Source organism: Lytechinus pictus, chromosome 7, assembly GCF_037042905.1.
Source record: "Lytechinus pictus isolate F3 Inbred chromosome 7, Lp3.0, whole genome shotgun sequence".
NCBI classification, from domain to species: domain Eukaryota; kingdom Metazoa; phylum Echinodermata; class Echinoidea; order Temnopleuroida; family Toxopneustidae; genus Lytechinus; species Lytechinus pictus.
The window spans coordinates 9,478,925-9,551,013 of NC_087251.1; the positions used below are offsets into that span (position 1 = coordinate 9,478,925).

General features: G+C 35.8%; 1 protein-coding gene across 1 annotated transcript; it reads left to right on the forward strand.

Annotated features, from left to right (window-relative positions):
• The first annotated feature begins 10,627 nt into the window (after nt 1–10,627).
• Nucleotides 10,628–34,469, forward strand: LOC129265544 (uncharacterized). The gene is made up of 9 exons (XM_064101874.1): nt 10,628–10,672; nt 11,330–11,406; nt 11,844–11,952; nt 12,268–12,392; nt 13,037–13,198; nt 14,634–14,690; nt 16,670–16,726; nt 20,824–22,688; nt 31,691–34,469. Exons 1-9 carry the CDS (start codon nt 10,648–10,650, stop codon nt 31,860–31,862), a joined length of 2,649 nt encoding a protein of 882 aa, XP_063957944.1. The 5' UTR covers nt 10,628–10,647; the 3' UTR covers nt 31,863–34,469.
• Nucleotides 34,470–72,089: the final 37,620 nt, after the last annotated feature.

A 72,089-nucleotide genomic window follows, 5' to 3' on the forward strand; every position in this document is an offset into this window, starting at 1 on the left:
CAGTCATATGCACGCGACACACACGACAAGTCAAAAAGATAGTGGGCTTTTGCCCACATAAAATATCACCAATAATCTGGTATTTCACATTCTGCTATGACACTTACCGAATCATTTAGATCATTCCGTGACTTCTCCTTGAAGTTTCTTTTTAAAAATATGTATATTTTCTTGATCTTTAGTGAAGATTTCACGGAGATAAAATTTGGTCAGAGTAGATATCAATTTTCGCCTAAAGAGGGCGCGCGATTTATATTCATATCAAAGACATGACAAGGGAAAGATTAGGAACCTACAATATTTTACACGCAAATCGATGCAAGGCATTACGCGAAGTCCGTGAAGTGTCCAATCTTTTCATTGTATAGACTTTGGTATGCCGTGACGTTCGTTAATACTGCTTGTACTGCTGGTTTCGTTCCAGGCATGTGTATTTAAAAAATATATATATACAACGTTCTCGCTTCCACGCATCACGGTTGGCGGGCGCCGACAACCCTGAAAATTTTCAGGGCAAATCCGCCAACCGTGAACTTCCCCGACAACCGTGGCCGACAACTGTAAAACAGGCCTAGATCCACACAAAAAAACTGAATAATATATTTAAAATAAAAACAATCTGCTTTTCAGATCCTAAAATAAACTTGTCGATTATTTCTTCCACGATTTCTTCCCGGGATTTCTTTGCTTCGCTACTATGCTGTATACGATACGACCTCGACTCGAGGCCCAATTTAACTCTCTCTCTCTTATGTGGGAAGTGCGAAGATGTTTACCTCGCATTTATTTGCTTATCGCATTGCTCTCATTATTTACGTCTTTAAAATGGTAGTAAAATACGCTCAAAAATAAAGTGAGAAGAGAGGGGTACCGTGGGTTACTGGGTTGGGCAATGTAATTTAGATGTTACGAATTTCAGTTGATATTGTCATTTATTTTTGTCAAAAGTAAAGTGTGTCAAAAAATAATATAAAAATTCGATCAAAATTTAGTTTCATCTCGTCCCAGGCCCCAGCCTTATTATAGCTACATCTACATGAATTCATTGAATGCATTTCTGATGACACTGCCGTAGAACGAATTGAGAAAATTATTAAAAGATCACGTTAATAATGACAAAGCCACAGGAATGGATTGATATAATGTCCAACTCATTTACTTACAGCAAAATGATTATTCACATTTATATTCCAATTTTACTCCATAATTTCCAAAGTCTTGATCTCTACATCGATCTTTTGAAAGTGTTGATTAATTTCGCGACGGTGTGTCTACCAAGTTCTGTGTCACTGCACTAGCGCTCGCCATGGCCACATACATAATACAAATCGCACATGGCATCAAAATCTATCCGAGTCTTCCAAAATTAGATGGGATCCAAAACCGATTTGAATGTTTTTTTTTTCTTCAGATATTCATTGAATCTGTTATAATTTTCATAAGTAATAATCTTTATTAATTTTATTCACGCTTTTTATCATATTACGACTCTTTTTTTAATGTGAGTTATACGTACAGTGTATTTTCATTTGTTTTGTTCTTTATTACTCTTTGCCTGCCAATTAAATAATGAACGCACCTGTCACCGTCCTGAGAAATGTTTTTAGTCATTACAGTGAATGCTTCATGAATTTGTTGTACAATTGCTTAACAACTCCCGGTAACAACTACGATTTAAAATAAAATATTATTTGAAATTAATTTGTGTAAAGGAGAAAGAGAATAATGGGAGGTGGTCGTGGGCAATGTAAATGAAAATGATGAGATGTTTGTGACTTTGTGGGGGAGGGGATTGGCGAAAAGAAGTCAATGTTCGGAGCGAATTAAATTAATATTCTTTTATGGATGTGTCTACTGTGATTGTGGCTGCATAATCTTTATGGCGAGTGGAAAATCAACCCTTGGACTTGGTCGGGAGGGGTACGTGATTCAATAGATTTCAATAAAAGTACACATTCAACAAAGTGGAATTGACAATTCATTCACAGATATTTATTTCAGGGCCGCGGAAACAGGGGGGGGGGGGGCTGGGTGGGCTTCAGCTCCCCCACTTTTTTTTCCAATACCGTGTACAAAAACAGGACCACCTGATTGCGTTTTTTGCATGATGGTCAGCCCCCCCCCCCCCCACTTTCAAGACCTTTCCGCGGCCCCTGCATTTCAAGTACGAATTATTGAAGTTGATATGTGTGAACGTTTTAGAGGATATGTATTTCGTTTGCCCACGCCCACATGAGTCGCTAGTATAATTTGAATATCGCTGGATGAATTTTTCAATTTCACTTATGTCGTTATATATGTTTTATATCGGAATTGTGTTTTATATATAGAGTTATCTTTACAACGTCGTTAGCCTAATTACTGCGAGTGGATTATATTTATGAAATGAGTTGGAATGTGAACGAGACGCCCCAAAGCCGATGGCACGTGATCTAATTAGTATTCACTTTCTGGGTTGAGCCAATCATTGTGCTTGAAAACGGGTTTCCCCGAATTCCCGCCCTTGGAATGACTGTGTACCATGTGCGTGACCTGTTAACCTGTTGTATGAATGCGAATCAGCTGGTTTCGTGACCTCAAATATTCTTCATGTTGTTTACGCTGGATGGGGGCTATAAAAAGATCTTTCTGACTCTTTTTTTTTTCAATTTTAATAATCTGTTCGTGAATTTCTGTAACTTGAAAACTGATGCAATTTATTGAATCACGTACCTCGATCTTCCCACTCATGGTGCAAGAAAATATTTTTAAAATTTAAAATCGCCAAAATATACATGTAAAGAAAGATTATGCAGTCGTCATCATCAGTAGTAGTATAGACATGTCTATAAATATGCATTCGCTTCGAATATTGACTTCTTCACCAATCCCACACACACGTACGATCTCAACATCCCCTTGTCATTGTCCACGCCACGACCCCTCCCCTTTCGCGCTCCCCCTTCGACCATCCTAGCTACAACCCCCCCCCCTCTTCCTCTCTTTCACACACGCTGTATTTGTAGGCCTACATAGTGCATTATTTAAAAATACAAATCTGCTTTCCTGTCAATTAAGCTTTACTTTCAAAACATTTTAAATCGCAATTAATTATAATAAGAACAAAATCGTAATATTAAAGTATGATGAATGACAAAAAATATTTCTCCCGCTCGTGATGGACACATTCATTATTTTATAGGCGAGTATAGAACAATACAAATGAACATAGCAATAATTGACAGTGATAAACGAATCTTGATTGGATATTATTAGTATAAACATCATCAGCAGAAGTCTTAATTATGAGAGTTATAGTTTCAGTGAGTATCTGAAAACAAAACAAACATGCAAATTATATCGTCTCATGAATACCGATGCCCATTATTTGGAAGCCTCGGAAGTTTTCTCCCGAGGCTTCCAAACAAAGTCGGAACAATCTTTGGATTGAGTAAGGGCGTGGCGCGGCGCGCATGCGGTCCGTAGATGTAGGGTCATTGACACGCATTCACAAAATGAATCGCACTTTCTAAGGACGTAGCGATCTAGACATTGGAAAGTATGGAGTACGTTATCGATGTCATTGATGTGAATAAATCTATAAACTGTAAGTATAAAATGAGATTGAATTTAAATCTTTTCTTTTGACCTTTTTCATCAGTACTTGCCTTTCTGCTTCAATCGATCGCAAATCGCGCAACCGTTACGGCTGTGTGGCCGGAGAAGCATTAAATAGACATAAAATGTGGTGCATTTAGCAGCAATCTAAGCTCGTCGATATTGATATTTTCGATAGCTACCGCGCTCCGCGAGGGAGGGGGGACACCCCCCTCCCGCAACCCTCCCCCCGTGCGTGCTTCGCACGCACCAAGGCCGCTGCGCGGCTTGCGTATCATCGCTTCGCGCCGCCAGGCCAAGCGTCAGAATGAACCTGGCGAGAACGTTGTATATATATATTAGTCATCGTTTTAAATTGATTGCAACAAAAGTGTTATCATCGCAAATAGTAATCTTGAATTATGTTTTTGAAGGTATTTTATTTATTGGTGCCCATAATTAGTAAATTAATCATAAGAATTTGGTCAGAGTAGATATCAATTTTCGCCTAAAGAGGGCGCGCGATTTATATTCATATCAAAGACAAGACAAGGGAAAGATTAGGAACCTACACTATTTTACACGCAAATCGACGCAAGGCATTACGCGAAGTCCGTGAAGTGTCCAATCTTTTCATTGTATAGACTTTGGTATGCCGTGACGTTCGTTAATACTGCTTGTACTGCTGGTTTCGTTCCAGGCATGTGTATTTTAAAAAAATATATATATATTAGTCATCGTTTTAAATTGATTGCAACAAAAGTGTTATCATCGCAAATAGTAATCTTGAATTATGTTTTTGAAGGTATTTTATTTATTGGTGCCCATAATTAGTAAATTAATCATAATAATTGCGCATTCAAAGAATTTAGACACAGTTATAAAATTACCGAGGAGCTGAATCAAGGTTGTGAAATTTATTAGCGCCACCAACGGGCTTCTTTGTATTTCCGTAGAAGAGACAAATGAAGTCACTTGCTAGGCCGAGGTAAGCGAAATTTGCTCTTTTTAAATGAAATAAGTATAATATCATATGTATAATTTTGTTATGTATTGCTACTTACCGGAAAGAGCCCTGGGGGCCGTTTCATAAAGCTGTTAGTAAGTTAAGAGCGACTTTAAGAACGACTGGTGAACCCTTCTCACGCGCTTAACCATCACCAATTCAATATACCATTTACCACAAGAAAGGATCACCAGTCGTTCTTAAAGTCGTTCTTAACTTACGAACAGCTTTATGAAACACCCACCCGGTGCGTAGCGAGAAGGAGTTTCGGCAAATATTACTTCAGCAATGAAGCAATGTTTGCCGACTACTTCGAAATCTACGGTCAAACACGGTCCGGTGTACGAGGTTCGTATATATATATATACGAACCTCGTATTAGTGTGAGTGGGCACAGACGGGAACCTCAAAAAACAAAAAGTTCTCTCCTTCTACCTAGCCAGGCGGCTTCTAGAGAGTAAAAATCATTTACTAACGTAAGGTTACTCTCATACGAAGCCAGGCCTTCTATCTCATAGACCCACACAAAGGAAGCCAAAACCTGAAACTTTCACCCCGAGCTTTCTACTTTCCTTCTAAAAGATCTAGCTCTAAATCATGTACATGGGATAAAACTTCATTTCCGACATTTCTACGCTCTTGTGTTATTTTTAAAACAAGAATTCATCAAAAAAATGAAAAAATATTGTGAAAAGACGGAAGAGACTTGCCCGATGTTTACGCCGCCATCTTGTTTCTTATTGTACTTCCCCAACGTTACACGATGCTCGCGTCTCTTCCGTCTTTTCACAATATTTTTTCGTTTTTTTGATGAATTCTTGTTTTAAAAATAATAACAAGAGCGTAGAAATGTCGGAAATGAAGTTTTATCCCATGTATATGATTTAGAGCTAGATCTTTTAGAAGGAAAGTAGAAATCTCGGGGTGAAAGTTTCAGGTTTTGGCTTCCTTTGTGTGGGTCTATGAGATAGAAGGCCTGGCTTCGTATGAGAGTAACCTTACGTTAGTAAATGATTTTTACTCTCTAGAAGCCGCCTGGCTACTTCTACCCCCATCTCGATCGGCCATTTTTGTTATGAATTTTAACAAAATGGCCGATCGAGACTGGGGTAGAAGGAGAGAACTTTTCGTTTTTTTTGAGGTTCCAGTTTGTGCCCAGATGTCAGGAAACTGCCACTCGTTAGACCTTCATCCATATAATCGTGGTAAGTGCATAATTTCTGTTTTCACAATTCATTTGGAGAAATATTTAGACCATAAATCACCCTAGTCCCGTGAGTATGGTAAAATACACGGTAAGCCCCTGGGCTCCCGCCCGCTGCGCGGGCGGGAGCTCCCTGGGTTAGCGCCCAGGAGCTCACCGTGTATTTACCCATACTCACGGGACAAGGGTAGATTATGGTCCAAATATCTAGCAAGATAAATTGTGAAAACATTGCGCATTAAAATGATTGTGCAGTACAAATTATACACGCGGGAGAGTAGGCGCAGTGTCCACAGGAACGGTAATAATCGATTTTACGAGAGAAAAAGAAGGATAAATAGGTAAAAATTAATTAGAATTTATCAAAAGTTAAAACGGCCTAGAACAAATAATAATATCCGTCGTCAATCGTTGAATCATGTGCCAGAGCTCGGTAGAAGTAGTGAGACGATCATTTAGCATGTTGACATCATAGAACTGATTTGGAACAGTAAAAATATTCCGCCACCACGATCGCGATGAGAATTGGCCGTAAACTCACCCGATGTGTTTAGGGCCCTGCATCGTATACATCCAGGTCCAGAACTCAGTGAATCACGGGTGGTCGGTTTCAAAAGGAGGGTGCAAATGTAGGTAGGACAAAAAAAAGCGAAAAAGCAATTCTAGTAAAAAGCATTACCTTAATAATATATTCTTTATTAGCATTATTATCAGATCGGTGATTTATAGATGGCAAATATAGCGATCTTCAACGCTTATATATAAGCGTCAAAATTTGTAGCCATCCCCTTGTAGTAGTCTATATTATACGACGTGTCAAACTGTAGTAAACCAGTTCGCTATTTTTCGGATCTCTATATATACACGAGGGGGAATTGTAGCAAACTAGTTCGCTATTTTTCGGATCTCCTCTATATATACACGAGGGGAAATTGTAGCAAACTAGTTCGCTATTTTTCGGATCTTCTCTATATATATACACGACGGGAAATTGTGGCGAACTAGTTCGCAATTTCTCATCTCCTCTCTATATATTATAGAGCGTGTCAAATTGTAGCGAACTAGTTCGCAATTTTTCTGATCTCCTCTACATGTACAAGGGGGAATTGTTACCAACTAGTTTGCTATTTAGGGGGGGGAGGGGAAAGAGAAAAAGAAGGGAGAGGAGGGGAAAGAGGAAAAAGAGGAAAGGAAAAGAAGAGAGTACTGGGGAAGAAGAAGAAAAGGGAAGGAGGAGGAAAGAGGAGAGGGGAAGAGGAATAGAGGATGGAGGAGGAGAAAGAGGAAAAGAAGAGAGAGGAGGGAAGAAGGAAGAGGAAAAGAAGAGGAAGTAGGGGAGGGGAAAGAGGTAAAGTAGGGAGAGGAGGGGGAAAGACCCGGGGAAAGAAAAAGAGAGGAAACGGGTGGGGATCGTGGAGGAAATGAAGGGGGAGGACCGGGAAAAACGTAAGAGGAAAGAGGGGAGGGGAGGGGAAAGAAGGAAGAGGACTCCTAAGTTTTCCCCATAATATTATTACTACAAGCAGGCCCTTGAGCAATATTACCTTTAAGCTTGTTTAATTAATCAACTATACAAACATTGCTCCAAGTATGTGAAAGGTGAATTATATTTTATTTTTAAGCAATTAAATTTAAAACTATAGTTGAAATAAATTGACACTAAACAGGCCAGACCTTTTGACTCACATCACAGCCGGGTCGGGGGGGGGGGGGGGATTTCGGCTAAGGGTCGACCAAAAACACTGAAATTGTGTACGTACTTGAATTAGTCAATACTAAAGTGCTGAAAAAAATGCAATGCTGAAAATGAAAGCGTTCATGTAAATTATGCATATTTATGTGAATTATATGCATATTTTATTTGTCATTATAAAGTAAGTTAAGACTATTTTTCTTTTCCTCTTTTCCCAGGTCTTTCCCCCTCGATCTCTCCCTACTTTACCTCTTTCCCCTCCCCTCCTTCCTCTTCTTTTCCTCTTCCTTCTTCCCTCCTCTCTCTTCTTTTCCTCTTTCTCCTCCCCTGTCCTCTTTTCCTCTTCCCCTCTCCTCTTTCCTCCTCCTTCCCCTTTCCTCTTCTTCCCCAGTACTCTCTTCTTTTCCTTTCCTCCTTTTCCTCTTTCCCCTCCTCTCCCTTCTTTTTCTCTTTCCCCTCCGTAAATAGCGAACTAGTTCGCTACAATGCCCCGTCGTATATATGTAGAGGAGATCAGAAAAATTGCGAACTAATTCGCTACAATTTGACACGCTCTATAATATAGAGAGGAGATGAGAAATTGCAAACTAGTTTGCCACAATTTCCCGTCGTGTATATATAAAGGAGATCCGAAAAATAGCAAACTAGTTCGCTACTTTATTCCCCCTCGTGTGTATATAGATTAGAGGAGATCCGAAAAATAGCGAACTAGTTCGCTTCAATTCCCCTTGCCTCGTGTATATAGAGGAGATCCGAAAAATAGCGAACTAGTTCGCTATGTAAAATTCCCCCTCGTGTATGTAAAGAAGAGATCCGAAAAATACCCGGGGGGGGGGGCCACTTACATTGACGAGTGGATATCATGCGCGACCAAAAAAACACGTAAAAAAGATGTCTTTTTCAAGATAGGGCACGTAACGTGATAAGGGTGTCAAAAACACAAAAAATAATGAAAAAAGGGTATCTATTTTGCTAGGAAAGCTACGTGTTTAGGGTCAAATTTGCGGGGATGATAAAACAAAATTAAAATGTTTTATAAAGGATGTCCTTTTTGCCCCAACACTACGTGTTTAGAGTCAGATTTGCGCGAGGTGTGGAAGCTGGGGCCATACTAAACCCCATGGTGTGTAAACTGTAAAGGTAAAACCGACGACCCGTGACATAACAGTAAAATATCGCTGTACTTGTTTAGGGGTACATTTTAAGGGAATACTTGCCAAGAGTATCGTTTTGTTTCCCATACTTGTTAAGGGTAGGGTTTCAGACGCCAATACTTGTTAAGGGGTGCATTTTCAGAATATGGAAAATATGTGTTTAGGGTGCTTTTCGAGACCCCATGGTCGCGCATGGTATCCACTCGTCAATGGAGGTGGCCCCCCCGGGGAAAAATAGCGAACTAGTTCGCTACAATTTGACACGCTCTATAATGTATAGAGAGGAGATGAGAAATTGTGAACTAGTTCGCTAGTTTGACACGTTGTATATTATAATATATAGAGAGGAGATGAGAAATTGCGAACTAGTTCGCCACAATTTCCCCTCGTGTATATATAGAGGAGATCCGAAAAATAGCGAACTAGTTCGCTACAGTTTGACACGTCGTATAATATAGACTAATACAAGGAGATCGCTACAAATTTTGACGCTTATATATAAGCGTTGAAGATCGCTATATTTGCCATCTTATTATTTCCCTTATCAGATACATTGCTCAAAACTTACCTCAAAATTTCCGTAATAGTGAAAAATAAGGCTACTCCATAAAATGTGCCTGGAAATGCATGTAGCATATTGGTCCATTCCTATAGGCTATACTGTGGGCTAGTGGCTATCGCGGCAATCGCGACGAGAATTGGCCGTAAAGTCACCCGATGTGTTTAGGGCCCTGCATCGTATACATCCAGCTCCAGATCTCAGTGAATCACCGGTGGTCAGTTTCAAAAGAAGGGTGCAAATGTAGGTAGGACAACAACAAAAACGAAAAAGCAATTCTACTAAAAAGCATTACCTTAATATATTCTTTATTAGCATTATTATCAGAGACATTGCTCAAAACTTACCTCAAAATTTACCTCAAAATTTCCTTAATAGTGAAAAATAAGACTACTCCATAAAATGTGCCTGGAAATAAAGGTAGCATTTTGGCCCATCCCCATAGGCTATACTGTGTGGGCTAGTGGCTAAAAATAGGCGTTTTAAAGCCCTAATGCTGACCTAGACTGTTTGAGCCTCTCTGAGAAGCAGTGGAAACGTCACAGTGATAGATAATCAACTTGGCTGCCAGAAAATGTGAAGATGTCGCTTCATTTAACTACATTGCGCACTCAAAATATAAAAAGAAAATTTGAAGCCAACTCACCTATTGACTTTTTGGACACATGTCTATAGCACAAATTGCCTACCCTAGCAAATGAGCAAATGTACAGGCTTGGTCCCACTGCACTTACGGATGCAGAGAGGATGTAAACGGAAAAGAATCTTGCCATCCGTTGGAAAACGTTATGTATCCGCTGTGTACTCTTTGCATACGTGTAATCTTTCGTATTTCATACGCTCTCTCCACCGAGCATGTGTCCACTGTGATTTCGTATTAACTCTGCCCGACACAGACAGAATCACTTCTTTGCCGCATTTATTTCAAGGTGCATCCTTAAGAGGGGTTTTTCATTGACTATGCTAATCTAGCTCACAATAGTTTTTAATTTGGTTTATTGTAAAGAAAATCTTTGTGTGTACCCAGTGCAGTACAGTTCAATGTGAAGCATCACTACTGTGTATGTGTGTATTGTGAATAGAAAGTGACTTGAGTCGAACTTGGCAGTCTGCTGTATGTGACTCAAGTCAAACAAAGTGGCAAACAGTTGACTCAAATGAGCTCCACCGCTAAGAAGCCCAGCACATATCACACCACCAGACAGTTAAATGTACCTGAAAACCCCCTTAAAAAAAATGAAAATGGAAAGTATACACACACCTCTATTCTATGGATATTTCTTTTCCCGGTTCCTACCATCAGATCCTAATTCAAAGAGCTTTACCCTGAAAAAAAATATATATATACCAGAAAATTGTTCTTGCCCTACACTCAAAATACACTGCAAATTGAATAATTTCTTTTCAATTTATGTTCTTTTTATCTTGTAGGTGTCCACAGGGTACTTGCTTACAATGGAAGGAAGTTCCTTCCCTCAAGGTAATTGTTGTGTGAGTCTATAATAAAAAGGGGAAGTAATTTTTATGATGGAAATCTTACCCCAAAGATTTATAAAGAAGAGATCAACTTTTATATTTCCATTCTAATATAAGTTGCAGTTGTATTTTATTGAGTATATTAATAAAAATGATAGCTGGATAGGGTTTTGCCAGAGGCTGTAAAGTGCAACTATTATTGCCCTGGCTTTAGCGCTAGCTGCTGCTTTATCAGCAGTGTTTAGTGCACTCAAGGATTTAACCCTTTCACCTTAGCTGGGATAAGTGCACCAGGATAATACTTGAAATAGCTGAAACAAAAATTGATAACTATATACCGTGTTTTATTCAGATTTTTAGTCATTTGGATTATTCTTTGCTATTTTTACACTATTTTCAACTTAAACTATACAGTACAAGAATTGAGACAACTGTAATAAAAATATTATCTGTAAAAAAAAACCAGGATTAATATTGTCTTAAATAGTGGCTTAAAATATCTTTCTTTAGATATCATTTGTCAATTTTCAATGAACAAAAGGAGCTTTTAGAATTCTTAATTTGTTGAGTTATATAAGTCAATACAGTAGCTTAGAATGATAAAACAGATATCTTTGCTTGGATCAGATTGTATGTTGTTATTTTTTTTTCTTTGATACAGAGATACCAAGGTATGGCTTCTATCTATCTCATCTCCTGGAAGAGTATAAAGAAAATCAAAAGAATCTGGAAGTACAGGTCAGAAAACTTAAAACTTGAAAATTAATATTATGTTAACATGCTAGTATGATACTTAGAAAAGTGCCTCAGGTCGATTAGAAAGAGTTCCCCCATCAAGAAATCACTCGCAGGTCAGACACAGATACATCTACATTACCTTTCTTAGAAGGCACACACTTGTACAATAATGTCCCCTTCCCTCAGATTATTATGCAGTGGTTTGAACATTTGATATGTATTGTATATGATTTATATTGTCATTGTGTTCTCTCTGAATCTTTTCAGTGCTAATGTCGAATGATATCTATCTTTTTTTCCACTTTTATGTATGCTGCATAATAGGTTCACAATTCATGAAAAATTGTTTCCAGCTTGAATTTGTTCATTTTGAATAAAAATGTAATGTTAAAAGTAGATATTTTTATCAAAGTACTACCTATTATTTTATTTTTCAGTTGAAGAATCTGAGTACACAATGTCGAGAGAAAGATGAAGATTTGAAGAATGTGAAGGATAAGCTTGCAGGTCACATCCGCTTCAACACACTACTCCAGTCAGAGAAAGGTACCCATTTAATTGAGTCAATTGCATTTTATTTGGATGTAAAGACAGTAATAATCTTACATGTTTCAAATATGTAATATCTCTAATTGTCTCATATGAATTTGTGACTAAGATAACTGTGAGATTGCATAAAAATAGGACTACTGAAGTCACAAAACAAATAAAATCTTTTTTGTATGCAACAAATGTTTATATGCTCCCCCTGCTATTCCATTTATTTTAATTCAATGAACAATGTGAATGTAAATGTGAAAGTTAATATATAAAGAATGTAAGAGAGCCTACTATTGTTATTTAATGTTCTTACTTGTACAGTGTGTTTGGAAGAGACTGTAGAGCAGCTGAGAGAGGAAGTTAAGTCATGTGATCACCTACTTCAGTCATGTGACTCTGTACTGAGGGAGAAAGATAGAGAGATCCGAGAGCTGCTTGTGGCAAAGGTATCTACCACTCGCTATTCACACTCCATTTTATAATAAAAGGGAACACATAACTAAGAAGAAATTTATTGAACCAAAAATGGAATGGAAATATTAAGTTGGTATTACTAATAGGCCTGAATCAAACTGAATGGTTTACTGGTGTAATTTCCTGTAGACCAGTGGAAATAAAGTGAAATAAAGACATTTTCAGTGTCAGATACTTTGACAATTAATGAGTTTAAGAACTTAATTTCGTAAAAGTATCATATCGACCATGTGGGACTATGGTAATAAAGGCATCCTTGTAGGACTTTATTAACCTGTGACTTTACAATATTGTTGCATTTGCAATGGCATATATTTACAATTACTAGTATTACGATTCCAGCAGAGGAATTATGAGCTTCAACCAACAATGAATATGCCCGTGCCTTTACACATACTGTAATGCAACAATATCTTAACACTACAGGCCAATAAATTCAGAGAAGAGTATTGAGAAATCCTGCTCAGAAGTCTTGTATCCATAGTTCTACTTGGTTTCCAGATTTGGTGTTTAATATTGTGAAAGATTTAATTTGATAAGGGAATTTCGTTCAGTTATTTAAACCATAAGTGAATCACCTCCAGATTCATCTTTTTCTTGATGTGTATGATTGCAGTACGATTTAGAACGTCGTGTTGCTGAGTATGAGTTCAAAGAGAAGGAGCTTCAAGGAATGGTTTCGGGTTTTCAGGACGACATCGGAGACTTGGCTTCAGAGAGGAAGAAACTTCGCAAATGTGTAAAGAAAGCCAGGAGATTTCAATCCCCAAGTCAACAGGTATGGTTGTGAACCTCTGTCACTGTATACAAATGATGCATGGGTTAGAGTGGGTCAGTAGGAACTGTGTGCACAAGGTAACTTTGGCATGGTTTAGACCATAATGCCAAAGTTACCGCGTGCACACAGTTCCACTGACCCACGAATGAAACCCATGCATCATCTGTTTTATAGAATGGAAAAAATTTATTGAATAAACCACAAAAATTAATGATTTACCGGATGCATAATAATTTCATGCGTCCGGTAAATTCAATTTACCGGACGCATGAAAATATTTACTGGACGCATGATTTTTTTACCGGACGCATGATTTTTTTTACCGGACGCATGATTTCTTTACCGGATGCATGAAAATTCCAAAATGTAATGCAGACCCTTTGATAACCCTGGACTGTCTGGACAACATAAATATGTATGCCTAACTTGATAATATGTTGGCACAAAGGCATTATTATACCCAAAATGCCAGATACAGCTTTGCATTGACTAGATCTATGAGGCAGCCTCAGACCTCCAATAGCTGTGTGTGTATGCCCGGGCCGCGCCGGGGGCCAGTGCCTAGGGCTGCCTGGGCCTGCAGTGGAGATTTGGCTGTGCAAAGCCAGCCCAGGGCAGTAGATCTATAAACGTTAGATCGTATGTCTGGACTTCTCAACTAATGAGTATGCAGGCAGTTTTAATCCCTATGACAATTACGGTACCGTATTTGTACTTAAAAGATCATTTTGCATCCTCTATTTGATTCATTCTGCCTTGATCGAAAATTCAAAATTTTGACGTAAACAAGCGTAACAGTACATGCGCGATGACATCACAATGACCTTTTCGGACGATAGCTTGTTTACAGTGGATATCGTTTTGAATATCGGGATATCGTTCATGCAGCCCAGTAAAAATTCTTGCATAGCTCTCAACCAATCAGATTGCAGGGATTTTCTCATCCATTCTATAATATTTCTTATAACCTTGACTGAATTTGTGCAACTGATCTCCATCCAGCAAATTCAATTACCAATCGTTCATTGTGCTTTGGGGAAAACCCCTTTTTTGGGTTGGGACAAGCTGTTATTTAATTTTGCACAGTCTACTGCTGGTGCAGTAGTTTTACTAAAATGATATGTTTTCAGAATAATTGAGACTGACAAATGAATCTAGTTGTTCCTTATGGGCAATAGTGAAATTAGGAGGCTAAATACGCCAGCAAGAGCACAAATTAGTTCTATAGAAGTTCAAATCTATGTTCATAGCCCTATTTTTTCTATAAACTATATTCTATCATTCATACAAACTTATTTCTACAATGTTTGTTAATGAGAAGCACCATGCAATTGTGTCTATATAGTGTGCTGAAAGATTATTTACTTTGCCATGTTAATTTGATATCATTTTACCACCTATTTGCATTTTCTTATCTTTGAATATAATTTTTCAGGTCAAGGTTCCTGAACAAATAAATGAAGTAAATGAAGAGAGAGAAGTAGAGCTTGAGGTGAGTTCTATTACATTGGTAGTGATTGAAATTGAAACGGTTTATTAAGAAAACTTCATCACAGCAAAAGGCTGAATTGCAAAATTCTGTACAAGGTAAAATACAAAATATATACAATATCAATGACCATAACTAAATGACATGTAAAAGTAATAAAATAAATCTTATGTTGAAATTTAAAAAAAGGAGTAGAGTAGAATAATTGTAATCTTGGATAATTGTAACCACAGTATGATTCTATGGGGATAAAGTCAGTAATTCTATCATGTGCTTGCATTAATAAAATAAGAAACAGAAATTATGAACAAATGGTATTTCTTTAAAGAATTGAAGATGAAATATAACTGTGCCGGAATAAGGGGGAAATGAAAAGGATGTTGATAAGGTTGGTAAAACTGATTTTGCTGATGAGATAAGTGTATTTCACCTGGCTTACACGGAAATAAGAGACATAAATCTAATTATTGATTGAATATTTTCTGGCTGTACATGTATAAACATGGAATTAGCATATAAAACAATTATACTAAGATGGGATAAGACAACTATTCCCATTGAAAACAAGCAATGCTACAAAGAGTCGTAAACAGAATTTAAAGTAAACAAAAACATCATAATATTAGACAATAGCATATTAATTTTGTTTTGCATAATATTGATTATACATAATTTGGATATTGTTAACACATTGATTGCATGTTGAGAAGTCGTATCATGTATTAATTAAATTAAATAGGCATGTGTTAATTAATCATAGATTTGGAAATGAATTACATATTAGATTGATTGTTGAGTAGTCGGACCATGTATGGGACAGCGCTTTTACGATGGCGTTCTGTTCTACAGCGTACTTCAGTGTACATATTGCTGTAACGTAGTAAACGTTTGTGGACCGCCTCACGAGTTGGAGGTAGCCAGTCATGAAAGGGGGAGGAATGAAGACTCACGCCCTTTGCTAGTCTCATACATAGTCCTTCTCTCCGCTTGTCAAGAGTAGATAGGTTGAGCACTTCTAGTGCATGGTCATAATCTTGGTAAGCAGGCCCAAGCATGAGGCGGAATGTGCGTTTTTGTATCCCCTCAATTTGTTTTCTTTGTGATGCATCAAGTCCAGAGTGCCAAACTGGTGCACAGTACTCTAATGCTGGACGAACATAGGAGGAATGAATTACCTTCAAATCTCAAGGGGTAGTTTAAATTCCTTGAGGATGCAGAACATATGAAGCCTCATGCTTGCGTGCTTGGTGATCTCATTGACATGATAATGTTTATTTCAAATCATTCTGAATGCAAACTCAAGTAGTTTCATGAACTGGACTTCAGATTGTGACATAACCTATGATACAAGTTTAGGCATGGGATTACTGGGTTATTTAAGGTGAAAGTTCACCCCGAAATCAAGTTAGTCCTAATCAAAGGGCTCTTAAAGATATAGGAAAATATCAACAAAGGTTTGGAGAAAAACCATCAAACAATAATTTTATTTCAGTTTTTAATTATTTAATGACAAATGCAAGCATGTCATTCTTTCCCTGCATATTGGAAAATATTCAAATTCGATATATCTTTATCACATTACATCACACATATCAATGACAAATACTTTTTGAGTCATCATGATTATTTAAAAGGGGAATTTATGGAATTTTATTACATTACATATTGGCCAGGTGCTTCAATTTGACACCAAAAATCAAACTTTAAAAATTCATAACTCTTTTGTGATGTATCTCATCAGATCATTATATTTTGCTTTTAATGAAAACTATCCTTATGTCATGGTGGACTTGCCCATTGATTTATAGTGTTGAACATTTTTGTCCAGTGGATAAGTCTCCTGGCAGGAATCAATTCCTTGAAATGCTTATTTGCTGTAAATGGCTGGCCAGACCAAGCCAGGGTAATAATATCCAAGTACTCATAAATCATTTTACCATGTACTTATAAATAATTTCTTGTCTTTGAATATCATTTTTCAGGTCAAGGTTCCTGAGCCTATAAAGAAAGTAAATGAAGAGAGAGAAATTGAGCTCCAGGTGAGTTCTATTACATTGGTGATATTTCGTGACCTGGATTCACAAAAGAATTTTATCCAATGGGATTACAGGAGTATTTATCAGTACATACACAAGAGAATCAGGGTCTCATCAATAAATACCAATTAAATTCCATGATTTCAGTAACTTTAAACCATAGCTTGAAACTTGTCATTGTCATAACACGTTTTTTGAAACATGACCATACCCAGTATGTTTTTAAGCACATATATGTGTGTGATATGGCTTTGTCTGAATGTCTTTCTGGAGGCTGAAGCCTAACCAATAGTTCACTGGCGTAAATCCAAGCACTGAACCTATTGTCCAGGGGGGGGGGGGGGACTATGATTTCACACCCCCCTTAAAAAAAAAAAACTTGAATAATATGACATCATGGATTTACGCCCATGCAATAGTTTGACCTCATATTTGGATTTGTATTAGTCTGTACCTTTCCAATGTTTATGAAATACACTCGACATGTATGTGTATGTACACAGTTTCCTTTATAACTGCACACATACTTTGACCCTCTTTTTAAACTTGATCTGATCACAATGGATGAGATGGTATATGACATTATTTCACAACAGACCAAAGGGGGGGGCAAATTTGTCCGCCAAAAAATTTGACAAGCAAAAAAAAAAAAAAAAAAAGGTCTTCAACCGCAAGTAAAGGACAATTTGCACCAGAAAAAAAATTGACAAGCAAAAAAAAAAAAAAAGAAAGTTCAAAGCAGGGGGTCGTCAGGGATCAGTTTTGACTCGTCAGGGGGGGCAGGGATACGTCCTTTGCATGAGTTGTGACTCATCAGGGGGGCAGTCTGCCCCCCCTTAAGGCCTCTGCATACCTTACGACTGTTCGTGATCCGATTTTGTAACAAATCGCATTTTGCTCATTTTTTGAAAATGTGAATGGAACATTTCATTTTATTTGAGGTTAAAATTAATTGAAAGAATACTAATATAACAATTTTGAAAGGTTGCAAGCCTTTATTTTGGAGTAAAGGCCAAATCAGTTTCAAATCGTAGCTAATCGTACGACTGCTATGACGTCATTACGACTAGATATTAAATTTGTTTTTATTCTAAGAAGGATGATAGCATAGTCACAGATTTGAAAATAGGTACATTTGTACGATGATTTCGAACATCACAGTAAGATATTCCAAGTCTCAATATTAGCATCAAATTCTACTACGTTTTATTCCAAAATTGAGTCGCAGACCAATCGTAAGGTGTGCGGTCGCCTTTAGGTCCGCTAGTGGTGTTGGTGTTTCAATTACATTTCTGTTGTATAGAAATTGAACATTTCTGTTGTATAGCTTGTATGCAATAAGGGAAAGAGATACTACAAGTATAAGTTTTAACTAGTTTGGGATGTTTTTTTTTTAAAGACAGGAATGCTGTTTTTTTTTTCAATGAATAAATTCTTGTTGAGACATTGCAAAGCTCAGCAAGAATTTATCCCCACTGTTTTTTTTAAAAGCTCTCTTTTATGGGACGTTTCTATGCTTACCTCAATATTATTTCATCAAGAAGAACATGTAGAAGTTCCATGTGATATTCAAGTTTATTGATAGTTTTGTAATAGCAGTGTCTATTTCATTAGCTTGTTTTTTAGCTCAACCGGCCCGAAGGGCAAGATGAGCTTATAAAATGCTGTGGTGTGGCGTCTGTCGTCCATCCACAATTTCAAAATGCTTCTACTTCGCCATTTCAAGTCCGATTTCAATTCTGTTTGCTTTATATGATAGCACTAGGTGGGGGATTCAAAACTTGTACACAGAATTTTGAAACTCATTAAATATGCTAATTTATGCGCATTTTTCAAAATTAACAAAAATGCTTCTTCTTCATTTATTGACCGATTTTGAATTTTTTGCTTCCATCTGGTAGAGCTTTATGAGGTTCGCCAAACTTCTACATAGAATTTAGAAATTTTGACTAGAACAATTTTTATGCTAATTTATGCGAATTTAATTTATGCATATTTTTAAAAATTCGCATAAAATGCTTCTTCTTCTGAATTTGTTGACGGATTTTGATTTTTTTTCTTCCATCTGGTAGAGCTTCATGAGGCTCACCAAAATTCTCCACAGAATTTTTTGAAATTTTGAGTAGAAAATTATTTATGCTAATTTATGCAAAATTCATAAATCACAGAAAATGCCTCTTTATTTGTTGACTGAATTTCAAAATGCTTCTTTGTCATTTCAAGTCTGATTTCAATTCTGTTTGCTTTTTATGATAGCATTAGGTGGGGGATTCAAAACTTCTACACAGAATTTTGAAACTCATGTAATATGCTAATTTATGTGCATTTTTCAAAATTCACAAAAATACTTTATTTGTTGACCGATTTTGAATTTTTTGCTTCCATCTGGTAGAGCTTCATTAGGTTCACCAAAATTGTACACAGAATTTCAAAATTTTGAGAACAATTTCTATGCTAATTTATGCATATTTTTAAAAATTCACATAAAATGCTTCTTCTTCTGAATTTGTTGACCGATTTTGATTTTTTTTCTTCCATCTGGTAGAGCGTCATGAGGTTCACCAAACTTCTACACAGAATTTTGAAACTCATTAAATATGCTAATTTATGCGCATTTTTCAAAATTCACAAAAAATGCTTCTTTATTTGTTGACCGATTTTGAAATTTTTGCTTCCATCTGGTAGAGCTTCTTCATTAGGTTCACCGAAATTCTACACAGAATTTTGAAATTTTGAGTAGAACAATTTCTATGCTAATTTATGCGAATTTAATTTATGCATATTTTTAAAAATTCACATAAAATGCTTCTTCTGAATTTGTTGACCGATTTTGATTTTTTTTCTTCCATCTGGTAGAGCGTCATGAGGTTACCAAACTTCTACACAGAATTTTGAAACTCATTAAATTTGCTAATTTATGCATATTTTTAAAAATTCACATAAAATGCTTCTTCTGAATTTGTTGACTGATTTTGATTTTTTTTCTTCCATCTGGTAGAGCTTCTTCATTAGGTTCACCGAAATTCTACACAGAATTTTGAAATTTTGAGTAGAACAATTTCTATGCTAATTTATGCGTATTTTAAAAATTCATATAAAATGCTTCTTCTTTATTTGTTTACCAATTTAGATTTAGTTTTTCTTCCATCTGGTAGAGCTGCATGGGGAACACCAAACTTGTACACAAAATTTTGAAATTTAGTCTAGAAAATTATTAATGCTAATTTATGCAAAATTTATTCATAAATCACAAAAAATGATATTTCTCCTTCATCTGTTGATCAGTTTCAATTTTGTTTGCTTTATATGATAGCTCTAGGTGGTGATACAAAATTTCAACACAGAATTTTGAAACTCATTAATATGCTAATTTATTCATATATTTTCAAAACTCACAAAAAATGCTTATCTATTTGTTGATTGATTTTGATTATTTTTGTTCCATCTGAGAGCTACATGAGGTTCATCAAGGTTCTACACAAGAGTTAAGAAATTTCGACTAGAAAATTGTTAATGCTGATTTATATAAAATTTATTCATAGATCACAAAGAATGCTTCTATGTCATTTCTTCATCAATTTTAATTCTATATCCTCAATTTATGTCACCAATATCATTCACTACAGTGTCAACTGGGCTGAAATTAAAATTGTGTTAAATTTCGTTGCGAGATGCCGGATGAGCTCCACATCATTGATGTGCTAGTTTACTACCAGAATCGGGGTGCCTTTTTCAGATAAAGTTAGAAATTTATACTTTTCCGCACATTTTTCATCTTCAATGGATACAAAAGGGTCCATTGTAGGTTATTTCCCATTTTTAAAAAATCATTTCTTAACGGTATCCCATAGTAAAATGTTTTATCATAATATATAGGCCTACTTTTTCTTTAGATTTGGCATTGATTTATAACATATATGGTAGACTATATGACACAGTAGCATGACAATTTTTTTTTCATTGCATTGAACCTTTAGAGGGGGAATGAAGTGTTTACTTCCAAATCATGAACATAGATTTATCCAAATTTCAAGATGAGAGGGAAAAATCACATTGAAAGCAGCCAGCTTATGTTATGTTCTTTTTCTACTCTTGTATAGGCAAAAGCTGAACTTCTCAATGCCATCAGAGAGATAGCTTTCAAGATATCAAAAAGCCCTCAGAAAACCATCAATCCCGGGCTTAAAGTAGACCAGGCTGATGAAGGAGCATCTGTTGAGGGTCAACAGAAACAATCTACTGGAGATGATGCCAAAGAGGGCTATAAAGCCTTTTTTGTGAGGGAGTCTGATCTTTTTACCATGGATAATTCGCTGATCGAGAAGAAGACCAGTGAGTGCAGTCTCAACTATGACTCCTTTTTTAATTACAGTTATGATGTTTGTGGCTCAGGATTGGAGGATGAGAGGCAGCTGTCTGCCAGGAAAGATAGAGGTGAAGATCAAAGACTTGAAGGGATCTCTTTCCCTTCACAAAGGCTGATAATAGAAGCTAGAGATATAGGAAGGAAGAGACTGAAAAATACATGGCATCTTACAAGAGAGAAACCCAAGATCAATAATACAGAGGTGAGATTCATGAAGGATTCAGATGGCCAAGAAATGAAGGTTTCAGGTGTTTTGTGTAGATCCAGTCATCATGGTGATCTTCCTTCCTTGGACAAGTCTGATGATAAGGGGGAGGAGGTGGAAGATGAGGTTACCTTATCTTGTCACAATCTCTACAGTGATGTCATGAATGAACTCGGCTGTAAGAATGCTGCTGCTGCGATGCCAATTGTCACTGCAACAACCGCCACTGAGGATGCTCCAGAAGCACCCTCTAGCGGAACCTATGACAGGGACTGCGTCAGCTTGGAGGATATCTCTTCAGGTTACAGTGATGACCTACTGAAATCAGAGGAGTGGAGGGCATCTGGTGATTCACTTCCTAGTTCAGGGGGAAGTAGTTGCGTAGACTTTCTAGATGATGATGCTAATATTAATATGCAGCATGTAGCCAACAAGACCACTGCATCAAGAAAAATAGTGAACCCTGTGGAGGGAGAGGAGGACTCTGAAGACATTTCAGATAATGAGGATTATGACTCCAAGTTTTTTAAAATGCAAAAGCATTTATCTTCCAACAACTCAAATGAATCTGAATATGGGAAAGGAAATAATGCACAAACTGTAGAATCTCATAGGTTTCCAGACAGCTTTTCCATAGCCAAAGGAACCAAACCTAATCAGGTAGATGAAAGCACTGATCCCAAACATGTTGGTGAGAGTTCAGATGACCTCCTCTCATGGGAATCACCACAGCGATTAGGGGAGATGAAGAATGATGACATGAGCTCATCTCATAGGATTATTCCTCTCTCCGGAGATGAGTTACAAGAGGATGATCTTGATTTTTGTGTCGCAGATGAGGATTATGATACCAAGGATCGTGATAAAGAAATCAGTGATGCATCACTTGATTACAATGAAGACCCTACAGTTCCTTGGGATGAAAGAGTTCGTGTTAACCAAGACACTGGACGCTCACCCATCACAAACAGAATCTTCCAAGGTGAACAACAATTTGAAATATCCTCAGGACAAAGGAAGTCTCCCAATCCTACTAAGATCAAGAAGGATGTTACTAACAGGTACATGAAAGGCAGCGGCCTGGATCCAGAAGTCGCTGAGAGGAAAATACCTCAACGCATCACCTTTGGAAGGAAAGACATGGAGAGAAGAGTTGCTAATTATCAAGAAAAGACCCTTGAAGATCCCTTTTCCATCCGTCATTCCAAGCATGCCAGGTACAGGACTCCAGAGAACCGTGATGATCTCCATCTTGAAGGCATCCATGATGTGAATGGGACTAATAGTGATGGGTCTGTAGGTTCTTGTGATAGTTACGGAGAGGCATCACCGGCCGAAGGTCTCATACTACGCAAACAAGTCATGGAGCACTACGCCACCAGGGCTAATGACAGGTATGTAGAGATCTCTGTATGATTTCTGTAATTAAATTTGCTTCAATCCAAGATTTAATGTAAGATATATATTCACAATGTAGTCCTTGCAGCCTTTAAAACATGTAGCTTTACTAGAAGTACTGTCTTGGTTGAAATGAATTTATGGAAAGAGGAGGAGTTATTTTGTTTTATTTGGAGATAAACTTTATAGGCACTGTTCTCACTACCATCCTAAAACTAGTTTACTGGAAACTAGTTTAACGCGTAATGAGAACGTTCGAAGTGTTCTTGGAAGCGATCTTCCAAACTGGTTCAGAAAACCATCTCGCGATGTTAAAAAATTGCTTTGACTCGTTAAACTGGTTTAGCATAAGTGAAGACACAACTGTTATTTGGGAAGTGATTTTTGCACATTTCGAGTGCGCTACTCCACACACTGTATGTGGAATGCCTAAGCTGCGGTTTCAAATTTCACGCAAAACATGTCACCCCCCTGAGAGTGTTCCAATAGCAACAAGACCACTTTCCACTTTCGGGTGATCAAATGGGAATGCTAGCAAAGCAATCTTCCAAATTGGTTTCCTGAACCGATTTCCAGTAAACTAGTTTTAGAAAGTATAATGGGAATGGTGTTATTCATGAGCTTCTCTGGATGCCAGTACAATGCAGAGTGCAGTATCAGATCCTACTGCTCTCCAGAGCTTGGCCAAGAGCTGTGCAACTTGTCTAATCTGTGTACGCCAGCTCCGGCCAGAACTTCGTTCTGCTGGACTCATTCTTCAAGTGCCCATTATCCTTCTGAAAACATACAGGAATAGAGTTTTTTCATCAGTTGCTCCTCGTCTTTGGAAGACCCTACCTATCCAACTTCGTAGCTGTAACAACATTGAGACCTTCAAGTCTGTACTAAAGACCTATCTTTTCCAGCAACTGTGTGAATAATATGTGGCATTTAGGGGAGCAGGCACCTTCGAATGTTTTTTTACAGAGAAATGGTGCGGTGCCTTATAAATGCTGACATATTCTATCATGAATATTTGATAGTTCTAAAAACGTTTAATTTATAAAACTCTTCAGATAGAAGAAAGAGTTAATCCTGATTAGATAATTGTTTTATTGTCATTATCTGAAAGTTACACAATGTTAAACTGTGGAAGCCATTCTTAGATACTTGTACCATTTTAGTATCTGTATTGAAAATTGAAATCAATTTCAAGGTATAAGTTGATATGTGGGAAGCATATAAGTCATTGTTGCATCTGGGCTCCATTATATAAATGTTACCATTATGGTAACTTTGCCATCCAATGGGAACTTGCATGGAATCCTTGATTTTGATTGGCTGTTGGGCCATGTTACCATAGTAGTTACCATTGGATGGCAAACTTACTATAATGGTAACTTTTCTGCAACGGGGCCCTATGGTAAATATTGAAGAGTGAATTGTATTTAAAATTTGTGTCGTAAAATCATTCATACCTTTTGGAGCTCCTTTTAGAGCGGACTGATACGCTTGTTCTTCATATTGAAGTGATTTGTTAACTGTGAAAAGAAAAATGAGCTGCAAGAATGTACAGTGACATTAAAAAACATGTTAATATACAGTTTAAAGATGGAGCAATGTACATTTACATAAAAATGTCATCAGTTGAATGGAATATGTTTGTTTCATGATTACATGTGCTTCAACGTTTTTTAGACAAGAGGCCTACTTTTTCCTCGTGGATCGATTACTGATTCCTAGATAGCAGGCGATGTTACTTAAGGTGAATCCAAAGAAGAATATACAGTAGAACTAGAAGAGAGATCCTAGTTTCTAAATTAGGTTTGTAATCAATTCAAAAGAGAAAGATTCATGAACACTATTGAGTACACTTTTTATTGACCCATCTTACTCGGGATTAATGCAAAGCAGTAACTTCATTGCAAGAAAGCAAAGGAACTTGAAAAAGTTGATCATTTTTTTTACAATTGATTACAGTTTCAATGTTTCATATTTTTCCATTTAACTTTTATGGTTTCATGTTTGTCATTATTTTTTTCTTTTTTGAGGGGGGTGGATATCACTCAAGTAATGCTATTTTCCTTTCCCAATGGACAAAAAGAGGGAACTTTTTCAAAATGGATATCCACTATGTATAATTTGTTGGCCCATGATCCAGTCATGCCTGCATTCACCTATCCAAGGCTCAGTGACCTTTAGAAATGATATCATGTATAAATAAAAAAGTTATCCATTTATGTTTTTGTGTTGCCCTTTTCATTAAGAAAAAAACCTCTACTCCCAAAAAATTGAACTTATATAGGCTCCCCCCCCCCCCCCATTTGGACGTATTGAAGGCACATCTGGTCATTATCTTTCATGAATCATGATGATAATTGAAAAGACACATGATATTTTAAAATGTTAGGAATTTCTTTTTAGAATGACATGAAAAACATGGTTCTTTATTCGCTGGACATGAAAGGTCAGGGGAAATAAATACCTTTTTGATACTTACATTTGGTAATTCTTGTTTCATTCATTATTATTGAATTTGGTGTCTTACATCGAAAAGGCATCATGGTTTGGTGCAAATAACAAACTAAAAAATAACATTTTCCTGTTTTGCTTTAGTAAGAATTGGGCAGGAACTTGTGTAGATCAAATTACTACCGCATTTAATTTAGTATTCCTATATCTCTCATGACGAGTTATTTTAGCCTGTAATAAGTTATGTTCAGGGATATTGTAGGTAGAAAAAGGGAAAACCCCAGATGTTTCATGAAGCAGTTGCCATGACAATATTATAAAATAGAAAGCAGGCAGGTCAAAAGCTTAATTGGGTATGTATGGTGCAGCAACGCCCAAGACAATAGGATAATATTCAGTCCTTGAAAACACATATAGTCGCTAACTCTTTATACATGTGGAAAGGTCAAGTTTTTTATTGAAAGCAAAAAAAAAAAAACATCTATTTCTTCCAAAGAAATTAATTTGATATCTTGGGGAACGCTATGCCATAATTTTGGTGTCACTTTCTCAAAAGTTTTATCACCAAATCTCTTATTTAACAGGTTTTTGAGAATTGATTCTTTGATTGTATACAAATATTTTGGCTGGGCTGATATTTCTTAATGAGATATAAAGCAGGGCGCTTCCATAAATATACTTTTAGAGTAAAATAAAAGGGGAGTTTAAAAAGGGTAAAAACAGTCAAATGAATAAAACTTTATCTTAGAGGATGTGAGGCAATATGGAATAATTGGCCATATCATATGCCTTAATTCATGAAGGTTTAAAAGCCTGGTGCACACCATGCGATTTATTGCGATCCAAATTTTAAAGGAATTGCAATAACATTTGATATGAACATTCCAACCAATGAAATCTTCGCAAACAGAATTGTGATAGGACTACTGATATCAAAATTCAGTCAAGTTCGAGCCTCCCTGTAGGAATTAAAAGCAAAATCAATTCCAAATTGTAATGACGTCATCATCGCCTGCAACTTGAGCTGATTTGAACTTTACTCCGAACACAGTGCTTGCCAAAGCAAATTTATGATTTTATAATTCCTAACATTATGCAGAACTTCTAATTAAAAAAATCCTTCTTGGAAATGTAACATTCAATGCAAAATATGATTTGTTAAAAAGATTGTGTCGCATCGGATGGCATATTGTGCGCTGGGCTTAACTCATGGGCTAAATTTGATACCTTGGTGTTTAATTAGTAAAGTGGGTAAGTTTGCCCATAGCTTACATAATTTTATTTGATATCAAATGATGCATTAAACTACATGCTCTGACATTTCAAAATCACATTTTAAAATCCTGGGGCCGTATTCTGAACATTGTCTTTTCTCCATATTTTATCTTTTCTCAGAGATATGGCAAAATCGGTATTCTGGTGGATGTCATAACTTTTGTCACAAAAATTGTCATAAATTTCGTCTCTTCTCTTTACCGCGCACCAAAAATACGCGGCTTTAAATGCGCGTAATCCTTTTATACAAGCAAAAGATATGACAAAAGTTATGACAGGGGGGTAGCAGTCATAAATTTTGTCATATCTTTTAGTACCAAATATCCCGATACCCTGCCGACTGAATGTCAAGCATATAATTATATTATTTAGATTAGATTGTGGTATTAGTTTCACTCATCATCCATGACAATTTTCAAAATTATTTTTTCATGCTACAATTAGTTAGGCCCTACATATTAATTCCTCCTTTTTATCTCTGTTTTCCTTCTTTGTCTACTTCTCCTCTAAAATCCTTCACAGCTCCCTGTATCTCTTTGTAATTAAGCGCATCAATATTCGCGTGGTTGCGCGATGCCAACAACTGTATTTGGGTTGGGGATATGCCCTACCTGTCACAGGGCCTTCCTATTGGCTAGAAGGGCTCCCACTGGGAACTAGCGATGATTTTGATTGGTTTGCTTCCGAAAAGAAGGGCGGGAACTTTGAGAGATATGACAGGGAAAAGACAATGTTCAGAATACCGATTTGTGACAATCATAGCGGTGTCACATCTCGGAGAGAAATGACAAAATTTATGACAGAATACCACCCCTGGGTTATTTTACCCACTTTCATGAATCACAAATTTTAACACCTAGGGCTTAGATTTAGACAAGGATGATGCAATTTAAAGTTAATTCTGAAGTTAAGGGTAAAAGATTGCAGTTGCAGCAAACAATTATTTCATGAGAAAGTCTTTAAAATCAAGGTCAATTGTCACCCCATTATCATAGATTGAGATCTGGTACATTAAACCTAAACTTATCTTTCTGAAATCATGAAATCTTAACTAAAAACTGACATTTTGATGGAATTCCATTTTTATTTTGCTCATTTCTAAGTAATTACACATTTTCTTGTATTTCAAATTTGGCACATATTTTTTTTATTCATACATATACAAACACTTTGATGGCAGTTTCATTGCATTCTGTTCGAACTCATTTTGAGATCGCTACCACAACTGGCATTTCTCTTTAATCCATCTTTGTAAGTTTTGGCTTTAGTGTCTACCACTATGATGATGTAACTACAGAGAGCTCTGCAAAATTAGTAGATTTTTTATCCTTTTTAGTAGGATTTTAAAGGGGAAAGTGACACTAAATAGGATTCTTCCCCTAGAAATAGGATCTATGAAACTTGAAAGAATGAAGATTTTTGGTATATTTTTCAAAACTTTAAAGAATTTTTTAGGCTTGACATGTAAAGAATAGGATGTTTTCACAATTGAGGTTGGCTCGTCACCAAGGCAGAACTTTTGGGCAGCCCACGTACATAGTACACACAAAGTCAATGACCTTGGCATCATGATGAGAGCAATCGATCTCTTAACTTTGCCCATTTTTGTTATACAGTGCGTATAAAAAAAGTTTACGCAAAGCTTAGAAAAAGTCCTGTAAAATTATACATTTGTAATATCCTGAAGATTTTTCCATATTTCAACATTGGTACAGATCCGTTTAAGCAAATGACGATATACATGTAACTGTCGAAAAATATTTCCGCTTGAGTGAGCACCACTTACTTTTGAAAAGTTAGTGAAAAATGATTTGTGCAGAACTTTAAAATAGTTATGCGAATAAAAGTAGACCTTAATCATAAAGAACACGTGGAATTTAGCTAGTAAAATTGATTTGGAGATATCTTTTTAAATTTGTTTCCTTTCCCAAAACACTTCAAAGAGTGCATTGTGCCCCACCCCCACTCCCCCACACACCGAGGCCATTGTGACGATATTTGCTCTAATTTGAGCTGTGATTACATGAAATGGCTTAGGTTTGATTTTCATTTTGTTAATCATTGTCAAGCTTGGGAAAAGTGTGGAGAAATAAGTATCAAATGAAATATGAAATGTAAACCCACTTTAAATGATAAAAACTTAGTGAAAAATGCTGGAGATGTCTGATATAAACTTTTGTTCAGATTCAGTTATGTCCTCAGATCCAGCTGGCACAAAAAAGGTAAAGGTTGTGCTTACTAAGTGTTGAAATTTCAATTTGGGTGGCAAAATTGTTACAATATGCTTGAATGTATCCGTTTTATTTCAATTGACTAAAAGTGCAAGGGAAATGTATGAGAAATGTTTCGCAGGGTAAGTTTGATTTCACCCTTTCCCCTTGACACGTCGTGAAAACAAGCATTTCTGCGCAAACAGATTTCTGCGAGCTTTACAAAAATGGACAGTGCTCACTCAAGTGCAACATTCTGTCAAAACTTTTACTTTCATTCGATAGATGAGACCCAAACCCAAGATTATATGTGAAAAAATTACCCACATGTTGTATATTTTTTAATTTCCAGGGCTTTTTCAAAGTGTAAACTTTTTTTTATACGCACTGTAGATGCGCATACATTAAATGCATAACTGTTCTCCAGCAAAGGAACCACTTCCCCAGTTTATTACCATTGCTTCAGTTTTTATGACATTTCTTGGTTGTAGAAAACTTACGATTGCTGAACTGTGCCTTTAATTAAATCTTCCATTAAATCCTTGATTTCATTGGCATTGTTGCCATGGTATTTAGAAATGATGGCAAGATAACCAATATGGTAAATTTTGTTCAATTGAGTCCCATGCCTAAAATTTCAATAGAGAATGCATGCATTGAGAAATTGATATTCTGACTATTAGTACGGTATAATTGAACACTTTTAGCAAACAATTGCAAACATATAAGGATTCTTCATCTACAGGGTGAAATTATACAATTAGAATTATTTTGTGCCAATGAATTACTTAACAGAAATCAGTATGAAGCAAAAAGAGAGGGCGAAAAAGAAATAATATGAATTAAAATCCTCTGTCAGTCACTTTTCAAAATCCAATATTTTTCCCGGACCATGATATAGCAATCAAATTTATTACATAAATGCTGGGCTTCTCCATGCAGAGAAAGATATGTTGCCCCAGGACCTCTACAATAACTTCCTTGATCTGGTTGACATTTCTTGAACAAAGACCTTGCCATCAAAGACTATTAAATTTCATCTGCTTGTGTTTTGTTTTGTTTTTCTGAAGCAGTAAGATTTGTTTTAAATCTGGTTCATCTCTACTTTGGATACTTACACATATCTTGAAGAATATTCAGATTTTTGTCATTCTTACACATAATTTTTTTTTATCAATTTCCATATCCTTATTGTTTCCTCAAATGTGATTTTGTTTCTATGCATCCTCCATTAAAATACCATTGAAGAAGCTGAGATCCTGATGATTTCCTTGAAAATCTATTACACGAATGTAATTCCATATGACCAGTACCTTCCTCAGTTGTGACCTCATACTTGTAAAAAAGTTCACATCAAGTTCAGATATCACCTATTAGCATTGGTGACAACCTTGTGGTTAGTTTATGAGGACTTTTGACACACTTGATTTGGATGTGACTTGGTGATATATGAGGATTCTTGTATGAGTAAACTTCCCTTGTTCTTGAACCTGTGATTATCCTTGTGGTTTTCCTATTCTAGATTCTTTATACATAAGGTGGTTTTAGACCGCCTTGAAGTTCGTCAATTCCAGGTATTTTCTGATCTGGAAATTTACCCGATCAGAAAATACCAGGTAATATTGGCAATGTGAAAGTAAATTACGCGTAACATCCCCGAAAGAAAATACACACTAAATAGTAGGTACTTGGCAAAATTACGAGAACTTTCGCGGGAATTTTTCCAAGGTCGCAGGTATTTTGGCAATGTGAAAGCAATTTACAGGAACCTTTAGCCCAGCGTGTAGTTGGGCGCGGGCGCCGTGGGTGGCTGCTGAGTTAGTGGTTTTGAATCTCGCGCCTTGCCTGCTTATCAGACCATACTGCGCATGCTCTTAACTTCAGGAATTTATCCCGAAGGGTATGTTTCGGGGCGGTGTGAATGCAGGAATAATTAAAGGGTATTTTTTAGCCTAAAAAAGTTCTCGTAATTTAACGGGGATTCTTATGATCGAGGCGGTTTGAAACCACCTATACCAAAGATTTATCAATTGAATATGAAAGTATTCCCAAGTGTTTCATCAGTTTCTATATAGCTTCCAATTAGTTTAACTTCCTGTACTTTGGAGTGGTTTATCTGAAATTCTTGGTTGTTTCAGAGACAAACAACTGAGAGACTAATCAAAAGTAATCCAATATTGTAACCACATTGTTGAAGAACAGGATTTCAAAACCAAAGTTTCTGATTTACATGACAAATGTGGCACATTAGTGAACATCTTTTTATCAAGTTTCAGCTACTGATTCATTGCCAAGTTCTTTTGAGGATATGAAAGTTTAGCAAATTTTGTTCAAGTTTTATGTTCATCACTCATGACTATAATTTGGTTTAAAGCAAAAAGATCTTCGTTTTAAATGCTGCAGTCTCAAATCGATGGAAAAAAATCATGAGAAAACATTGATTGAATTACTCCATACTATGACAACTATCAGTACATGTTTGTTCAGGTAGGGGCATTCTCAGGATAAGTTGACAAGGGGAAAGATGACCTTAAAGTGACATTATTTTACTCTCAATTGAATAACAATTATAATATTTGAATTACATGACCCAGCCAGACCTCAGGTTTTTATCCTTTTCTTTCTACTTTCTTTGTTTCCCTTCATATCATTTTTCCCCTCGTTTCTTTTTTTTTTCTTCTTCAAGTTTACATTATCAAAGTCGAAGTAGTACAATGTATTTCTTTTAAAGCTTTTTGTTGGTTTTTGTCTTAATAGAAGTTAAAATTGAGTTTGATGATGTGAAATTAGTAGATAACATTATCACCTATGTACACATTTATGTGTGAAATTGAAAATGAAACTGTTCCTGTTAATGATATTATTTCAAAAGAGAATATTTATGTGTTTGCCATTAGGACTAACAATAATTTGAAATGATGTATGAAAACATCTGTATGAAGACAAACCTATAATCATTAAAAAACTAAAATCTAGCACATTTCTTTGAAATGGTCTCAAACAATTAATTTGAATTTATTTGTGATCTAATATAATCATTATTTTTCTGTATCTCCAATTAGAGCATGGCATTACGTGTACATGAAGCAAGAAGGTTCAAGATTGATGTTCTACAAGGATAGAATGGGAAGGGACTTAGATGCCCATATTGAAGAACCTCTAGTACTAAGCAATGCTATCATATCAGTGGCTAAGGATTACTCCAGGAGGAAGCATGTCTTCAGAGTCCAGTAAGTAGCGTTCTTTTTAACTTTTTAGACCATGTTCTCTTCTACGACCTTAACTAGTTCAGTGAAAACCACTTAAACATGTAATGGAGACTCTCAAAGCGGTCTTGGTAAGTGGTCTTCCAAACCAGTTTGGAAAACCACCATGCGATGTGGTTTTAAGTCCCCCTCCAATATATAAAAACAAACATTTTCACCTCTTTTTTTCAAGCTCGATTTATAATGTAGTTCTCATACAGAACATATGACTTTGATGGCCATGTTTGATACATATAATAAATTATGTATCATATGAGTGCTCCTTGTTGTATGAACAGGATAAATCAGACAAGCTTTCTAAGTACGTGAAATACATCTTGGTTTTGTTTATCATGGGACACAATGTATTAGACACCGTTCTCACTACCATCCTAAAACTAGTTTACTGGAAACTAGTTTACTGGAAACTAGTTTAATGTGTAATGAGAACGATCAAAGCGATCTTCCAAAATGGTTCATAGAACCACCTCGCGATGTAGTTTTCAAGATCGCTTTGCCTCGTTAAACTGGTTTTAGTGTAAGTGAGTACACAACCGTTCTTCGGGAAGCGATCTTCGAACATTTTGAGCACGCTACTCCACACGACAGGTGAAGAATGCCTACGCTGCCGTTTCACAACGTGTCACACCACTGAAAACGTTTCCATAGCAACAAGATCACTTTAAGTGAAGTGATTTTGAAAGCCACTTTTTGTGTGATCAAATGGGAACGCTAGCAAAGCGATCTTTCACACTGGTTTCCTGAAACGGTTTCCAGTAAACTACTTTTAGAAAGCGTAATGGGAACGATGTACATACAACCCATTTGTTTAAACTGAGAATGACTTTTAGTCATTTACTGTGGACATGTATTAGAATTCCCAGAACAGGAGACAACTTTAACCTTTCATTTTTAGACAAGAATATTTACCATTGATAAGAAAATAGCTTTTGGTTTATTTTGCAGCTCAATATTATTTGAAAATGAGCTCTTGATGGCATTTCTCTATCTTGACAAAAGTCCTTTTTTTTAATTTGTTTGCCCAATTTGTTTGTATAGGTGGGTTGGTCTGTTTTTGTGTGACATATTTCTTTGTCTAATGGAAGAATGTACTTTCGATATCGATATATGACGTACACAACAAGAATATTGACATGCAGTATTCATCTAACGTCAAAAATATCTTTATAGGGTGGGAAATAGAAAATGACAGTTAAGTGAATGTTGTTAATCTTATTTTTGATTTTTTTTTCAGTAGTTTATACAGATTATATCAGAAAATGCTTTGGAAGTAATGAAAAAACACAAAATATATGAGCTTTATTATTGTTGAAAATTATCATTTGAAACAGGTATCACAAAAGTAAATATATTTTCAATAGGGTGTCCTCTTTTTAATCAACTAGTGCATTCAAATTCTGTACATGATTTTTGTTTTAAATAAAAAATGTTTATTGCTATTTCATGAATAAAAATAGTCCCTCTGATTCTGAAGGATAACAGAAAAAATTAAATAACATAAAATTATCCTAGCTACCACTCTTTGGAAAAGATAAATCACCATCATATTTCAAATATTATCCATCACTAATTATGTTCATCCATACATTTTTTTTGTTACATTATTTTAAGTACAGATAACTACATCCAACTCTTTTAGCAATGACACTGCACCATGTTTTAGTCCATGATATTGGTAATAATGTAGGCTGAGTGACTCAGATTTATGTCCTTTAAACCATGATGGCCATAAAACAAAAAATAGATATATAATGCATAACTTTTACAAAGTAAATTAGAGACATTGATCACTATTCAATCCATCTTCATTATGCTACCAATACTAGAGATGAGCTTTAACATTATGTACCTTTTGTGATCTGATTGATGATCCATGTCCAATAGGAGCAATCTCTTTCCATCATGTAACATAAGGCTTGCTAAGAAAAAGAGATTGGTGTCAAAGCCGCATCTATCCCGTGCTAGATGTGGAAAGGTAATACCAGGAGACTATTGATTTAAAGAAGGGATATGTTTCTGTCAATTATAGCCATCATTCGTCATGGAAATTGGAATAGCAGGGAAGAGTCCTCTAATGCCCCAAAGAATGATTCCATTAATTACGTGGCCGGGATTTTAGAATGCGGCTGGCAGGCAGGCAGGCCATGCCAATCAAACAATAAATGCTACTCCTATCCAACTATTGTCGGCATAAATTTACAATTTTTCAGCTGAATATTCTCATCTCATCAGGAAACGTGCAGAAATATCATTGATGAAATTGGTGTATCCAACTTTTGTTCCTTGCCAACATTTATTTCAACTTTTGCTTCAAACTGACATTGTTTGATGCATGATTTTGCAGGCATTGTGGCTAAATGCCAGAATGTTCTTGAGCTTTATCATGATCAAGGAAACAACAATAATTTGCATGTCATTTATAAAGAAGGGTTGTGGCTAGTGGCCAGAAAAAATAATTATGATCTCATAAATTTGTTCATTAATCTTACTTTTATTTTGATTTTACATTCCTCTTGAAATTTGGCAGTGTGATATTTATCATAGAGCTAATGTACTTCAATCAACATTGTCACATAATAAAGAAAGAAAGAAATAGACTCTCCCAAATGCCAAAGACAACATCTCTCAAACAATGTCTTCATTCTTGAAGTTGCGTATCATTTTCTTTTAAGAGAAATTTGTTTCGGTCCCTGGGAAATTTGAGCCCAAAATTTGAGATGTTTTGGTTTTATAGGAAAGGATGGTTGTCGGTATTGATAATCATATTTCACTGAGTTTGTGTCTGTTAGATAGTATCCATGCCATTATGTCATGGTGCAGAATTTAAGTACATGTAGTTAAAATCTGAAATTCAATTTCCGTATATAGGAGAATTTATGATTTTCTACACTCCACATATTTGCATTGATATAAACTCCATCAGGTGACTTATCAGGCTTCTGTAATGATACAAGCATAATATGTAAGTCTGAAATAAAATTATAAAAACAATTAGTTAAAAATTTGATTTTTCTCTCTCTTCCCCCTTTCATCCAGAATTGGTTGACCTTCTATTAATGTAGCTAATTAGCAGAAACACAAATGTATGCACATAAAGGTTCCTTTAAACATCTCATTTCATTGTGTCTTTCTCAGTAATTCCTTTGATTGAATTTAAGTGATGTTACTTGACAAGCGTGAGCCAGCGGGCAGGTTCATTTTGCAGCCACCTTTTAAAGATGACATACTCTCTATCTGTTGTATCTAAATATGATTACAGTTCAATCTAAGCTTGTTCATGAGCTGTTATGTGATATCTATTTTTTTTAAATGGTCTTAACATTGTATCTGTATAATCTGTTACTATTTTGACCAGCCAATAAAATAACGAAATCACTCATCATAGGGTCTATTACTGTATTTACTGTACATTAATTATGATACTTACCATTTACAATAGTGCTTTTAATTACTTGAGCATGTTTTTAACAACATTTTCATCTATTTTGCCCCATGGCTGCATTTTCAAAATGATTTTCTGTTAGTGATTCTTTGTTGGTCAGATGTGACCTTTAAGTGAGTGATCTGAAGACAAAGTATGTTATGATTGCAGTCCCAAAGTATTCAAAATGGATACTTGTCAGACATATCCTTCCTGGCATAACAAATCAACAATCGCTCTTTGATATGGGTGGCATGCACGAATGTCAATTTTTTTCACCATAGGGATTTCTTCAACAATGTGCATTGCTTGTGTAGGACACACTCAACACCCCACCCATTACCCCCCCCCCCCCTTTCTGCCAATGAAGGGGAAAATGGTGCTTGCTGGTGGTATTATTCATCTTCAGAGTCTGGTAACACAAAGGTTAGTGATTAATTGCTAAATGAAGTGGCTTGTCGATATCATAATTGCATATTGGCATTTTCCCCACAGATGGACACAGAGGCAACAAAATCAAGTTGATATTCATGTCAAATGCTTTATGTTTTTTAATGAAACAAGACCTGAAGCTTCTGGGACAAAAAAATTTTCCGACTCTGGCAGCCATTTTTTATTTTAAAATGGCTGCCAAAGTATGGATACAAATTAGTGTTGAAAATAGTATATTGATACATATTTTGTTTTGACAGATTTTTAAAGAACAGGTTTGATCATGATGTTTTCGCCTGTGATTTAGCTTGCTATTGTAACACTTTATAAAATCCCATAGAAAGATATACCAGTAATTCAATTATCTGATAAAAAAATATTGATGAAGTATGTAATATGGTATGTAATGTCAGTTACCAAAAACATGAACTTTTTTTTTCTCATTTCCCGGAAAAGAGGATATATTATATGAAACTTGGTAGATTTCCTCTCTAGGTAACACCCCTCCCTTCTCCACCAAAATTAAAGATTACCAATTAACAATCAAGCCATAGGGGACCATTAAAAATGTGTAAAGTCAGTTACCAAGTGGAAAATTGACTTTTGAAAGGTATAGTTCACAAGGAATACTATATAAAATTATGAAGGAAGTTGCATTCCCATCGTGCAAAAAAATTACTATAATATCGTTTTGCACATGCACTTACCAAGTACCTAATTGTTTGTATCAGACAATTTTTTTTTTGGTTTTCGGGGGGGGGGGGTACTTTTCCCAACCTATTGCCTAAATCTGCAACATTTGATAAGCTTAACATTGCGATGAAGGGGGGTTTTCAGGGTCCCTTTTTTAGTTTCTAGGATTCTTTTGAGCATTGCCGGGCTAAAAGTAAATTCCTCGTTTTTATACCTGTTAGTAGAGTAGATGTGTGATACAATTTTTGTTTTTGGTTTACAAGTATAGATGAAAAGTGAAATTTGACAGTTCTGATCAATGTTGCATGGATCTACTAAAACTGTGGGTTTTTTTTCTAATTTACAAATTATTTTTTGTTGACAGCTTAAAAAAGAAATTAGCAAAGAGAATGATTAAACAAATTATGAAGAGAATTGAAATCCGACAGATATGAACAAGCATTGCTTGCGCTGACCAGAATAGAAATCAATAAAACTACATGGCTGCATGAGATTCGGGGGAGGGGTACGTGTAGCCTAGGGGAGGAGACCCTTATTCATTTTGCCTTTCTTGAGGGGAGGGGGAGGTTGGAGAAGGAAAAGGTTTAAAAAGTCAATATAAAACTGATGAATATAAATGGGTGTATAGTCAGAAAAATCCATGTGTACAGTCAATGCAATATTAAATTACTATAGGAATACATGTAGCTGCTATGACCCCCCCCCCCCCCCCCGAGTAAGTAAAACATTTCTTATCTTTTAATAATTAAAAATGTGAAGTATTATGAAACTTTTATGATTTTAAAAAGCTTTACAAATAAGTACCAAGAAAATTATGCCTTTAAAAATTATATAGCACTGGTAGATGTTCATGGGTAATTTCAGTTACCGACAAGTATTAAAACAATGTTCAAATCAAAGAAAATGAATTAAGAAAAAGAATTTTTTTTTTCATTGAAATGTTCCTAGAAACTCAGGTATACTTCCACATCAAGCTCATTTTCATGTGAAGCCCTGCACAGAAGATACAATGCAATGATTCCACACATTTGACTTCCATGTGTTATCTCTATGGCAAATTAAGTGTAATGTCAGTTACCGTAATGTCAGTTACCGTAATGTCAGTTACCAGCATGGTCGTGGAAAAATTATCATAGCCCCCAAAAGACAAAAACAAATTATTTAATATTTTTACACATCTTAACCTAGTAATGAAGGTATATTTACATATTCAAATTATTGCTCTATCTACTCAGGGACATGAGATATTTCAATTTTACTGAACACCCTGAAATTGCATGTCCTTTTTGTGTAATGTCAGTTACTGACACATTTTTGCTTGCTGATGCGTAACAAATGTGGTTGCATTAAAAAACTCAGTATCAGAGTATACAGCAAGGTTCACTTTATTAACTCTATCAAAAGCAAATTCCCATCATTTGTTGTTTTAGAGATCTATACACACAATGAAAGGTGTGTAAAATTGTGCCGTGTAACGTCAGTTACCGTGAAAATGCCCATATATGCATTTTGGTCTGTAGATTGACAAGGAATCAATCAGAATTCTGGGGGGGGGGGTATGTATGATATGTATGTGCTGCGGTCGAGAGTTCCATATTTAGCATAAATTTCTGTTCCAGAGCATCACCAATTTGGAAAGCCGTTCCGGAGACCCTCAACTGTGTTGTTTCTAGGGAGGGACAGTGCCCCTCGCTTGTACTCAGCGCAGCACTGTGGCACTGCGTACAACGACAGCGAAAGCTCTGCAGAGTGATTCTGAGGCCACTAATTGGTTAATCGCGCAGAACGTCGTGACCAAGTTCATGCATATTCATGCAACGCTCATTAATTTATGCCGTTTTAACAATCGTTGATACTAGAGCAGTTCCGGAGACTCCTATTTTAAGACTGAAGTTTAGTTCCAGAGCCCCTGATATTGGTTTTTGGTATGGCACGTAGGTATCATTTTATAAGTCGAGTACCCCCCTAGGTCAGAATTTCTCATTCAAAATGGCGAGTAATTGTTAATCTTTGTGTTACGGGGCCCAGGTTATGTCTTTGTATGTAACATAAAGTATTGTATTGTTAGAATTTTGGCTCATGACTTTACGATTATGATCAAATACAACAACCAGCCCACGTAAAATCTACCAAAACTTATTATCAGCTATTATCGTTAAAAAAAACAAAAAAAGAGGAATTATTATGTAGGGCCTAACTGATTGTAATATGAACAAATATTTTTGAAAATAATTGTGGATGAAGAGTGAAACTAATGCCACAATCTAATCTAAACAATATCATTGTATGCTTGACATTTAGTCAGCAGGGTATTGGGATATTTGGTACTAAAACAGAGGACAAAATTTATGACTGCTAGACCCTGTCATGAAGTTTGTCATATCTTTTTGCTTGTATATTGGGATTATGCGCATTTAAGAGCTGCATATTGTTGGTGTGCGCTACATAGAAAAGAAAAAATTTATGACCATTTTTATGACAAAAGTGATGACATCCACCTCTGAGAAAAGACAAAATATGGAGAAAAGACAATGTTCAGAATACCGCCCCTGGTTTACAATTATTAATGAACACTTCAAAAAATAAGTAAATCAAGAACTAAAACTAAATCCAATCAAATAAAAAGATTAACACATGATTGTGGGTTGTTGGTTTTTTGTCTCACCTGCATAGCAGAGTGAGACTATAGGCGCCGCTTTTCCGACGGCGACGGCGGCGGCGGTGGCGGCGGCGGCGGCGGCGTCAACACCAAATCTTAACCTGAGGTTAAGTTTTTGAAATGACAGCATAACTTAGAAAGTATATGGACCTAGTTCATGAAACTTGGCCATAAGGTTAATCAAGTAATACTGAACATCCTGCCTGAGTTTCATGTCACATGACCAAGGTCAAAGGTCATTTAGGGTCAATGAACTTAGACCATGTTGGGGGAATCAACATCAAAATCTTAACCTAAGGTTAAGTTTTTGAAATGTCATCATAACTTAGAAAGTTTATGGATCTGATTCATGAAACTTGGACATAATAGTAATCAAGTATTACTGAACATCCTGTGCAAGTTTCAGGTCACATGATCAAGGTCAAAGGTCATTTAGGGTCAATGAACTTTGGCCAAATTGGGGTATTTGTTGAATTACAGCCATAAATTTGAAAGTGTGTTGGTCTAGTTCATAAAACTTGGACATAATAGTAATCAAGTATCACTGAACATCCTGTGCGAGTTTCAGGTCACATGATCAAGGTCAAAGGTCATGTAAGGTCAAAGAACTTTGGCCACGTTGGGGGTAGTTGTTGAATTGCCATCATATCTCTATAAGTGTATTGGTCTAGTTCATAAAACGTGGAAATAAGAGTAACCAAGTATCACTGAACATCTTGTGCAAGTTATAGTAGTTTTCAAAATCAGCACTGCTGCTATATTGAATCGCGTGATGCAGGTGAGACGGCCAGAGGCATTCCACTTGTTTTTTTTTTTAGGGGAGGGTGTATGCATTGAGTGAGCTGATGGTGTATCCCACTCAAATTCAGCAATGTTACCATATCACTTAAATTAAATAAGACCCAGATTATATTCAAGAGATTTTTTTGGGTCTGACGGTAACAGGTAACAGCCAAATTTTGGTCTAGATTCAGCCACTCCGACACTGGGCAGGTGTGTGATGTTTTGTGTTACAGTAACTGACACCTTATAGGCTATATGCTGCACACTGTACAATAACATAGAATCAAACCAAAGAGGTGTGAAATCTGAAACATTACTCTCTCTCTCTCTTTCTCAGGGGGGGGGGGCATTGCCATTACATGGTAAATACCATGCTCAAATGCAAACGCCATGGATGGGTGATGTTGAGGCATATACTCAGTGCAAAAAGGTATCACAAATGCAAATATCTAGCAAACATACTTTTCAATGGCCTTTATACAAAGATTTTATTATTTTGCATTATTCCCAGCCTTTCACAATCGGTCTTGTAATCATTTGTCACAATTTGGTCGATCACAAGACATTGCAATGATTACAAGTGGTCCCATGGCCAATTATGAAAGGGACTTAACATACTACATTCACGACTCAAGGTTGAGCTGATACAAAATAAAACATTGATGATGTGAGCCAATGTTTTTCTAAAAAGCAATACATTGCCAAAACATCTAAGGGATCTTTTCTGATTTAAAAATATATGTTTAGGGTAGGGAAAACATGACAAAATACTTGTTTAGAATATTCTGAGATCAAAGGATGATTACGTGTTTCAGGCCCTTTGGAAATAAATGACAGTGCCCCCCCCCCCCTGTTGGAAATAATATTTTGATTTAGTTCAGTGGGTACACTTTTGGTAATCACTTTGTATTTATAAGAGGTTTAGGAATTTTTACCCAGCATAAAGTACGGCATATGAATTTGATTAGAGCGTCACTGAAAATTGACTTTTGATTTTGAATATCGATAGTTGTATAATATTTCAACATACTTTCTGTAGAAAACGTTGTAAGGTATGACTATGGAATCTTATGCATCAGCTAAGAGACGTCGTACTGCATGTAATGATAAGGAGGATAATTGTGTTGTGTGGTTTTTAACACTTTTATAATGAAACAGATAACTCAGCTGTCCAGAGTAGACCAATAATCATTCCCTTTTGCACTGAATGAAGACAAAGCATTGCTCAAGTTGTTCGTGTTTCATGAAGAGAACTTTAAAAAAAATTACTGGCATTGAGATGGTGAATTTCAGCTGTCTACTTTATTGGATAAATATTGACTGGAGTGAGGTATGACGTAAAGAATAAGCCTACTTGGGACGATCCCCAGGTCTCCTGATACTTCCCTGGCTGGCATGGTACAAATGTATTTTCAGTGCATGGCCAACAATTTGCTGGCAGTTGGGAGCTGGGGCAGGAAGATAATTTTTTAGAAGCAATCATCAAGTGAGATGAGAGATTTAATGCAGTTATAGATTGATTGGGATAGATAAACATTTCTAGTATTCTCTCTCTCTCTCTCTCTCTCTCTCTCTCTGTATGTTTGTGCCCCTCTCCCTTTTATTTCTCAACCTCCTCAAATCCCCATCCTGTCTCTCTTTATTTTTATTTTTTGTTCTTTCTCCCATCTTTAGGGGGTATTTTCACCCACTCTTTTCCCCTTTAAAGGTTGGCCTGTATTTATTTATATATATATATACAGTGCATATCAAAAAAAATTTACACTTTCAAAAGCCCTGGGAATTAAAAAATATACAATATGTGGGTAATTTTTTCACATATAATCTTGGGTTTGGGTCTCATCTATGCAATGAAAGTAAAAGTTTTGACAGAATGTTACACTTGAGTGAGCACTGTCCATTTTTTTAACGCTCGCAGAAATCTGTGTGCGCAGAAATGCTTGTTTTCACGCTGTGTCAAGGGGAAAGGGCGACATCAAACTTACACTGCGAAACACTTCTCATACATCTCCTTTACACTTTTAGTCAATTGAAATAAAACGGATACATTTAAGCATTTTGTAACAACTTTGCTACCCAAATTGAAATTTCAACACTTAGTAAGCACAACATTTACCCTTTTTGTGCCAGCTGGATCTGAGACATAACTGAATTTGAACAAAAGTTTATATCAGACATCTTCAACATTTTTTCACTAAGTTTTTATCATTCAAAGTGGGTTTACATTTAATTTTTCATTTAATACTTGTTTCTCCACACTTTTCCCAAGCTTGACAATGATTAACAAAATGAAAATCAAGCCTAAGCCATTTCATGTAATCACAGCTCAGTGTAAAGCAAATAGCGTCACGATGGCCTCGGTGTGTGGGGGAGTGAGATGGGGCGCAAAGCACACTCCGAAGTGTTTTGGGCGAGGAAACAAGTTTAAAAAGGTAAAAGATATCTTCAAATCAAATTTACTAGCTAAATTTCATGTGTTTCATGATTGAGGTCTACTTTTATTCGCATAAGTATTTCAAAGTTCTGTGCAAATCATTTTTTTTTTTACTAACTTTTCAAAAGTAAGTGGTGCTCACTCAAGCGGAAATATTTTTGGACAGTTATATCGTCATTTGCTTAAATGGATCTGTACCAATGTTAAAATATGGAAAAATCTTCAGGATATTACAAATGTATAATTTTACAGGATTTTTTCTAAGTGTAAACTTTTTTTTGATACGCACTGTATATATATATATATATATATATATGTATATGTATATATATATGTATATGTATATATAGTAAATAGGGGTAGTAAAATACGAGCTGTGATTGGCCAGATTGATACCACGTGACCTCCCTTCAAAAATTTATATTGTACATATGTACAATATAAACTCCTTAAAAAAAGTTTGGAAATCTGACTTTGATCGATAATCCCTCCTCGGTTTTAGTAAATATCAATGTGTAATTAATATCAATAAATAGATAATTCAATTCTCTTTAAAATGATACTCTACATGATATGATTATCGTTCACATGGAGATGCAGTCTCTTGATATGTGGGGCAAGGTAAAAATTCAAGTTGCAAAATGACACAATATTGAAAGTCACTGTTCTTTTTCCGTGGTGATGAGCGAGTTTCTCAGCGGTTTCTTTTAATTGTTTTCATGCACCTTAACATCAACATTAACATGGAATCACACCTCTGCACAAGCAAACACATAACAAACAAACAAACATGCATGGGTATATCAAACCATGTTTATATCACAGAACCATCACTACATAAACCACAACAAAACATAAAAAATGAAGAAGCAGGGGCTTCATTTGAATGGATTTTCACCTCTATTGACACAGACAAAAGAATCATGTTCTGTATTGACCCTTCATGGCTATTTCTGCTCGTTTTGCAGCTTTTCAATTCAGACCTCATCCAACACTTTTGAATCCTGCTCTTTTCATGATGGCATGATCATAACAAGCATGGTATCATTTTAAAGATAATAAAATGATCTTTTGAATGATGTCAAATATGCATTGTGTAAAATCAATGGCCAAACTCAGATTTCCAATCTTTTTTAAGGGGTTTATATCAGGGGTGTGAGAGTTCAGATTTTTATCTGATTTCAGATTTTTTTCGTTTTGATTTTCAGCTTAATTTCAGCTTATTTTTGGCTTTCCTCTGTACAAAAAGTATGGGAGCTCTTTCTATTTCAGACTTTTTCTACAAGTTTCAGCTTTTTTCAGATCTTTTTATTTGTGACCACTCACACCCCTGTTATATATAACTTTCGATTTTTGGAGAATATCGATTAATGGTAATGCGCGATTAGCCAGTCAATCCTGGGCGTCTGCATTTACTAAGCGCATGCACTGTATTGAATCGTAATTTTTATAGTGACATCATCTTTTCCTGGCTTGTGCAACTTTACATTATGGACGAAATTTTTTGGATAGTACGTGTGCAACGGTAGGAATGTTTGACATTCTCCGTACAACAAGCTAAGTAGGCCTTGTACAATTCTATAAATAAATAGTGAACATTCTATCATACAATATTACTGGACTATATGAACTCCAAATATAAAAGTATCCCTCGTGCAGCCGGTGCAGGTCTATTTCACCCAGGCCTTCGGCCTCAGTGAAATGAACCTGTGCTCAGGATAATTTTATGTTTGTCATACATATAATCCAGTATATTGTACAATAGATTGTACACTATTCATATAATTAGTCAGGGGCCTTAGGCCCATAATTTGACGTTTTGGGGACAGAGTTTACAAAAGCACCAAACTTTCCCTATGTCACTATTAGGTCAATAGCTTCATTTTTTCCCACAGAACATGGTGTTGAAAATTGCATCTTCATGCAAAAATATGCTAATTTATGTAAATTAGCAGTAATTCATGCATGAATAGTAAAAATTAGTAAAAAGGAATAAAAAGAAACCAAACTTAAAGAAAATCTCTATCAGATCGATAGCTTTAATTTTCCCTACCAAACGTGCTATATCCCAATAGGAATTAATTAATAAAAGTTAATAAAAAGGATACCAAACTTTAGGAAAGTTTCTATCAGGTCAATAGCTTTAATTTTTCCCACAGAACATGGTGTTGAAAATTGCATCTTCATGCAAAAATATGCTAATTTATATAAATTAGCAGTAATTTATGCATGAAGCCATATGCCAGTAGGAATTAATTAATAAAAGTAAATAAAGAGATACCAAACTTTAGGAAAGTCTCTTTCAGGTCAATAGCTTTAAATTTCCTTATCAAACATGATATTGAAAATTGTGTCTTCATGCAAAAATATGTTAATTTATGTAAATTAGCAGTTAATTTATGCATGAATAGTAAAAATTAGTAAAAAGGAATAAAAAGAAACCAAACTTAAAGAAAATCTCTATCAGATCGATAGCTTTAATTTTCCCTACCAAACGTGCTATTGAATATCCCGTCTTCATGCAAAATATGGTAATTTATGTACATTAGCAATTATTTCATATGTATAAATTAGTCCCATTCCAATGGATACTAACAGTGAAAAAGGGGCCAAACTTTTGAAGTACCTCTATCAGCTCAAAAGCTTCAATTTTACCAGCAATATATTGACAGGAAAATTCAAAACTTTGGAGACACCCCACACCAAAGGCTATGTATACGGAGACATATAGCCATGTACTATCAGTTAAAGTCTTATTTTCTCAATAGCTATAAAGTATATATGAATCACAGTTAAGCAAATTTTCAGTCTTTGGGAAACAAAATGGTGTCCAAAAATCTCTTTCAAGTTGTGTAATAATCACATCATGGGCAATGTATACATAGGCATATTCTATAAATCTGTACATTATTACTATCTCCTTGCAGTTAGAGACCTATCCTATATTGTAATTAATTTGTTGGGATGTGAAGTAATGATTTTCAGTAAATATCAAAATCTGCAGCTTCACCGTGAGGAGGGATTGTAGACCAAGATATAATTCAAGCAGCAAACAACGAGAACCGAATTCTCCCTCATAAAGTTGGACTGATTCTTACCGATTATGGCCTGATTCAGATGGATTAGGGGAGTTCCCCCAAATGAAAAAAAATGGGTCCGGAATATGTCCCGATTCAGCGCAGAATCGCCAAGAACTGACCAAATCAATTTTGGCCATCCCCAAAAAGCAGAATGCCAACACGAATAGTGGCAAGAATCGACCCAAGCATGTCCAGAATCCAGCCGAATGTGACCCGATATATCTGATTACAGCCGATCGATGGCCTGAATGTTCGGGACAGTTATGTCCAGAATGATACAAATTATAGGTCCGAATCTGCCCAGAAAACTCCAAATTCCTCCCCTAATCCAACCGAATGTCACCCGAATAGATCCCAAATGTGGCCCGAATGAAATTTGTTGTGGTCATATTCGGGAGTATTCTGGGGGGTATTCGGCTGGTTTTGAACATTTCAAAATGAGCTGAATTCCTAAGCGAATGTTCCCGAATTTTCTCGCATTTACGAAGGCAAAACAGAATATTCCTGAAACCACCCGAATACGTATATGGATGGATTCGCAGCTGATTCGGTTCCGTTCTAACCCTAGCTTTAAGCAAGGGTTACACCAAAACCATATTCTCCCGAACAAATTCGGACCAATTCTGCCCAAAATGGCCTAAAATCAGTACTTATTCATCTCCTTTTCGGGGAGCTCCCGGAATCAATTCGGAAGGATCCGGGACTATTCTGTTCTCCCTCCCCATATACGAAAACATTCGGGAACATTCGTGGAGGGATTCTGCTTGTCTTGAAATGTTTAAAACCAGCCGAATATCCTCCAAAATACTCCCAAATATAGCCACGACAAATTTTTTTCGAGCCACATTCGGGATGTATTCGGATGGAATTCGGTTGAGTTTGGGGAGGCATTTGGACAATTATTTTGGGAAGTCAATAGTGCTCTGATTCGGGACCTATTCCAGACCGATTCGACTCTGATTCGGTCTGAAATTGATTGGGAGAATTTGGTTTTGGTGTTACCCTAGTTTTAGTGATAGAGATCAATTCATAAGCCAATAAAGAAAACAAATCACTGGAATTATTCAGGTCACCGTCAACCAAGGGACGACAGAATAAGAAAAAGGATCAGGTCTCTTTGCTCAAATCTGATGTGTCCTTGTTCTAAAAATGTACATAGTTGCCAGAGGGGCAGACATGGACAGCTTTTACTGACATGAGAACCATCCATATACACTCCTCTTTCTGACAGGAGAAAACTCTACTTGGGAAAGAAATCTAACCTTTTTAATTGCTTTGATAAAAAAAGATAAAATACTGGTTTATCTTTTCCATATGATTTGGTTTTTTTTTATTGTGAAAGGGGTATGCACAGGATTTATAATTTGCATAAATTTGCATTTTAAACATGATACCGTCCTCTGTTCGCATGGAAAGTCACCATAATGAATGAATTGTGTAACAGTGTCTCATATGCATAGTGTTGCGCTCGTCCCTCGTTTTAAAACCTCGAAATATGATAGTTGATGTGTTTTACACATCCTGAATGTGCATAAATTTTGCATAAATTTGCAATAATAAACATTGAAAATTGATTCTTATTCTGGAACTGTACAGAAATCACTCTAGATTTGATGCCCCATCAAAATAAATCCCAAATCCCACCCCCCCCCCCCCAAAAAAATAGGCTTCTAGAAAAGTTTAGGTCTGTACTATACATATACAGTAATTTATGGTGAATAGTGTGATTTTGCATAATTTTGCATAAATTAGCACTATGAAATTGGATTCCAGTCATTGATATCGAGGTATCCTATCAAGAATTAATTCTTTTTGTACCAGTGGAAAAATAATTGTGATTTTGACAATTCTATATGTCGAGATATGATAAAATATGTGTTTTTACATATAATTTGCATAAAATAACCTTAAGAATTGATTCATACTCACCAAATTTATGAAAATCGACCTGCTGTTGAATATTTAGCAAAAGGAGACCCAAATACACAAAAATTGGGCATTTGAAAATTATTTTTAGTGAGATATGGTGAATTATGAGTTTTTTGCATAAAATTTGCATAAATTAGCATTTTAAAATAGGGTGCCCTTCACCGATTTCGAGGCACCCTATCTAGAATTAATGCTTTTGATACCAGGGACCCACATGCAAAAAATGGCGCTTTTGTAAATTCTGCCCCCAAAATTTTGCTAAGGCCCCTGACTAAATATATGACCTCAACATAAATGTTTCGATATATGATTTTATGAGGTTCGTAAAATTGAAGGTAATTGAGGGTGAGGTGTAGGCCTATATATAAAATACTTTAACTTGTAAATGAATAAAGGAGACCTTTAAAAAACTCTTCATCTTTTCTCTCTTGATCTCATATTTTGAATTGTTTTCATCAGTCAGTGACTATTTGTGCCATAGAACAGCTGATTAGTAAAGCTAAAACTTAAGCATTGGGTTGTTCAGTTAAAAAAACAAATAACACCTTCAAGTAATTCAGCATTTATAGCTATTCAAACACATCCATTAGTTTTTTCAATATGCTGTCAATATTGTCTTTTTAAGTTTTATATTTCTTGGAGAATGATGATTGTCTTCCTTCTCCTTTGATTCTTAGAAAGATGTTCCTCAATTAATGGACAGAGAAAATATTGAATCGATGGCCATGATATCAATGGCACTTTAATAGGTGCTCCTTCCTTTCTTTCTTTTTTGGTATTGCATTATTTTGATTTGTATCGTCTACATAAATATAGTTTCTTAGGAAAGAAGTACTTGAAATTTAATGGAATAGGATTGGAATTTGATCATTAAAGTTGAATTAAGAAGGGGGTGAGTTTCCATAAATATAGGTTCTACATACAATATATAGTATATATAAGTTGTTCAAACACATAGCATGTCACAATAATCCTCTGCCTTCTCGATATTTTGCTTTGAAAGTCTATGAAATTAGCCACCTGTCAGAGCCCGAGAGACGAGTGTACAGAAAAGTCACTCGGAGTGTGACGTCACCGGGGGGAATTTAGTATAAGAGGTGCCTGAATGTCATACAGAAATGCTATGCAGAGAGAGAAAGATATTTTACAATTTTTTTTCAAAGCAACTCAAATCAAACAAATAGGACTGATATGTACAAATCTTTACTTTCCCTGTATAAAAAACAGTATGAATAACCACCATGAACTCTTCAATCATGATGTAAGATAGCAAACAGTGAGTTATTGAATGATATTTTCACTATTTCTCATTTATTTTATCACGATGTTCAATCAAGTGAGTAGCTGGAAAGTAATTCCGGCGGCTAGCTCAGCGCGCGCTGAACGCATAATACTATAGTACGCACAACACCCAGGCATTGAGTGTACTGTTATGGTCTGGTATGTCGACTTAGTTCATGGCCGTGCAGCGATCCCCTGGCGTTTTTTCTTCTTTTCTTTTGTCTTTGACTCCACTTTTATATCCTCTGGATCATTTCCACTCATAGCTCATTCCACAGAACAATCTTGAACCAAACGTATAGTATTCTTTCTCGGCCTTCTGAGTTGTTTTCTATATTTAATTACGCTAGGGGTCACCGTCACACATACAAACGCAATTCGGAAGTGAGTTGAAGACAGAAAGATATATAGTAATTAGTATACATCTCTATGGTTGAAGACAACAAGAACGGTACGGTAGCTCGACAGCTAGCTGCGCCGGAGCGGGCGGCCGGTCGGCACAAAGCAATTCCGCAACCAACTGTGTTTTTTTGCAAGAGCCGCGTCACACGCGGATAAATATGTCATAATAAACACGTCTGCTACGTTATCGACTGGTGAGAAGATCTCGATCAAATTTCATATTATTCACCTTGAAATTATTCCTTTAGGGTCCATGGTATCATTCTGAGGGAATTCACATATTTGGAATAATAGTACGGCCACAAATATTTTAATCATTTCCTCTTTGCAAGTTCTATGGCTCGCAGATACAACTTCAACTGCAGTTATTCCATATGAAGGAGTACGTGCATAGTACACAAAACGGCACTGCCTTGATTACTACACCGGGACCGAATACCCCCCGGTGACGTCACACTCAAAGAACACCCGTCTCGGTAGGCATTGCAGGAGCGAACTCAGGGAAAATGGGTAGGGATAAATCGTTCAAATTCACTATATTGAAAAAAGAAAATGGGGGGTCGAATCACCTATTAGTGTTTGGGGGGTTGTAAGGTTGCTATTAATGTAAATATCTCAATATTTGGAATCGTCTTCTTAATTCAACTTTAAGACTAAGATAATTTCCAGAATTATATTCATAGGCAATCATTTTCTATGGCATTTCGATTGCACTTTCCAAGGAGTTTCATTGTCATTGACTCATTGTGCTCTTGCAAAGTCTTGTTAAATTGATTTACTGCAACAGAATTTTGGCTTTATATCATTTATATTTCTGTCCTGTTAATTTTAGTTGAGGAAACCACACAAGCAGAAATGGAATCTTACTTTTTCACATTTTTTTTTTTTTTTTGGGGGGGGGCTCTCTGCACCTTCCGAGAAGACATTTGTTCCATGGCAAGTCAATTCTAGGTCCTACTATCAATCATATCTCTAGAAATAAATTTCTGGTCTGCTTCTTTCATCAAGAAATAAAAATAAGTTTAACCGTAGTCAAAACTGATATATCAATTGTAAATAACTGAGCAATAGAAACTTGCAAGTGAATTTATATATTATCTTGCAACACTCCCTTGCGGCACTGTCACATCATTCCGAATAAAGAGAATAATTTAAAGGTGAGGTCCACCACCACTAACAAGTTGATTGGAAGGAAGTAAATAATAAGCAGGTAATGCTGGATATTTAATTTATTTTTCTATATTCATCAAGATCAACTTGCTATTGTGGTGAATTTGACCCTTAAATGCTAAATTTTATAAGGATTAAATAAAATGTACATCTTCAAATGAATGTAGTTTGATAGTTGTTTTTTCTTTAGGTTCTTTGTGTTGAGGTACATTATGTACATTAAGTAATTTTCATTAAATCAGAAAATGAAAAATTTGTGTAGGGTGTGTATGAGTTGTATAAATAAACTTCCTTCCTCCTTCCCAAAAAGGTCACTGTTGTATGAACAGTATGATTTTACTCAAGTGTTTTTTTTTTATTTGTTTAAGTATATTATACTGTCATGCCTTTTTCTTTTGTATTGTATAATTTGACATGTCTTTTATGGATGTAAATAAATAAAATATGCAACTTACATGTACTAACAGTTTACCTAGTTGGAAAATGATATACAGATATTTCGATACCTTTCGCATATGAACTAATTTACAGTGCTGCAGGTACTATCATATTCAAGATCACTGTGTCATTGTACTAATTATCTGTTATTTTTTCTTTCATATCCTTCTTGTCCTACCTATTATAGACTTCCAAATGGCCACCAGTATTTGTTTGCTGCCAAGGATGATCGTGAGATGATGTTCTGGGTCTGTCGTCTGGATGCATGCGGAGCTCCTCCCATGTATCGCCATGACCACGGCTACTCCCGCCTCCCTGCTGCCATCACCACCATTCCTCCACCTACCAGCGGCTCACCCACCAGATCAGAGAGATTGAAGAATATGATCAAGGGTGGTATTTCAGCACTGCTCAAGTAAAATCCATGTTTACACTAGGCCTGCCTATGCCAGTTTACCAAGCTCATGTAGGATCATCTGTGTTTGTAAGATTTACATTCAGGAATATTCTAGATTGTCATCATAGGGGTATATCATTGCTGCACAAATAATGCATTTGCACTTTGTAATCTTCATTAGCTTCATTATTTTGCTTTATGATTGGCCTTGTTGATCTCAGTCCTTGTTGCACATTTTCATAGATAACAACACAGATTTTGTTTTCTGTTTTTTCTTACTTTTAGCAGTTTGTCAAGTACAATCTCAATGAACACAAAGCATTTTGCAGGAATGGAGTAAATTTAATTGTATCAGTTATCAAAGCAAGTGAATTCTAATATCAAATGCAATGCACCATTTGATAAAGGTCATCATGCCCCCTCCCCTCCCTCCTCCCCCTTCCCTGGCCACTTAATAGTTCCGAGGCCTGTTGAAAAATGAGTTGCAGTCTAACACAACCCTGGGGGGGCCACTTCCATTGACGAATGGATACCATGCGCAACCATGGGGTCTCGAATAGCACCCTAAATACGTATTTTCCATTTTCTGAAAATGCACCCCTTAACAAGTATTTGCGTGTGAAACCCCACCCTTAACAAGTATGGAAACAAAACGATACTCTTGGCAAGTTCCCTGAATTGACCCCCTAAACAAGTACAGCAATATTTTTATTGTTATGTCATGGACTTCGGTCGTCGGTTTTTACCTTCACCTACATCATTGGGTTTAGTACAGCCCCACCTCCCACATCTCGTGCAAATGGGGCAAAAGTACATTTTTTATAAAACATTTTAGTCTTAATTTTTTACACCCTCGCAAATTTGACCCTAAACACGAAGCTTTTCTAACGAAAATAGAAACCCTTTTTTCATTATTTTAGTGTTTTTGACACTCTTATCATAAAGACATCCTTTTTACATGTTTTTTTGGTCGCGCATGGTATCCACTCGTCAATGTAAGTGCCCTCCCACCCCCCCCCCCCCCCCCCCCGGTACACAACTGAAGAAAAATAAAGACTAACTTGGTTTTTAACCCATCAAAGCTGCTCATTTTGAATTTGATATTTTTGAATGGGTTATTTATGCGTTAGACACCATGCAGATTTATCTCTATGTACTTCACATCAAGTTTTGTTATTGATAATGGCCTAAGACCATAAGTACGGGTTTATTTGCTTTCTTTACTTCCTTGATATCATAACTATCCCACCTCTGAAATTGGTTTGGTGTATGGACATGCAGTAATATTTTCTTAATACTTTTTCATAGCTCCAAAGACATTTCAATTGAAGAGTAAAACCAAATTAATCACGAATTCCTTGATCCGTCAGCCAGTGACAAATTGTTAATCTCTTTTCTCTTATGTTGTATAAAAAGAAAGACAGGTCTACATGTGATATGATTGATAACAGACAAGTAAATTGTGATTAATCACAATTATTCATAAGACCATACCTGTTCTGGTGAAAATTGAAAGATAATATCTAATAAATAAATTTCCTCAGAATGGGCACTGATTTATGATGTATTGCAATTAATCACAATTAACTTATCAATTCAATGATCAATTACTTCATGTATTTACACAAGAAGTGTGGAACTCACATGACTATGAGCAGAGACAGAAACTTGCATGTTTGATTGTTCCAGTCAAGCCCTGTTGAGCATTGAGCCATGATCTTGGTTTCACTTGATAGTGTCAAATTTGACAATAAACTTTGCAAAATATTTGCCTAGATAGGCGTTCAAAGAGAGGAGGGAGGTGTTTCTATCAATTTCATTTTGGGGTCCCTTTGAATTTGTGTTTGTGCCCAAATGGCCGTGCTGAGGTTTCAGGTTGGTCCTAGTGATTTCAGCCAAATTTACATTTGAAGCCAAAGGTTTTAGAGGATTCAAAGAGCTGGAGATGGTTGTTTCTCTTTGAAATATTCCATCAAACGTAGATTATAACATTTAGACTATCTTTCAATCGAAAATGCAGTTTTCACTTTACAAAGGAAGACAACAAGGCTATATAATGCATTTTTATGACAATAATTTGAAAATGATCCCTTTAAGAACTTTGTAAAATAATAGGGGAATTTCAAATGATAATTATATACAATATGGAAATCACTGTTGTAGACAGATATGAATTGTGATATGGTAATGCAAATCAGTTCACATCAAGGTTGTATCTCAAACCATATGTGCATGTATGTATTCATATGTTCTCATATTTTACATACCATCAACAAAGTTTTAGACAAATCTGGAGGGAAATCATTAAAGTGGGGAATTTAATCCCCAGGCTCTTCTCCCACATGAATCTGAAATGGTAAACAAAACCATTCCGACTCCATGCCGTCTAATTTCATGCTTGTGCACCAGTCACAGAATATGTAATACTAATATAAGAATATGATGTGCTGTTGCGTTTTCATGTTGAGCTGATGTTATTACAGCAGTCGGTTCAATGGTTTCCCCTTTATATTTTCAAGAAGATTTCCAGAGAGACAGGAAGACATAATACTCATGTATTAAATTGTACCACAATATATCCATAATGTCTCAAAATTGGTGATATTGTCCTCCTCACATGGTGGTGAGATGTTATGTGATTAAGTCTTATCCAATAGCAACCATCTTACAAATAAAATGAGAGGCATTTACAAAGATATTTGTTCACATGTACTGTTCTTAATCCTGAAGCCTGTGCATGGACAGGAAGGTATTCCATTTCTTTTCTGAATTATTAACTCAAATTGATAGAATTAATTATTTTGAGGTAACACAGCTGTTTAGGGTTCCTGTTTGTTGTGAAAATTAATGGCTGGAATTAAGAAAAAGAGGTTTAAACCAGAGCAGGGGTTTTAATCCCAAAATCGAATTTTTCAAGCTCACCAAATTGATGTGGATAACTTAAAGTACTCTGACGAGCTACCTCAAACTAAAGCGCCCTTCTCAAAACATGATCAGTATTCCTCCTCAACACATGCCCATACCAACGTACTCCGTTCGCCTTAACCATCTAACCTTCTCCTCCAAACCGGGTCCAAACCCAACATCTGCTTCAAAACCTCAGTCTTAAGTCTGGTTTATAATTTTAGAGGCTAATATAGGGCATGTTCCTCTTAAAGTCATGCATAGTGACTTTGACCCCATTCTCATTACCATTCTAAAACCAATTTAGTGGAAACTAGTTTAACGTGTAATGAGAACAGTCTTGGAAGCGATCGTCCAAACTGGTTTGGAAGACTTCGCAATGTAGTTTTTAAGATCCCTTTCCTGTTAAACTGGTTTTTGCGTTAGTGAGGACAAAACTCTTTCGGGAAGTGATCTTTGCACATGTTGTGTGTAGAAACTGAGAGCGTACCCATAGCAACAAAGCCAACAAGATCGTTTTCTGTGAAGTGGTTTTGAAAACCACTTTTGGTTGATCAAATGGGAATGCTAGCAAAGCGATCTTTCTAACTGGTTTCCTGCATCGGTTTCCAGTAAACTAGTTCTTAGGATTGTAATGAGAACTCACCTTATGTCCATTATTCAATATCAAAATCTCTGTTCCACATACTTTTGTAATCATACTAACATATGTTCAGGTGAAATATGATTTATGATTATACAGATTAAGCTGAAGTTTATAAATCAAGATTTATAAAAGTTTGAGTTTGAGTTTTAAACATAAATTTAATACCATACGTACCATTACAAATTCTTAGGCATAATCTGTTTGTTGCACGTGGACTGCCCGCACATGCTGTGTCAACTAAGCACTCTCAAACACATTGTAATGTAAACCACAAATGACTACCAGTTTGTCTGAAACATTCAGCTATGTTGCTTATACCCTTGTAAAAGATATATACCTCTCATCTTATCAGAATCATTTTTTATAAGTTTTGACAAATCCACCTATTAGGTTCAGAAATAACTAGGGAGAGAGAGACAGAGGAGTATTCAATTAAACTGCATTTCTATGCCCTGGGGCCTCTAACATAGAAAGAAATGATAAGTTTAAATTATTCTGACTTTTTATACATGGTTTATCATTTATTTACAGCATGCTCAATTGTACAGTTGATTGTATTACAAGGCTCAGCTTCCAGTAACATAAAAGATAACATCAACTGAACAATAGAACATAATTATGTTAAATGGCAAGTTTACCCTGTTGAAAGATAGTGGTGAAACTTCGATGAAAATTTGCCAAAGAATAACAGTTATGATTTTTTTTTCACTTTATGACATCACAGATGGGCAGATCATCCATATACCGCGAGATATAAATTCCACTCAGTGACATTTTCTTTAAAAATTGAAAATGATTTTATTTATGTGATGGATATATATCAGACACATCATATCATACTCCCTTCTATGAGAAAAATATTTTTCATTTATATTATATTAAAAAAAATAATTGTTGGTGTGCACATGTTACATGATATATGGGGAGCTGATCGCATCACAGCTGACGTCACAAATTGAATAATTTTTTAGCTAAAACAATATATAATTTTATGGCGAGGCGTCCGTCATCCGTCCACAATTTCAAAATGCTTCTTCTTCGTCATTTCATGTCCGTTTTCAATTTTGTTTGTTTTATATGATAGCACTATAGGTGGGGGATTCAAAATTTCTACATAGAATTTTGAACTCATTGACCGATTTAGATTTGTTTGCTTCCATCTGGTAGATCTTCATGAGGTTCACCAAACTTTTACACAGAATTTTTAAACTTTGACTTGAAAAAAAATTTATGACAATTTATGCAAAATTTATTTATGAGTATTTTTCCAAATTCATGTTAAATGCTTCTTTGTTGACCGATTTTGATTTTTTTTTGAGGGGGGAGTTCCATCTGAGAGCTACATGAGTTATACCAAGGTTCTACAGAGAATTTAGAAATTTTGACTAGAAACTTATTTATGCTAATATATTTGAAATTTATTTATAAATCACAAAAAATTGCTTCTTCTCGTCATTTCTTCGTCAATTTCAATTCTGTTTCCTCAAAGAGATCCTCAAATTGGCAATGCGACAAAGATGTGTGATGTCACTTGTGAACAACTCTCCCCATTACTTTAGTATATATTTCACTTAAATTACCTCTTTTATCACATCTATCAGTAGATCATGTGATCTTTCTATAGGAGGGCATGTAATACAGATTTTTAAAGAATACATCATGGATAAAGAATTTGTATCAAAGCAAAAAGAGAAATTTTTAGGGTATTTTATAGTCCATCAAAGGGAAAGTTGTTCACATGTGACATCACACATCCTTGTCGCATTGCCAATTTGGGGATCTCCATAGCATTAGTGATCGCAATATTCAAATGCTCATAAATTTCTCATTATTTGTCCGATTTTTATCAAACTTTCGTTGATCTGTTTCTTTGATTTTTCTGTTTTCACACAAGTTATCTTGTTCCAAAGGTTTCATTCTCCTTTAAAATCCCTATTTCATGACAGTTCATCGAAAACTTAGGCTCGCCATTTGCGGTCGCATTAATTGTTAAAAGTAGATTAACTCATGCAACCTATTCGTAATTACAAAAGTGCTTGAAATGTCCTGTTAGGCCATAATATTAACAGATTTCGCGCTCTCTTTAGGCGAATAAGATCAATCAATAAATAAGATTTTAATTTCATAATTAAATTGTCCCTTTTTGTCTCGCCCACCAGAGATGAAGACGAGACTTGGGGATCAAAAAAGGTCGTCCGTCCGTCACAAACCTAATGGCACATAACTCCATAACCGTAAGTCACTTTTCAACCAAACTTGGATGGTAGATGGACTTCGGGGACCTGCATGTTGTGCTGCAGTCGGAGGTCACATGGTAAGGTCAAAGGTCATTTTCAGGTCAACGTTAAAGTTTACATGCAAGACTCTTATGACACCTAACTCCGCAACCGTTGGTCACTTTTCAACCAAACTTGGATGGTAGATGGACTCGGGGAACCTGCATGTTATGCTGCAGTCGGAGGTCACATGGTAAGGTCAAAGGTCATTCTCAGGTCAACGTTAAGATTTACATGCAAGACTCTCTTATGACACCTAACTCTGCAACCGTAAGTCGCTTTTCAACCAAACTTGGATGGAAGATGGACTTGGGGGACCTGCATGTTATGCTGCAGTCGGAGGTCACATGATAAGGTAAAAGGTCATTTTTAGGTCAACGTTAATGTTTACATGCAAGACTCTCTTATGACACCTAACTCTGCAACCGTTAGTCACTTTTCAACCAAACTTGGATGGTAGATGGACTTGGGGGACCTGCATGTGATGCTGCAGTCAGAGGTCACATGGTTAGGTCAAAGGTCATTTTCAGTTCAATGTTAAAGTTACATGCAAGACTTTCTTATGACATGCACCTAACTCTGCAACCATAAGTCACTTTTCAACAAAACTTGGATGGTAGATGTACTTAGGCGACCTGCATGTTATGCTGCAGTCGGAGGTCACATGGTAAGGTCAAAGGTCATTTTCAGGTCAACATTAAAATTTACATGCAAGGCTCTTATGACAAGTGTTATTCCATCCCAGTCATTTCACAATGAAGTTTCGATACAATTCTTTTGCGTGCCCTCGCAAATCACAATATTTCTGGTTATTTTCATAAGTGGGCGAGACACAAAATCGCTTTTGCCTTGTCTCAGAATAGAATATGGACAAGTTTCATCTCGCACTTTGGAAGAGAAATAGGAAGAAAGTCATCATTTTCATATGATGACAAAATGTTTTTAGAATGTCCCGGTCCTATGTCAAAACTCAAAAGTAATAATAATGAAAAAATATCAGCTCTTTATCAAGTGCGATCCATAATTATCCACCTCACATATTTTTCCTACAAAGTGCTTTGAAAATCGAACTTAAATTTACCCTTTCTCATATCAGAATATCAGTTATTTTAAGCTAGTGCTTCGCGCTTGCTTTATTGATTTGCATGATAAAAAATTCATTTAGAATGCCCAGATTCTAGGTTTAAATCTGAAACACGCACACGCAGCTTGTTCTCTATTAAGATCATTATCCAGTTTCAGATCAGAATATCAAAAATTTTATGCTTACGATTTGCGCTCGCATTATTAATGCAGGAAGATCTCCAATTACTCATCATTTTCATGATTTACAAAAACATGAATGAGTGTCCCGTTTTTTAGGTCTAAGTCTAGAATTTTTCCGCTCGCATCAATTGTTTAGTTATATACCTATCCTGTTTACGATTACAAGAGCTCATCAGAATTTCAATTCTCTGGGTAGATCGGGGAAAATATGGCTGAAAAAATTCCCGATCCCACCCCATCCCCCTCCCCCATTGGCGAAGGCTGGATCCGCCTCTGTGAATTATATCTCTTTACGTTACAGGGCTCATTATGACATATCAAATTCAAGAACTGCAACTTTATTCTTTCTTTTGCCCTTTTTTATGTTGTTTTTTGTTACCTAAAGGTACAACTGCATTAAATTGATTAAACTGTTGATATAACGAGGTTATTCTTGTCTTCATCATATTTTCTATTTGTTGGTTGCAATATCAGTCCTATTTCAGGATATCGTGAAAGTGAACGTCTTTCTTCATCCTGTAAAGGCCATTCAAAATTTATCTAAAATGTGGTTTTTTTTATCAATAATAAATAAGTATGCATGTATTACTGGCTACATAAAGCATGCTTGGATGGGTTGCACATCAGATCTATCTCATTCAGATGAATCGAATTATGAAAAAAAAGAACCGTCGCCATTTCAAATGTGAGAAAATGCACGTAGACAGCATTCAATTTTTATTGTCCATCATTAAGATGGAATAGATCGTGAAATATCAGAATCAGAGGGAGAACTTGGGGTATAAAGATAGTTGTAGTGCATAAAGTGAAAGCTAACTGGTGATGGGACATGAATAGAGAGAGAACGAAAGTGGATAAGATATAGTGGGATGGGGATAAGAAGGGGGAGAGTGTAAAGAGCAGCTGTATCAAAAAAAATATTTTTTTAATGACCCCTCCCCCTAAATTCAGGCTTGCTGTCTCTTTCATTTCGTCCCATTCAGACTTGAATGATTATAAAGAATGAGGTGAAGTAAATATTTAGTGATTTCGCGGGAAAATATCATTGGGGAAGGCGAATGTAGAATTGACTCTTTTGATAGTTATATTCAAAATCGAAACTTTGTTTTCATTAGCTCTAATTTTGTGTTGGAGTTGTTGAGGCTCGAAAGGGGGAACAAATTGAATGAGGGTTTTTAATATCACAATAATTGAGAACTGTTTGTCACGCTTGCTCAAAGTGAAACTGAAATAACATTTAAAAATCTGCAAGTAATGTAAGAAATGTAAAGGCATGTATTTTAAACCGGGATTTTAAAAGAATATCTGAAATGTTTACTTGATTCCCGTGTTCATGATCTCCAGGGCCCATTTCATAACGGGACCTAATTAGGTTCGTAACGTTATAACTGATATACCTCTATGCTATATAAATACGCTTTCAAGTGTTTCTTTTGATTTTATCAATCAAAATTAGTAGAAACTCCGGGGTTCTCTCTTCGCCCTCTATTACAGTATTAGAAAGGAATCCAACCCAAATGATAATTGTTTCAAAAGAAAAGAAACAAAAGTCAGATGGAGTTGATCAGAATTAGACAAACAGTTGTAAAAAAAATTGTAATCTCAAATTGATCGCTTCGTCATCATGGTGAGGGGTTGGGACAACTATTTTTCCAGTAACAGGGGCGGCGGAGCGAATTTCAAAGTGAGGGGTGGGGCACACGAAAAAAGGACACCTTTTCTTTCGAAAAGAGCACTATCTTAAATTGAAAAAAAGACTAATCTACAATGGCGTAATGGGCCAAAAATTTTAGAGGGCTAGATATGTCGTATCACGTGAATTAAAAAAAAAATTGACATTTTTATAACGAAAATCTAATTTTGTGATAGATTTTGACAACTCATATTCAGAAAAAATATATTTCACCCTTCTTTCTTTTCTTTTCTCTTTTTTTCCTTGGTCGTGAAGAATTTGGGGAGGGGACAAGAGCCCCCCAAGCCCCCTATCTGTACGCCTCTGGCCCTCTGCTTATCTACCCCACTCACATGACTCATGGAGCTTCAGGCACATAGGATTATCCTTGCAAGTTAACATATAAAAGTGAGAGAATTTTTGTTTTTTTGAAAGGGGAACTCGTTGACACGTAATGGGTCCTCAGGTGAAAAGGGCACTGAACACATTCATGTGGGGTACTTTTCTTGGGTAGGAAGGGGGACTGATACGAGATAGGGCACTTATACAAGAAGGCAAGGGGGCTCTTGCTCACACATAAAACGGGTCCTTCTCAAGGGGCACAGAACACGTTCATGAAGGGTAAAAGGGGGCACTGATTCGAGAAAGGGCACTTACAGGAAGGCAATGGAGTACTTGCTCACACATAAAACGGGTCCTTCTCAGTCGAAAGGGGCACAAAACATGTTCATAAGGTGGCATTTTTCTTGGGTAAAAAAGGACACTTTTTAGTGCTTCAAAAAGTGGGGGCACTGTGCTCCCCTGCCCCCAGGATCGCCGCCCTTGTCCAATACACAAAAAGACAAACACGTCAGCTTTTTAAAGATTAATAATGAACTGAGAATGATATACTAGTAGTTAATCATGAGGATATGAAACAATATTATGTCATATTTTGAAGTAGTACCCTTGTTGGGTTACAATCTAATACTCACCAAATTTAGATTTACATACATGTAGTTTTAATGATTTCGTTTAAAAAAAAAAAGCTATTACTTTTTCATATATTCTTCTGAGTTCTTTCAAGCTTTCACAATTCTGTTTTCTCATTTTTTTTCCTCCTTTCCCACACCAAGGCTGTATTCCCATTTAAACCAAACATCTTGTCGTTATCTCGATATCATCACTGCTTGATATTATTTTATTAATGCCTTTTCTCCACCCGCTGGATTAATCAAAATATGATTATGAAGATAGTTAAGATCACAAGGCAAGTCAACACCAGTTGATCTCCTTGACGATAATTATGGCATCTAAGAAGATACCAGCGAAATCTTGTGATTCTACACTGATAATATTAATAGGCTTTCAAGTACTAGTAATCTACTCATTATCCTTATTTTCATTGCATTCCATGTAGAATTTACACTTTCAATTTCACACCTTGCTCAATTACCAGTTACTATGCCTACCCCCCCCCCCCCCCGTTCTGAGGCAAAGTGGAATGGAATGGAATGGAATCAAAGCGCTCAATGACAGCGAAAACTGGCAATATGAAATTGACTAATTGGGGAAGTCTGATTATGTAAAGATAGTCATTTGAAATTCACCCATGAAAAAGTAACGATGATAAAAAAGTAAGAAAAAAAGTTGAAATATGATTTTATATCGAAAGGGGTAGGCCAAGGTTTCGAAAATGATTATCAAACAGAGAAGCCATTAAGGGTTTTAATATAAATGGGGTTTTCGGTTCGTGAAACTGTAGTTTAATCGTGATTCAACTCGTGCAGAATTGAACCATGTTCTCAAACATGTCAAATAGTGACAAACATTTTGGGGGCTGATTTTATTGCCAAAGCAAAAAAATATATATAGATTTGTGTTGTGCTCCATTCCCCATTGATGGAAAATAATGGTGTCGAGAAAAAAAAATGTGTTAGAATTGAAATAAGTATTCTCGAAGTATTCTCCACTGATGTGTGATAAATGGAGAAGTGAGAACTTATGTATTGTTTTGAATTTTCCAATATGACGTTTAATCTTATAAACCACTCCCTATAGCGTCGTTCCATTTCCACGACAGTATGAATTCCTGTGACTGGTGATTTTTTTTTTGGTTGAACTTTGTTTGGAAGGGGAAAGTCTTGGCTATTTTAGACCCCCTGTATGAAAGGGAAAGATAAGTCCCCCCCCCCCCCCCATGACTCCATCCTATTATACCACATCTTGATCAACAGGAGTATTGTCACATGAGCTACTATTGAATTAGGAATGGAATCTGGTAATGATGAGTTGTTTTGATCTTATCCTAGTACGCTGACCTCGCTTGCTCTTAGCCTGCCTACATGCGTGCTTGATTCATTGAATCAAGTTCACGATTGAAGTATTTAGTCTCGCATGAAGAACTCGTTTGTGTTATCTAGATTTGCAAGTTTATTCAATCATGCTTGCCACAAATGGCCTATCTTCAAAAACGGTGGTCCAAGAAAGGATAAATTCCCCATGTATTTTTAAGTTATGAAATAGTAGATAGTCTGACAAGAAAAATAACAGAGAAAAGATGAACAAAGAAAAAGACGGGGTGTGAAAATATACAGATACAATTATGTTCCATTTGTATAGCGCAGCTACTATAATCGCGCTTGATATTTGGTATCGTAATTATTACCCCGGCTGTAGCTGAGCCGCCGGGTACCTCACCTGGGTCGAGTGCAGCACAATGTGGGTAAATTTCTTGCTGAAGGAAAACACGCCATGGCTGGGATTCGAACCCACATCCCTCTGATTGAAAGACGAGAGTCGTAACCACTAGACCACGAAGCCCCCACATTAATTAGTCTTGTATATTAAATTACCCTTATTTCCGTTTTAAGAATAAATCAAACTTAATTTTGGTCACCCCCATTGACCCGCCCATAATCGTCGATTAATGATATGTTCTGGATTAAACTGAAAATACGAGAGAAAAACAATAAGGAAGTTTCATTTCTTAGATATAAAAGTTTATTCCGAAAGAGAATTGTAATTCTAATTTCTGATTCGTTCCTTAAACCACAGTCGTGTTTTAGTGGATTGAAACTTTAGATTTAGTGTACAATCAGTACCCAAATTCCCTACCGAAAGAAAAATTGATAACAGACGAGATGACGTCTCCATGAATAAAGTAGAATCTTAAATAGAAAAAAAATGTTTTGGCACTCTATTGTCAGAAACGTGGTGTTGGAAATCTTTATTTATGGGTTCGTGATTATAATCATCACTATAATCTGATAAATGAACATCAAAGATATAGGAAATATGGATCTATATCTATTCCAGATCCGAAAACGTGTAGGCGTCGATCGACATTGATAAAAATCACTTTGGGAAAGGTCATTATAAAGCAGTATAGACTGGACGTGTGCTATCAAATGAAGATGTCAAGTCATTATTTCATTTTATATGGTCTCGTTAATCATGGTAACAATCACGGACTCTATAAGTATATTCACTAAACCTCATTGGGAATGGCATTGTTCTCCAAGATGAATGATTGTCAAAAATTAATTAGCTGTTATGTCACCAACCACACCCACACACTCCTATTGCTATTCATCCCCCTCTTTCTCTTTATCTGTATTATATATCTATAATATCTCTCCTTTTCTCCATATCTATCAATCTATTTACACCCCTCTCTCTTCCTCTTTCCTATTCTCTATCTCTTTCACTGTTTCTCTTTAACACTCCAAACATTATATTTCATTGACATCATAAGCGTCATTGACAATTGAGAAGTAGTAGTAGCAGCAGCAGCAGCAGCAGTAGCAACAGCAGCAGCAGCAGAAGCAGTAGTAGTAGAAGTAGTAGTAGTAGTAGTAGAAGTAGTAGAAGTAGTAGTAGTAGTAGTAGTAGACTAGTAGTAGTAGTAGTAGTAATAGTAGTAGTAGTAGTAGTAGTAGTAGAAGTAGTAGTAGTAGTAGTAGTAGTAGTAGTAGTAGACTACTAGTAGTAGTAGTAGTAGTGGTAGTGGCAGTAAAAGTAGTAGTAGTAGTAGTGGTAGTAGTAGTACTAGTGGTAGTAGTAGTGGTAGTAGTAGTAGTAGTAGTAGTAGTGGTGGTAGTAGTGGTAGTAGTAGTATTAGTAGTAGTAGTAGTAGTAGTAGTAGTAGTAGTAGTAGTAGTAGTAGGAGTCGTAGTAGTCGTAGTAGACGTAGTAGACGTAGTAGACGTAGTAGTCGTAGTAGTCGTAGCAGTAGTAGCAGCAGTAGTATAGCAGTAGTAGCAGTAGTAGCAGTATAGTAGCAGTAGTAGTAGTAGTAGTAGTAGTAGTAGTAATAGTATATTAGTAACCATTTGCATCATCAAATATAATCATCATTATATTTTGGATCAAAAATTTATCCTCCGGTCATTGGCTAAAAGAGCTTCACGTGATTATGTGTATTTTCAACTATTTTGGAATGTTGGCAGCTAGGCATACTATTTGAGAAAATTACGTCATTTTTATGACGTCATTTCCCCAAATAGTAAAACTATTTGGGGAAATGACGTCACGGCGCCATACGCCTGATGCGCGTGATATCAAAATCACCAACATTCAGCGGGGTATACGAGAGCTCGAGTGCTTACCATGGGCGATACTCGCGACGTCGCGGCTACGTTTTTAGACTACAGTTTCTGCTTTGACTTTTTCAGACATTTTCATTGACTATTAAAACTTGGATTTCATTAAAATTGGATATGATTTTTAAAAAGAGCATAAGACCATGAGAGTGACAAGAGAGGATAAAAGGTAAGCCATTATTCTGTTTTTCCTTTTGTTAAAATTTTTGATCCAAAATATAAAACAAATATACTCTGCCATAATTTCGAGTTTCTGGTTAAAACTATGGGCCTCGGTGCCTCCAATAGTACCATTCACTTCGGGGCTGCGCCCCTCAGTGAATAGTACTATTCTGGAGTCACCTCTTGCCCATAGTTTTAACCAGAAACTCTCAAGGCAAAGTATATTTGTATACTATATTGCAGTCGTTATAGAAGCATTAATTTTCGAGGATTGTAAATCAGAACATGAAAATATGAAACATGATTATAATAGCCAATAATTATGTTCCTGCATGAAATAATGTATGACATGGTTGATCAAATTACATGAAGGGGTTTAAAGAATTTCCTGATTTTTGTTTCACTTTGAATGATTAGACCAATCATATCTCTTCCAAATCAGAAATTCAGAATTTCTGATCACGATACCCAGACAATTCCTCTTTGCTTCCTTTATTCTCCTTTACTGTAATTCAATCCACAAAGATCGACATGTAATGTGAAATATGTCATCGCCTGGTCCCTCGACAACCAAATCGAAACTGGTGCTTCTTTCCTTCTTGGTGAAAAGAGCTTTCAAAACCTTCTCATATCGTCGGGTTATTGATTCACAATGAGTGTAGGAAGAAAAGTGGTTATAGCAGAGGTAGGTTGTCGTCTGATATTAATTTGAGAGAAGAGTGAATACAGTATAGTCTCTCATGATCATGATAAGACATTAATTAGCGCCTCACTTGAATGAAATTTATGATCACAAAGTTATTGGTCATCCATCCACTTGAAGGAGAACCAAAGTATAAAGGATTTTACATTTTTTCTTTTTTACTATGTTAGTTGTTTTGACCTATAAATACAAGACTGAATGACCATCAATATTTATGCACCCTCTTCAAAGAATAACTTAATTCCCTAACTTAACCCCACATAGATTTACGAGGCTGTATGCGGAAGTAAATTCCAAGTAATACTAAAACTACTATGTCACAAGTTTGTTACAGATTCTTGGTCACATTTTAATTTCATTATCTGCACGAATTCACAGTGGATCACTGACCAGCAACTGCACGGGAAGGTGTATGACTTAAAAATGTTGCTCTGTAAAATCACGTGTGAAAAAAATATTTTTCTTTGCCAAATTTACGGTTAAATCGTCTGTTTTTAAGAAGAAAAGTTAAAAAGGTTTTTCAAAAGAAGAGGATGTATTATATAGTGCAAAATGGTTAATGATATACCAAAGTTGCCAAACGCGCTCCCTCTATTCTATTCCTCATAGAAGAATTATAGGAATAGATTTATATCAGTACCGGTTGTACCGAAAATGTACATTTGTCGATCAATATTTATACATCAAATAAGTTAATAATTGGTACTTCACCACCACCAGTAGATCGACTTAACGGGGGTCAGTTAGATTGTTGGCTGAAATAGATACTATTCAATCAGTTTGCCTTTGCGGCAATTAATCTAATTGAAAGTTCAAATTGAAAGGCAAATAACATAAATCAACGACTTTAATGTACGCTAAGTGAATGAAAGGTGATGTTGCCGAGATGAGATTGGCTGATTTTTACAGGGCTTATGCAGGGGCTGATGAGATTAGGTTCTACTAAAATACGTCAAACGGAGCAAGCTTTTTAATGAGAGATGCTTCAAAGCTTAATGTAGATGAAATAATTGAATTGTACCGGGTCAAACCAATAAATAAGGATCATGATTGTGGAGAAAACAAGATGTCTGTGTATATGAATAATCTATTAAACGAACCAAGGGCTCAAAGTAAACAGCTTAGTTAGTTCAGAGAGGGCAATACTGACCAAACAAATCATTAGGTTAGAATCTTATTCGATGTTATCACAGTTATGACGCCAAACTGACAAGACTACATCCTAATTATCCCATTATAGAGCCCCGTGTGTGTATATAAGTAGGAAATTGTCACACTCATTTGTCGTTACCGTAAGTCATTCGATGATACGTGCTACAGGGGCTGTCACCAACAAAAATGTTTCAACATTCATACTGATTCTCATAACCTTTCGATTTTATAATACTGAAAGTATATTGCTATTTCCCTTTTTATGTATTTCGCTCCATTTCCGAAATCATGAATACAAGCGCTCATCCTGTGTAATTGAAGAGGAAATGAATGGATATTGTTAATAATATAGTATAGAGATATAAGCAAGGGCGAAATGAATTTTATTGATGACTTTGGCATAATTAAAGGGAACGACGAAAGCGTGTATGTCGTAATGACGCCGTAGGCAACGTGTTTTCTCATGAATCATACTGGGCTTTCCATTGGTGAATGACCGAGTAAGAAAATTTGATATTTTCAAGAGAGAATTGAGCTATATGTAGGCAAATATTAACGAGTACTTGTGAGGGAGAGAGCAAACAGTGGTCGAGTGAGAAATTTTCCAAATTATACAGATTTTCGTGAATTTCAAATTAAATCTAAGTGACACGGGATCAATTATGATAAAGTATTTTAATTACCTACCATACATGGAATGCTACCCTAATCAAGTCGTTTGTGTATTTTTTTCATTATTGTCTGTAATAAATGAAATATGATAGAATTCTTGTAAGGCAGAGATTCCATGGAACGTATAAACATAATCATGTTGAAAATTGCCAAACTTTTAAAGTTGACAAGAGTATTCAAAGAGTGATCAAATTCCTAAGATCACAATCTTCGATTTGGTTCATCGTCTTTGAACAAAACAGAGAAAAATCGAGACAGGGTAGTGCCCCCTCCTACCCCCCCCCCCAAAAAAAAGACCCGTCGGTTTTCTTCATGATATGAAAGTGCGGGACAAATATAAGAGTAGGCGTTGAGGAAGTGAGAGGGAGCGAAGGGAGAAATGTGAAAATGAAGTCAATTGGTGGATTCAGGTCATCACGTAGGAAGCATTATTTACACTTAACCATGAGTGAGTGATATCAGATTTTTCAGGTTTTCTTCAACACCGAATCCCTCCCCCCCCCTTCCCTTTCATTTCCCAATTTAAGTAATGTGAACGCAGTGGTGTTATTCATATGGAGTATTATAGTCTTTATTACCCAAAACCTTTATATCTTATAGACAGTCACTTAAACCTTTAGATTTTTTTTACAATGTCAGATTAGAAGATTTTCAGCATCTTTCTAAAATCCGAATGAACATGTTTGTTAAGTGTAATTTGTTTTGGTCACTTTTTAAAGGCAAGTAGAGTGGAAAGTTATCCCAGTTCGATAACAACAAGCAATCCAAAGGTATTCCACTTATTTCTATCACACACCCTTCCTCGTCAAAAGTAGCACCATTCTTTTTAAAAGTTATCATTATCATATTAAATAGATGCCCTATCTTTCTTCATTATTGAACTTCAAACACTGAGATAGCTCCACTCTTAAAGGGTGAAGTACATACAAATGGATTCGAACAAAACGAAAATCAAATAAATACATAACGCTGAAAATTCGATGTAAATTAAGACAGTTATAGCATTTTGAATTTTTGCTTAATCTAACAAAATATGGAAATCCCGGTCCGTATGCAAATGAAGGAATCGATGATGTCACTCACTATTCCTTTTGCCCGTTTTTACATGAAATATGATTACTCCCTATATAAGAGGAAATGCCATTGTTGTAACCTATGGTGACTCAATGGAGAGCTTCCTTATTGCAAAATCTGCAAGAGGTGAAATATTGTATAATTCATACAATAAAATACAAACAATAGTGCGTGACTCTATAAATTTTCTCATCTCCATACACGTTGGGGTTTTTAATAGGCGAAATCTTTAAGATTATACATCCGGTTTTAATAAAAAAAATAATGAATAATGCTTTATTTTTCTCTTTTTATTTGAATCAACTTCTTGTTGGGGCGAGTTGGAGTTCTCCTTAAACATTTGATTTGTCGGTTATGCCTGCCACTAGCATATAAACTTTCTATGCCAGCAATCTTGGCACAGAATATGACTCTGTCATTCATTATTTAATTGGGAACACTTCCCTGATTCAATGGAGTATTTCAACTGAAATTGATAAGGGCAATACAATGCACCATAACGGATCACACACAGCCATGCCTAGAATTTCTAGTTGTTGTTTTCATCAGTCAAAACTTAATCCCTATAAAAAATAAACATATATATCTTACAGAAATAGAATTCGCACAAACAACCAACCATAACAAACAAAACATGACATACTTAAAAGAAATCACATGACCACATACCATACACCTATTCATTAACCAGCATCAGACACATCAACTATCATGATAACAATAAATCTATGTAAACATGATGAATTTCTTTAAATATTTTTGTCTTTATTAAGTGACATAAGTCACATTTCAAAGCATATCTGGAAAAATAGGTAGATATAATGATGGTTCACTGTACCCAAAATACCAATGACCACCACTAAAATGACTAAAAATTACATCACAGTACCATATATAAAACTTTTTGACCTGATATATGTATGAAGCAAGTATCATTCAAGTTATCTTCGCCAGTAAAACCATGCACTGTTTTCACCATTTCATTATTCTTCTTTCTCTCTCTCACTCTCATTCACTCTCTTCGACTCTCCTTACACACAAGCTCTCCTTCCTTCTGTCACAAAACCAGGCACTATAAAATTGTTTTGTTCACTAATTCTCTATCATAATCAAAGATATCAACCATGATATCAATAACAAAATATTTCCATCTTGTGAAACGAAAAAAATAATTATGTAAGAACACAAAATGACAAGAAGATCTTTCAATAAAAAAAAACAAGTTTAGAAAGCCACCTTCCTTACCAAACATTGTGAGTGCATGTGGATCCATGTAATCACAATGCATTCATGCATAGCAAACAGCATGAAGAAAAACAAATCAAATATAAAATTGTCATTTTGTTACTGATATATCATTAACACATGTAAAATATGGCTAACACCATTTCATACCAGCACAATATATATCTTCTTTAAATGAACATCATAATATATATCAATGGTGTGATTTTTTTTGCAACTTTTGCTTATACAAGTCAAAATGAAGCCATAAATGATTAAATCTGCCAGTCGACAAAGAGCTCACAAAATTTGTCTCTGGTAGATTTATCATCTCAAGAGTAAATGGCAAACAAAATATTTGTACAATGTCATCATAAACAGACCATTTAAGCTACAAATATCTAAATTTGCTCCAAGAATTCAAAAAATTCCAGAAATTAGTTTCATTTGAACTTTTGAACAAGCACAGCAACTCTGAATCAAATTAGTTTTCTTGCAATGCTAACATGGAGTTTAGATAGAGTACATGTATATGCAGAATGATTCTGTTAATGAAAAACATATTTGTACAACATGTTAAAAACAAACTTTTTAATGAATCAATATATATAATTTTTTTCAAATTTCTTTATAATATATATAAATGCATTGAATTTTCAAAGCATATATTCTTAACACATCATGTTCATAATTAAAAGATATTACAATACATTATGAATATAAAAGAAAAGTGAATTCATAATTAGTCAAAATTACTTTCTGTTAAAACAAACATATGCAAAAGTAGTATATTTCTGCAGTTACCCACATCATAATTCTTCACTACATAGAACCAAGAAATCATTAAAATACACAATCCTTGAACAGATATTACTCCTAACAGCTGCACAAAAATGTAAATATGTTCATGTGAAATACGAACAATAGATACATAGAGAAGGAATACTGCCAAATAAACAGACTTATGCATAAAAGCTTGATAAAGCAATATATAGGTATCATATGAGATACTTCTGAATCATGTTAGTCTTTATTACCAAAAAATACACAGAATTAAAATACCAATAGCAATATAAAAATGAAATATATTTCTTATGCAGTGTGAATGCATGAAAACTAAATGAATGTTTGAATATTATCTCTATAACTAAATTATAGAAGCATACAAGAAGGAATAGAAAAAAAAATGCTACTGAATTTCAACAAAGCTCGGTTGGTCCTTGAACTTGCACTATCATAAAACTTGCATCTGTATATAAAGAGTCTTTATCAGCCTCATTTGCAATTTTTATCTTGAGTTTACATCTTGGCAATTAATTTTCAATAACATTGAAATGAAAAAAAGTAAATTTGAAGAGTATGAGAAACATGTTAATCAACACATGTTTCTTCACCTATCACACAGCGTCCTTGAACAGAACCCTCAGACTTAAAAAAAAAACACCTCATAATACTTGTCTCTGACATAACAATTTCAGAATTAAATGACATCATTTCAATACAGAACTCTAGAAGCAATCAGTTTTAACTGCACAGTTGCGTTGATGCAAAAATGAGAGGGGGGAGTGTTATACCCCTTTCATAAACCCATCCTCCAATCCGCCTAAGAGTAATGCGGATAATTCAATAAAATTTGCATTCACAAACTCCAAAAATAATCCGCACTATTTTTTACCAGCGCCCGACCTGAAAAAGGCAGATAATTGTCATGGCAACTGCACACATCCCCTCCGATGGGGTTGTGTTGGAAAAGGGTGACCTTGTGACCGCACCATGGCAATTATCCGCATTACTTTGGAAATGCGTTCATAAAGTCAAAATCTGGTCCCGATGCCGCTATTATGCGGATAATTGCAGCATCGAAATATTGCGGATAACTCTGGTCCCGCTCCGATTTTACGACCAAATTATGCTCATATTATCCGCATAATTGGGTTTATGAAAGGGGTATTAATCATTGTGAATCATCCACTGCAAAATACTTTTCCTCTGGCTTGGATTTTCCTTCCCCATTTGTACCATTTGTAGTCCATGGCATAAACCCTTTCAAACCCAGTTTGAGATGGAAAAACAAATGAATTATTACCATAACTTACAATGTAAGAAAAAAAATGATTGTTTCTCTTAGAAAATATCTTGAACCCAAGCTCATTAGAGAAATAGTCAAAGGCATAGCAAATAAAAAAATAATTATCAGATATAGCAGAATAAAGACAAACAAAGGTCAGATTATGTTGAATAACACAGAGAACCAAGTTTATTCTTTCTTTCCCATTGTCTATTGAACAAGATTTTTAACCCCCAGTTTTCATGATTTTATGCCCTGCATCGAACCGGTGTATATCATAATAGATAAAATCTATTGCAAATAGTAACATTAGGCTTACAAAAACATCTTTGCATTACTCTTTTTACATGTAGACCAAAAACATCATCAATTCTTTTTATTCGATGAGTAAAAATATATGCTCGTTTCAATAAGTAGGCGTTGCCTCTAAACAGCATCTATATTTTGCCATGATGTGAATGTATATCGATACATTGGAAGAACTGCTAATTTCATACATTTTACCATCTGCAAGGAGACAAAAGGTATTTCTCTTGACTTAAAAAGTTAACGCCCAACCGGATTCAAATAGACAAAATCAAACTTAGTACCTGAGAGTCAATGTGAAAGTTTTGTCATCTGATCATGATACAAACAGAAAACCTATCATTTGTGTAGACTAGACACCAAAGTCT

Excerpts from the sequence above, each read along its gene's own strand:
- LOC129265544 (XM_064101874.1), top strand. The coding sequence starts at position 10,648 with ATGGAAGGAAGTTCCTTCCCTCAAG. Across the intron at positions 12,393-13,036 it reads GAGAGCTGCTTGTGGCAAAG|TACGATTTAGAACGTCGTGT; the intron begins GTATCTACCACT and ends GTATGATTGCAG. Across the intron at positions 14,691-16,669 it reads AGAGAGAAGTAGAGCTTGAG|GTCAAGGTTCCTGAGCCTAT; the intron begins GTGAGTTCTATT and ends ATCATTTTTCAG.